We start from the raw sequence: 72,089 nt of genomic DNA, 5'->3' as shown, positions 1-72,089 counted from the left end.
AGTTTCTGATAGTTCCTTGTTCCAGCTTATACTTCTTCTCAAGGTCTATAGGTCCCTTCCAATGTAGTCAATGCTAACTACAGGGTTTTAATCTGCTGCACCTGTCACTTCCAAAGCAGTTCCCTCATTGTTTATTTTGGCTTCCTCTGTTTGCAAGTCTCTTCAGTATCTAACTTCTGCCCTGACACAAATGAATAATGCTTTTTATGAGCTCATCAGTAGAATGGAAACAGCTGAGGAAATATGCTTTCAGTTCAGTTCAGTCGCTCAGTCGTGTCCGGTTCTTTGCGACCCCATGAATCGCAGCACGCCAGGCCTCCCTGTCCATCACCAACACCCAGAGTTCACCCAAACTCATGTCCATCGAGTCGGTGATGCCATCCAGCCATCTCATCCTCTGTCGTCCCCTTCTTCTCCTGCCCCCAATCCTTCCTAGCATCAGGGTCTTTTCCAATGAGTCAACTCTTCGCATGAGGTGGCCAAAGTATTAGAATTTCAGATTCAACATCAGTCCTTCCAATGAACACTCAGGGCTGATCTCCTTTAGAATGGACTGGTTGGATCTCCTTGCAGTCCAAGGGACTCTCAAGAGTCTTCTCCAACACCACAGTTCAAAAGCATCAATTCTTTGGCATTCAGCTTTCTTCACAGTTCAACTCTCACATCCATACATGACTACTGGAAAAACCATAGCCTTGACTAGACGGACCTTTGTTTGCAAAGTAGTGTCTCTGCTTTTTAATATGCTATCTAGGTTGGTCTAATGCATGTCAATAGAAATTTCCTTAACTGAAATGCAAATAAAAAAAGAACTGACAAAGATGGCAGAGTAAAAGCCCATGTGCTCTTGCAAGAGAAGCAAAGTCACAACTAGCTGTTGAACAACCATCAATAGGAGGATGCTGGAACCCACCAAAAAAAGATACCCCACATTCAAAGATAAAGAAGAAGCTGCAGTGAAATGATAGGAGCACAATCATGATAAAATCAAATCCCTTATCTGCCAGGTGGATGACCTACAAACTGGAGGACAATAATTGCAAAGAAGTTCTCCCACTTTTGTGAAGGTTCTGAACCCCACATCAGGCTTCCCAGCCTGGGGATCTGACAAAGGACTAGGAATTCCCAGGGAATCTGACCTTGAAGACCACTGGGCTTTGATTACAAGACTTTCACAAGACTGGGAGAAAGAGATACTCCAGTCTTCGATGAGACAAACAAAATCTTCTATGCGCCAAAACCCAGAGGAAAGGGGCAGTGATCCCACAGAAGACTAAACCAAAACTACAGGCTGGTGTTGGAAGGTCTCCTGTGGAGATGTACGTCAGCAGGGGCTCATCATAGGGACATGGACACTGGTAGCATCAGTACTGGAAGGTCCTCCTTGGTGTAAGCCCTCTTGGAGGGCTACCTACCATAGAACCTGTAGATCCCTGCACTGTGTCACCTCAGGCCAAACAACTCACAGGGAAGGAGTGCAACCCCACCCATCAGGAGATAGTTGGATTAAAGCTGTATTGAGCAAGGCCCTGCTAACCAGAGGAAGAATAGTTTTTCCCACTGCGGGTCCCTCCCATCAGGAAGCTTACAGAAGCCTTTTAGCCTACTCCCTCAGAGGGCAGACAGAGGAAGAAGCAAGAAGAACCACAGAACAAAAACCACATTACAGAAAGTTAATCAGGATGAAAATGCAGAAAGTTATGTCCCAGATGAAGGGACAAGATAAAAACCCAGAAAAACAACTAAATGAAGTGGAGATAGGCAATATACCAGAATAAGAATTCAGATTAATGATGGTGAAGATGATCTAGGATATTGGGAAAATGATGGAGAAGGTGCAAGAAATGTTTAACAAAGACCTAGAAGAACTAAAGAACAAGCAAACAGAGATGAATAATACACTAGAAGAAATCAATAGCAGAATAACTGAAGCAGAAGCACAGATCAATGACCTGGAGGAGAGAAGTGGAAATCACTGCCACACAACAGAATATTGAAAAAAGAATGAAAATAAATGAAGACAGCTTACGAGACCTCTGGGAGAACATTAAATGCACCAACATTTGCATTATTGGGCTCCTACAAGGAGAAGAGAGAGAGAAAAGACCTGAGAAAATATTTGAGGAGATAATAGCTGAAAAATTCCCTAACATGCAAAGGAAATAGTCAACCAAGTCCAGGAAGCACAGAGAGTCCCAGGCAGGATAAACTGAAGGAGGAACATATCGTGACACATAGTAGTCAAACTGACAAAAAGTAAAGACAAAGGTAAAATATTAAAAGCAACAAGGAAAAAGCAATAAATAACATACAAGGGAACTCCCATCAGGTTTTCAGCTGATTTTGCAACAGAAACTCTACTAGCCAGAAGGGAGTGGCATGATATATTTAAAGTGATGAAAGGGAAGAAACTACAACCAAAAATACTCTACCCAGCAAGACTCTCATTCAGATTTGATGGAGGAATCAAAAGCTTTCCAGACAAGCAAAAGTTAAGAGAATTCAGCACCGCCAAACCAGCTTTACAACAAATGCTAAAGGAACTTCTCTAAGCAGGAAACATAAGAGAATAAAAAGTTGTACAGAAAGTAAACCCAAAACAATTAAGAAAATGGTAATAGATCTTGTATGAGTGATAAGTCACTTTCATCTTGTCTGAGTCTTTGCAACCCCGTGGACTGTATCCCGCCAGGCTCCTCTGTCCATGGGATTCTCCAGGCCAGTATACTGGAGTGAATTGCCGTGCTTTCCTCCCAGGGATCTTCCTGACTCAGCGATCGAACCTGCATCTCTTATGTCTCCTACATTGGCAGGTGGGTCTTTTACCACTAGTGCCACCTGGGAAGCAATAGGATCGTACATTTTGATAATTACTTTAAATGTAAATGGATTAAATGCAAAAGACAAAAGACATAGACTGGCTGAGTGGATAAGAACATGTACATGTATGCATTTCCACTTACTGCAACACTGTGCTTGACCCCCCAGATTGTATTTTGCGTTGCTAGGTTAATCATTTTCCTTTTTGGCTTGCAAGTATAATTTTCTTTTATTTTTTGTCTGCCTACTAATTGTGAATATTGATAAGCATATTTTACTATTGTGATTATGTAATCACTTTATTATTACTCACTTTATATCATTGTATCATGATTGGTCAACAGAAAAATAATAGAATTCTATATCACCAAAACTACCATTTAATAGAAAAACCTGAAATCACTTTTAAAATCCAGATCATATCAGAATTATCTAGGAATTTTATTGAAAAATACAATTGCCAGGTATCACTTTTTTTTTTCCTCCAAAGCTCCACATATGTTTCTAATGAGCAGCCATGTTTAAATACTACTGGACTATGACGATCTTTTACTTTTATCAGTTTGTTTCACTTTTTATATTTAGTGCTCCCATTTCATTTTATGTTTTCCAATTTCTCCATCTCTTCCTTTTTTTTGATTGTCTTTCTCAAGTACTTATGAAGTATAATAGAAAAGCTTTCACCTACATATATATAAATAATATGTATATGTATTTTAGAAAACATGGATTTTTGCCTAAGAAAAAATTTGACATTTAGATTCCACTTGTTTGACTTAGTATTAATAGAATGCTAAATTTCTAAGTACAAAAAAATAGGTATGCAACAAGCAACAAAGGTTTGCTGTATAGCACAGGGAGCTATAGTCAATAACCTGTAATAACCTATAATGGAAAATAATTTCAAAAATAATATGTATAACTGAATCACCTTGCTGTGCACATGGAACATTATAAGTCAACTGTAGTTCAATAAAACACATGTATGTTTGTGTGTGTGTATATATATATGAAAAAAATTCAAGGAAGTGTTGGTCACTGTGCTGGAAATGAGTAGCAGGGTGTTCACAGTTGCCCCTTTGTCTTTCTGGTACCTGTAAACCTCCACCTAAAAACAGGAATGACTCAGAAGTCAAAAAAAGAAAACAAAATGGAGTGACTACATGGAATGGTATCAAAGACCCTCTCCCAGAGACTCTAAGCTAATAGCATATTGGATTTGTGACTATTTCTCAGAAAATATATTTATCTTCTATTATTGAACAAAATATATTAATCTTCTATTATTGAACATAGGGGACAGAAAAAAGGGTTGACAAACAGAACATCCAAGACATGTGGGACAATTTTAAAAGAAGTGAAATAGGCATAATTGGAATGTCAAAATTGGAGGAGACACAGGGCAAGTTCAGGCTGCACGTCCTCAGTCACGGCGAGCTCGTCTGGTATCTCAGACTGGCTTGTGAATCCTGAGCTTAAGTTGGACAGAGGTGGGATATCCGAGTCATTTTCAGATCAGAGGCACAACAAATTTCATCCTCACAGGCCTAGGAAGCCACAGAAACGGCTTGTGGCTAAGTAGATTATCCACGGCGACGCTGCTGCACTTGCCTTTGATGCCACGCAGCCTCCGGTACCCAGGTCCTGGCTCGCTGTGCTCTTCGTCTTGGTCAGCTCTGGCTCCACCTCTCGGTGTTATCTCCTGTGAAGCCGGTACTGCAGTTGGTCATCAGGTAGCAGCCACTGACTGGCCAGGGAGATGGGGGAGATGCTGTACTTGGCGGCGTGGGACACCAACTGAGCCTGCATCGCCACAGTCCATACCTCCCAGTGGACTTTTGGGTCTTCTATGAACTCGTCCAATTTAACCATTGCTTCTCTGAAAACAGAGCTAAACTTTTGACAGAAGTTCTCAAGTTCAGACTCGCGTCTGTTGAGCTGTTTTTGCAGATTGATTAATTGAACTTCTTCAGTTCTCCCAGGATCCGGAGTCCACCTTTTCCTTCTTCCTCCTCCTACCTCCCTGGCTCCATCCCCTTGTCTTCCTCTTCCCCTTGTCCCTGGCTGTCCTAGCTCTTCCTGGTAGGGCTGGGCTGTCTTTGTCAGGAGGTGCTTGAGACCACTTGGTGTGTGGTCTTAGGGTGAAAAAGCAGAAAGATGAATGTGTAGAATTTGGTGTGTAGTTGAAAGGACAGCAATAACCCGGGCAGAAACGAAGTAAGCAAACAAGTGTCAGGAAAGGAAGATGGAGGGACATAAAAGAACAAAATTACTGTTGAATTTCACAAAGCACGGTAAGATATTTGGATTTTATTATTAATTTTAAGGGAAACCAAATTGTATGTAATTATTTTATATTGTTAGGTTAATCATTTTCCCATTATGTCCTGTAGGTGTAATTACCTTTATGGTCTGGCTCTTGATTGTTGAAATTGATAAACATCTTTTACTATTGTGATTATGTAGCTGTTACTCACTTAATACCATTGTAACATGATTGGTCAACAGAAAAATAATATAATTCTATATCACCAAAACTACCATTTAATCAAAAAACTTGTAATCACTTTTTAAAATCTAGATGCAAAAAAACACACCTCAGAATTATCTCACTTGTGGGTGAAAGAGACAAGATATTTATTCACCAACTCTTGAGAGTACTTCTGGCCTCCCTTGGGCACTGGAATAATTACCTTCTATCTTTTTATTAAACTCACTCTAAAAATTTTTTATAACATTTTTTTCTCTCCAATTCCAGTTATTCTTATTTCATCTTTATAAATACCCACGTGCCTTGAATTATTTCACTCTTATCTCTCTTCCACACTTACGACCTTTCCTTTGTCTCCTTTTGCTATATTTTGACAATTTCTCAAGGTTGTATTTCTATGATGTGATCAGTTTTGAGGCATGTAAATTTTGCAGTTTTGCTGCTTGTGATGTTGATTTTTAAAAAAATTCTCTGTTCTGCAACTTTAAATTTTTTAAAATTTATTATTTATGTGGCTGTGTCTGGTCTTTGTTGTGGCTCACAGGATCTTTGTTGCAGTGCACAAGGTCTCTAGTTGTGGTGTGGACTCTAGAGCATGTGAGCTTTGTTGACCTGGGCATGTGGGATCTTAGTTTCCCTACCAGGGATCAAACCCATATCCCTTGCATTGGAAGGCAGATTCTTAACCATTGGACCTCCAGGGAAGTCCTTATAATATTGATTTTAATTCTACTATTGCCATTTGTTTCTTTCAAAGTTATAAAGATCTGACCCAAACAATCATAAGTTAAAAATGGAAGTATTGGTTCATGTCAAATGATGTAATTAGTTTTTTCCTCCTTGATCTCATTCAAACATCCCGATCTTTTCTTTCTTCTGTTATTAATTCTATGTCTCATTCTCTCTTACTGCAGATAGGCTTGTGCCATGTTGCTTGGAGTGCTGTTTACTGATAAATTCAGGTGAACATCAACCCAACTTTGTAAACCCAATGCAAAAGAGAACTTTGCACATGGATCTGTATATAGTTTGCAGAACTAACCACAGAACTGAACCCAAGGGAATATGTTATATGATTGGCCCTAATGAGGCAGCTACTGTAGAATTGGGGAAGAGCTGTTTCCCAAAAGAAAGAGGAAAGTTGTTTCAAGAAGAAGGCAATGAGGAAATGTGCTGTGCAGAAAAGAAAAATAAGTTACCACTCTTCATTACATCTTGGATTATACTTTGCATGATGTAGCTTGCCACTGCCAGACCACCCATTTTTTTCAAGTCTTATCATATTTATTGGTAAATTGTAGTCTTAGAATAGATAAGTGGTATTCAAAGGATGAGAATTTTACATATTAAAATTATGGGAACTTGAGGGTTTATTAAACTGTACATACCCTATATATACATCTATTTATGTGTTTATTTGTCATTGTTTGTTTTTATTGATGTGAAGTTTAGTTTGGGTAATTTGTCCCTTTTTATCCATTAGGTTGTTCGTTTGCTTATAACCAAGTTTTTAGTGTTCTTCATATGTTTGGGTAAAAGTCCTTTGTCAGTATGTGATTTGAAAATGTTTTTTCTCTATTCTTATCTTTATATTCTGTTTATAGTCTTTCACACAACCAAACTTTAAATTCAAGTCCAATGTGTCATTTTTTGTCTAACGCATCATGCTCCTAATGTCAAACTTAAGAAATGTTTGCTCCTAATGTCAAACTTAAGTCAAGGTCATAAAGATTTCCTCCCTTTTTTCTTCTAAAAGCTGTTTTGAGTTAATTTTTGTGTAAAGGGTAAAGTATATATCATTATTATTATTATTTTTTTGCATTTGAATGAACAGCCTATCCTTTCTTCATTGAATTGCTTTTGCATCTTTGGCAGAAATCAATAAGCCATATATATATGTCTATTTCTAGACTTTATATTTTATGGCATTAATCTGTGTGTCTAATCTTTCACTAAAATCACAGTGTTTTAATTCATTAATTAGTATTCTTTGTGACTCGGGATATATGCTAATATTCCATTTTATCTATTGGCTTTTATCTCTAATTTTTTTTTTTACTGACTCCATTATGCATTTTAATAGGCATTCTCACAATCTACTTAGAGTGTATAAAGTGCTTATAACCATATAGGTCCCTTTAATCTCTCCCCTTTGTGTTACAACTCTTGTATATATCTGTGTATGTTAAAGTGTTCTCCAGAAAATTTATAAGTTTTTATTCAAGTCATATATATTGTGAAGATCTTAAGAGGAGAAAGATAATTTGTTTTACTTACCCAGATATTTACCATACCTGTTACTCTTCCTTTAATGCTGATGCTCTAACCTTACTTCTTGCATTATTTCCTTCAGCCTGAAAATGATCCTTTATACTCTTTTACAGTAGGTATACCAGTCTTGAATTCTTAGTTTCTCTTCATCAGAAAATGCCTTTATTTTGCCTTCATTCCTGAAGTTTAATAACCTTGGTTATACCATTCTGCATTGACAGTTCTTTTTCTTTTAGTGTTTTATAGACATTCCAGTGTCTTATAATTTCTATTGTTTCTGATGAGGAATCTGCAATTGTTTCAGTTGTTGTTTTCTTTCATATAGGAAATAAATATTTTCTTTATCTTTGATTTTCAGTTTATGATATGTCTGAACATGATTTTCTCTAAATTTATCTAGTTATGATTCACATAACTTTAAAAATGTTAATTCATATATTTTAGTAAATCTTGGAAGTTTACATCATTGAGTTTTTGAATATTGTTTTCCACACTAATCTCATTTTCCTGTATTTCAGGCACACCAGTAGCATGAGCAATAGATATTTTGATATTATTTTATAAATCCCTCATGTTCTGTTCAATTTTTTGTTGTGCTTTTCCTCTCTGTTCTTCAGTTTGGATAGTTTCTATTGATGTAATTTCAAGTTCACTGACTCTTTCCTTTGTCATCTGCATTCTGTTATTGAACATCTTCAGTACAATTTTTAATTTAAATACTATATTTTGAAAGTCAAAATTTCTATTTGTTTTTGTTTATATAGTTTATTTTTCTTTGCTGATAATCTAATTACTTTCCATTTGTATTGAGTATTCACTTTTAGTTAATTCTACATAATGATAACAACTGCTTTAAAGTTTTTGTTTGATAATTCTTACCTCTATATTATGTCAGACCTGACATCTGTTGACTGTCTTTTCTTTTGAGATTTTTGTCAGATTTTCATGTTTCTTGGTATGCTGGATAATTTTGCTTTGTATCCTGGACAATTGGAATATTATGATGAGGCTTTTATTCCTTTTAGAATCCTTTGGAAAATTCTGATTTGCATTATTGTTTCTATTTTTCTTGCTGCTCTTGTTGATGTTATGGTAGGCATCAATCAGGTGAGGTTCAGACTCCAGTTGTGTCTTTCCTTTCAAGACCAGGAAGGTAGTTTGAAAGCCAGTTCATCTTTCAGAGCCATTTTCAGTACTGTTCAAGTGTGCTCTTTGTATATGCCACTCATGATTTAGTCTGTACCTTGGACAACTTTTATATGGTAGCTTAGTTTTCAAATGCTCTGTTATCTTTTTTGGGTGTATTCCATTTGTGGACTTAAAAAATTTTACAACCTGAAAGTTGAGAGTTATGTTTTATTCAGCAAGAATTTTTAGAACTTTAAGCCCAGGAGGTAGCATTTCAAGTATCCCTGAGAGAATTGCTCCAAGGAGGCAAGGTGAGAAGCAAGGCTATATAGAAGTATTGCATCAAAGGTCAGGTAGTCTGAATGTCAAAAGATTCTTGTGGATTAGAGGAAAACCAGATATCTTGATTTCTCAATAGAAAAAGGGGTTTCTCAGAAGGTTGCCTGGTACGGGATTTATATCGATGATATTCTTAATCCTAGTGAACTGTATATTTTTGGGAGGGTTTCTTTGTTCACACTTTCTTATATTCCACATCCTCCTCTTTTTTAGTCCACTCTTCTGAAGCATCTGTGTTTTATGTTGAACTAATCTTTGAAGCATCTGTGCTTAGAGGTCCGTAATGGGTGGGAAGGGATTCTTGGTTCATTAAGAACTCATTTGGGGGCATGACTGAAGAAGTAAAGCTTTCCCTGGCCATTCAAAGATATTTGTAAAAGTTGTACCTTGGTCGTGAGTCCTTTGTAACCTTGACTTTTTGACTGACTCTTTGGATGAAACGAAATGACACAAAGGTTAAGTGGGTGTCTTCTTTATTAACCAGCCACCACACTGTGGGACCAGAGAAGGCAATAGCACCCCACTCCAGTACGCTTGCCTAAAAATCCCACGGACAGAGGAGCCTGGTAGGCTGCAGTCCATGGGGTCGCTAAGAGTTGGACACAACTGAGCAACTTCACTTTCACTTTTCACTTTCACTTTTCACTTTCATGCATTGGAGAAGGAAATGGGAACCCACTCCAGTGTTCTTGCCTGGAGAATCCCAGGGATGGGGAAGCCTGGTGGGCTGCCGTCTCTGGGGTCGCACAGAGTCGGACATGACTGAAGCGACTTAGCAGCAGCAGTAGCAGCAGCAGCAGCGGATATCCCAAGTTAAAGAATTGAGTGCTTTTCTGTGTATGAGAAGGTATAAGAGTCTGGGCTCACTGAACTCATTCCTTTGATAAGCACCACAGCTATCTAGGGCCTGTATCCTGTTTCCACATCCTGAGTTCCCTCACCGCTAACCATCTATGGTGGCTGTATTCACTGATGACTGTGACATCCTTTGTTTACTGATATGGCAAGAAATATTCTATTTCTCACATGCATGCACAGCTTGCAGGGGCAGCCCTGATCTTGTTTTATACTCAGAAACAGTGATCCCTTTCTCTTTCCTCTTGGAGATTTTGCCCCACAGTCTTCAGCTATGAAGGGCCCATTTTCCCATTCTTACGGCCAGAAAGATGGAATTTTTTCAAAATTTTAGCTTCTCATGATGCTGTGCAGGTCCAAGCCGTTTGGGCTGCAATTAGGGTGAACTGGCAAGAGAGAAGAGCTATGTAGATTATGTCAACTACAAACTGGCTCTTGCCATCTACCTCTACAAGGATTAAATCTTGTGCTGCAACACCCCCAGAAAGAAGTTCAGAGTGGAGAGCAGAAATGAGGCACTCTGTGTTGGGGAGAAAAACTGGCAGGAGAGGTCTTCAGATAGATATTTTTAGAAACCAATTTTATGAGCCCAGTTCATGTATCTCCTCATATCTAGAAAATCACTAAAATCCTTCATGGTGCTGACTATTCTTTGTGACTAGCAAAAACTTCAGGAGATTAGTAGAAACTTTATAGAAAAATATATGCTTGATTGTATGTGTTCCCCCTTCATCAAAATTACATATATACTGATGTTTCCTCACTGCCTCTTGGGAGCAGTCTCTCAGAGCTATCTGCGGTACTGTTTCCCAGCTGCAATCCTCTTGTCCCAAATAAAACTTAACTTGTGACTCTCACATTGTGCATTGCTTTAAGTCAACAATTATGAGGTTCCCCCCTACTATTTGCTTAACAAGGAACCTTTGCCCAGTTCCTCTATTCAGAGAGGTGGTTTGTTTCTCCTGGTCTTCGATGATCATAGATTTGTCTGTATGCCTCAGATGGGACTGGCTTAAGGCATGAATGAAATGGGAAAAAAAAAGGAAAACAGATATTTTTCTGGCTCTAAAAGATAGACTTCTCTTGGAGTATTTGCTAAGTGAAAGTTGCTCAGTTGTGCCCGACTTTTTGTTAGGGGAAGCACACTGACTGAAACCGCCCACCCTGGTCAGGCACTGTAGTAACCACTTGCATGAGTTGTTTTACAAAAGGAGGTCCTGGTAAGGAACACGGAACTAATAAGCCACCATAAACCGAAAGAGTTCAGGAAAGGTCAAAAGGAGGCACCACATGTCCGACCACCTCCCAGAACCCTTCTCTCTGGCGTCCATCTTGGCTGAACAAGGCATGCACCACCAGGAAGGGCTCTGAGTCAGAATGATTGGCTGAAGACAACCCGGAAACTAATCCCATCACCCTTAAACTGGAGACTGTGAGCCACGTGGCAGAGCTGTTCTCCTGGGTTCCCTTACCCTACTGCTCTCCACCTGGGTGCCCTTTCCCAAGAAAATCTCTTGCTTTGTCAGCATGTGTGTCTCCTCAGACAATTCATTTCGGAGTATTAGACAAGAGCCCAGTTTCGGCCCCTGGATGGTATCCCCCTTCCTGCAACATTTTTGTGACCCCCAAGGACTATACAGTCCATGGGATTCTCCAGGCCAGAATACTGGAATGGGTAGCCTACTCCTTCTCCAGTGGATCTTCCTGACCCAGGAATCCAACCCAGGTCTCCTGCATTGAAGGCAGATTCTTTACCAACTGATCTATCAGGGAAGCCCTAGAGTATTTGCTAACCTGCCTGCTATTCAATTACTGACTTGACCTGCCCTGAAGCTAAAACCTGAAGATAAAGGAAGAAAAACAAAACAAAACCACTTCCTACATATTGATCTTTTTAGAGTTCTCAGGGAGTTGGGAGGAGTTTTTGTTTTTTGTATTTTGTCTAGTTTTTAGATGTAACCACTGTAATGTGTAGTAGACATTGTGGCTAAAACCAGTGTCATATATCAATATTCAGTGCTAAAGTTACTTTGTAGATTAACTCCACAAACAACAACATGAAACAACAGCAAATGACCTAGCCATTTTCCCCAAATTAATATTTTGTGAATGAAATCTAATTATCTTTGCCATCAGCAAATTAGTAAAAGCCATCCAACTCCACTTTCCATTCTTCTTTCTACTTTTCCTTTAGAATAAGAGATCAGACCTCACTTTATTGCAACCTGAATACAAACAAAATAAGAATTTTTTATATTAAGATAAATCACACAGTCAACAAATCTGGACAGAGAAAGAAAAATGTTCTGATAATGTGTTTTCAAAGTTAGCAGTGACTTTTCAGCTGTCAGGTTGTCGTCAATTTTACAAAAGAAACAATCTTCTAAACCATTGTTTATGCAGTGTATCCTCAGTGATGTGCTGGACTACAGGCAATTTCTTTTAAGCCGGAGATTTCCTAATGGAAAAGATACATATCAGGCATAGTGAAATTTCAGAGAATCAAAACAACTAGTAATCATATTCTGATTTTCAAAATATAACTACATGTGTTTTTCTTAGCAAGTAATTTCTGCAACTGGCCACATCATCAAAGCTGTGTGCTTTTGGTTTTTGATAACCATCAGAGATTAAGAAAAATTTTCTTTAATATCTGTGAAAGTAAACTACATAATAAGCCTGGACAATTTTTTTTCATTAAAATTCACAGAAGTTGTTCTTCAGGGAATTAGAAATACATAATTGTACATTAATCTAAATTGACTTACCAGAATTTACTCTTTCCTTTGGTTTCCAATTGGGTTGACACTTTTGATATTTTTTTAATTTAATTTTTAAAATATCCTGTATCTTTGAACTTACAGAAGTCAGATAAATATTTGGTCATGTTTTTAAGGTGCTTCAAAATTATGCCATAATTAAGTTCTACTTATTGGCAACATTTGTTCTACCTTGTATCTTGTTGCAGATTTACTTATTCAAGATATTATTGACCATGTACTGTGTGTCATGTAAGAGTACAGTCAAGAATATAAAAACCACAACCAAGAACATAAAATGTAGATTCACAGGGTCCACTTTTCAGGAAAGAGCAAAAAAAAAAAAGACTAATACTCCAGAAGGTGTCAGACAGCTAAGCTTCGAATCAAGCCAATTAAACAATACACAAGTAGTGGTAGACTTTCCCAGAGACAGACTAAATATCCTTCTTACTAGCAATGTCTAAATTTCTCTGAAAAAAATTACATTTTAATATGGAGGGTCTTAATGATTATTGATACTGAAGGCTACAAATTTTATTTCTCACATGTCTGTGAGTATATAACAGATGTGAATTAGGACTGGGATATGACATTAGAAATATCAGAGCAAGGTTTTGTCTGGTCTTGCACATTGTTTATATCACAGTTCAGTTTTTGAAGAATCTGTCAGTTTTCTTTGGATCTGCTCTGAGCATGATCAGTTAGAAGTGAGGGAAGATGAAGGACTTTAACAAATCTGAGATCGAAAGCTTACCTGAGTCTTTCTAATTAATGTTTCCTGAGCTATAATTGATGTATAACATTATATTAGTTGCAGGTGTACAACAGAATGATTCAATATTTGTATATACCATGAAATGATTACCTTAATCACTTTAGTTAATATCCATCACCAAACATAGTTACAAATTTCTTTTCATTTTAGATGCTATACAGACAAAAACATTTTATGAAAACCCATCTCATAACAAACTCAAACTGTGTTGTTCTAGTTTTCCGTCTCAGATCTCATTGAGCACAGAATTTTACGGAAGAAAACATTAGAATTCAGAAGGAAAGTGAGTTAGCCTAAGACTAACTGGTTTAATTAGCTAACAAAGTAAGGGTTAGAGCCTAGGTCACATAAAGCCCCATCTGTTGTGTTTACACTAACTCTAAAAGATCTTCTTGTCTTTGTTACTATATTTTGAATAATAGTTACCTAAATATAAATAAAATAATATTGGAAACATGTTTAACCTCAGGTCAAATGCAAATACATTTAAAGTTGTATTTGTATCCCTCAGTTATAACAAAAATCTTATAAACAGGAAAGAAAGACATACTCTATTGAAAGAAATAGCAAAACAGAACTGACATTCTCAGAATAACTCATGTAAAATGAAACATTCTCAATAACTTACCTGGAAATCAAGCACTTTCCAGTTTACTCCAGAAGTTAAATTTCTTTCTGAACAATTCTTTTACACAGACAGATACTGTATATAATAGTACTGAATGAAATGTTTATTATAATTCAAAGTTGGTAGATATGATTTACAGCTTGAGCTGCTTCCAAGTAAGATTGCACATGTGAACACTGCTGTACATGACCTTTCTCATTGACTTTAATGAGGCTACTTTATAGGCTTTTCAGTTCTTGACATGTGGAATCACTTTTGACTAATTAAAACGTAGCCACAAAGTATAGCCCTTGAAATGAAGCCTACTATAAAGATAATTGCTTAGTTTAAAATTTTTGGACATGATAAAACAAATGCCTTAGTGTCCTGCCTTTTGTTTCAACCATGAGAATATTATGGCCCTAAAACAAATTCAAAATGAGGTTATGGCAAACGTGTTTTTCCCATCTTCTTCAGTCTTCTCTGCTTTCCTCTTCTCTGGCATTAGCTCTTATCTAATTCATCGACTTCATTCATTCATTCATTCTTTAATTTATGAATATTTATTGAGATTGGTTCTAGTTGCCAGGGATACGCAGATTTGCAAAATATGCTAATATAACTCAGAATCCAGTCAGAGAGCAAGACATAAAAGTAAATAAAAGCTGTAGGATATTAAGTGTTAAAATAAAAATGTGCATATGGTATTAGTGGACACTAAAGAAGGAGTAACTATCTCTAATTGTTATGATCAGGAAAGATTTCACAGATGAAGCCATGTTTAAGCTAAATCTACATGGATTAATGTTTTTCAGACTCACGAAGTGAGTCTTGTATTACAGATAGCAGAAATATTATGATTAAGGGGAGCTATTGAAGGCATGAACTTGGTTTCATCCATCTTTGTATAAACAGCACCTAGCTTAGTGTCTGATATGTTATAGCAATCCATAAATGCTTGTTATAAAAAATATATTGTGTATGGGGAATTATAAACACTTTGGTTTGATTGGAGCATAAGATTAATGTGAAGCAGTGGTGAGAATGACTCTAGAAAGATTGGTTTGTGATAGATAACAAAAGAACTCTTGATATCAGGTTAAGGATTGTGACCTTTATATAATGGTCAAACAAAAGACATGACCAGATTATAGTATAGTGTTGACTGACTTGAACAAAGCAATAATGGGACTAAAAAATCAAATGAATATTACCTACAAGTAGTTGTGCGTGCATGCTTAGTCTCTCAGTTGTGTCTGACTCTTTGCGATCCTTTGGACTGTAGCCTGCCAGGCTTCTCTGTCCATGGGATTTTCCAGGCAAGAATACTGGAGTGGGTTGCCATTCCCTTCTGCACAGACACAAGTAGTCCTAGTAAGAGACAATGTGGCTTGAGGAAGAGGAGAAGAATTTGAGAGTAGAAATATAAAGGACAAAATGGATGAGGGCAAATTTAGTGGTAGAAGGACCAGTTAGAAATCTATTACAATAGTCCATAAAGAAGATACTAAATGCCTGAATTAAGACTATGACAGGACTAAAAAGAGATAGATTTTTAAAAGAACTTAAAGGTATAGTATATAGATCGTGTTGTCTGAAGGATTATTGTATTAGAAGAAAGAAGTCAAAGATGACAGTCCTTCTGACTTGAGTACATGGTTGGATCATGACTTCATTTACCTAGTATGAGAGAAAAATAAGTTTCGAGTGGAGCTCTGAAAATAAATCCTGTTTTGAAGATAATAGATTTGAAATCACATGGAATAGTGAAACTTGCAATTAAGTGATTTGGAGCTCAGAAAGAGGAGGCTTTTAGGTCAAGGGAGGTAGACATTTTCTGTTTTTTCACTTCTCGAATTTGTTCCCTGCCTACCTCTTTTTCCAGGAGGCCAAGTTTATGGAATGATTCTCTTAGCTCCATCTCATCCCTGGAATTAGACATTGAGAGGAGTCAGTAGGTGATAAGAGGGTAGATAGAGAGGTGTTTGGGGGTATCCTGTAAGGTCATGGCCTGGCTCTAGTCCTTTGTTAAAGTCCATTCCTGCCTCTCCCTACAGTGACCTCTACTGTAAGCTAGTTGTGGTTCCCCCGTTTTCCTTTCTGGTGTGGAAGCTGTGAGAGTTTTCTTCTGTTGCACCATATCTAGTTGGTTACCTTTAGCCCTTGCCCACATCTGTGTAAATAATTTCTTTGTTAAATTTTCCTTACTTTCTGGTTTGACTGTGGCTATTCTCTGTTGAAACTCTGCTTTATATAATTAGCAATACAGGATTTTTGTTGTTATTGTCATAAAACTGTACTAATAAACTGGGAAATGAAGATCTATTAGAAAGTCAATATAATATACCTGAAATAAGTCAATAAATGATTACAAAACTGTGATCAATGAGCCAAAGAACTAACTTAGTCCTTTCAGGCTGCTATAATAAAATATCATGTACTAGGTGGCTTATAAACAACAGAAATGTATTTGTCATAGTTCTGGAGGCTGGGAAGTCCAAGATTAAGGGCACTTGCATATTTGGTGTCTGGTGAGAGCCTGCTTCCTGGTTCATAGACAGCGATCTAATTACTATGTCCTTTCAAGGAGGAACGTTGTAAAGAGTTCTTGGGGGCCTCTTTTATAAGGGCACTAATCCCTCATGAGGGCTCCACTCTCATGACCTAATCAACTCCCAAAGACTCCCCCACTTCAGACACCATCACATTGGGGATTAGATTTCAACATATGAATTTTGGAGGGTCACAAACATTCAGACTATACCAAGGACTCTTGATAAAAAAGGCATATGATTATAGCTGAGCTAAATGGCTAGAAATCTAAATAAGCAAGTTACAGAAGAAATTATTTTTTATATAGGAAGAAAATTTGAAGGCACAAGATAATATTTAATTTAAAATGAAAAATAAATGGGCACTCATGGCATTAAAAATAAGATATTTTCCATCTCTACCATTACAATCACCTGCAGTGTTATCACCCTACCCACTACCAGTCCATGTCTGGCACCATCTCATTGGTAAGTCACTGACCAAATGCAGTTTTCCCCTAAAAGGAATGAAGAAAGTTGCTGATTCTGTTTTGAGTAATTGAAAAACAAATATAGTCTTGAATTTCTTTTTATTTCAGAAAGCAAGTGATTTAAGTGTCTAGGGTAGTGCTGAAGGGGCAACAGATCCAGATTAAAATGCCTTGAACTGTCTGATTTGTGATCATTTGAGCATCAAAAATGAAAATAATAGTTATAAATAATTGAATCAAATGGAATCTTTGAAAATATTGAATCTATAAGAGTCTAAAAATTTAATATAAAAAATACAAAAAGTCAATATAAACAAAATTAAAGAAGGGTGAAAGTAACAGAATGTAGACTTGGCTGTTTTGTTTAATTTATACCTTTTATATCGATAAGATGGAACTGAGAGTACAAGGCAGTTGGATTCTCAAGACAGATTCCTGGAGGAGAGAACACTATAAAGAGAATTCCAGAGATCTGCATAAAATCCTTTTCAGATTGTGTACTCAGTGGCTTGGTCGTGTCAGACTCTTTGTGACCCCATGGACTGTAACCCACCAGGTTCCTCTGTCCATGGGATTCTCCATAGAAGTATACTGGATTGGGTTGCCATTTCCTTTTCCAGGGAATCTTCTCAAAGGCGTCGAACCTGCATCTCTTGCATCTCCTGCATTGGCAGGTAGATTATTTACCATTAGCACCACCTGGGAAACCCCCTTTCAGGTTGAGTACTGATGATCATAGATGTATGAGGAAACAACCTAAGGCTGTGGAAGAAACCATAAAGTATTAGCAGCAACACTCCCTGGGGAAATCACACGGCTGGAAATAACCAGAGCCGTTTTCAACCTCATAATTCACAAAGCCTTGGATAGACTGCTCAGTTGGGTTTTGACTCTGCAGTGGGACAGATTATCCCTAGACTAATTGCTGCTCTCTGCTTTTCAAACCTTATGAATAACATTCAAAAGGATCAAAATGATTCCAAGTAACTTAACTACCTCTAAGAATAAGGCTCATGAATATCCACTGGAATTCAAAATATACAGCATCCAATAAGGTAAAATTTATAATATCCGGCATCTAATGGAAAGGTATAAGGCATACGAAGAAGCAGGAAAATATGACCCAAACTGAGGAGGAAAATCAAAGCCGAGGTTACAGAGACTAACTTTACATTTTGTTTTATTATGGGCATATAATGCTGGTATTAGTTTTTCTTCTTTTGTGAAAACTTACTGAGATTTTCTTTGTTACCTGACATATGGCCAATTTTGAAGGTGTACTTCGGGCATTTGAGAAAAATATTTACTCCCTATTATTATACATATTTATTATTATGTTTTTTAAGTCTTTTATAGGCTTAACTATTTGTCTGTACTTTATCTCTCTTTGGGTTACATGTTAAAGATCTCTGTTACTAGTAGTACTCTACCATGTAGCTTTTTTCCCCCCGGGCATGTCTTTCTTTTACTATTTAGGAAGGTGTATCTTTAATCTAGCATCTTTTATAATGCCCTATACCTGCTTTTAAAATTTGGCTTCTCACATTTTTAAATCATCTTTTCAACAAGATCATTTGATTACCACTTTATTACTTATGCAACAATCAATGAGATATATCTGTTTTCATTTATCTCTCCCTTCTCTTCCCATTTTCAGATGTGTTAGCATAAATGTAGTATTATCTAAATACTGCATTTGAATTTAGATTGAAGCAATTTCTCTATCTTTTAATATTGAATGATGGTATGGTAAGATAGAAAATCTTTGGCTATGATATATTTCTTTGGGATTTTATTTCTTTGAATTTTTTTTTGTTTGTTTTAAATAATGCTCCACTATTGCTTCGCATCTAGATGTTGTGAAGACTGATGTCAACTTGATTTCTTTCTTTTGTAAATGACTAGTTTCTCCCCATCCCCAGAAGATCTAAGAATGCACTCTGTATATATACGGTTTAATAGTTTTATTAGGACATTCTGGTGTAGACAACTCAGGAATCACAGTAAGTCCTTTAAGCATTTAGATTCATATCTCCTATCAGTGGAAAAGTTTTCTTTGATTATAGTTTTGAACATATTATATTTCATTGTTTTGTTTTCTTCTTTAAGACCCCAGAATATAAATATGCTATGTTTTCTTTATTTTCTTTATCAGTCCACACATACTATTTTTATCTCTTCATTATTATATTTTCATTTTCTAGGCTGCTTTTTTGCCCATCTTTATTGAGGTAAAATTTATACAAAATATATTTAAAATAAATTGCTCCATTTTGTGGTATACAGTTTTATACAATCATATAATGACTAATGACCATAATCAAAATGTAGAATATTACCATCATATCATGAGGTTGCATTACTCCTGCTTTGTATTAAATTTAATCCCTAAAACCACAACCCCAGTTGCTAATATGCTTTCTGATGTTATATTTTTGCCTTCTATACAATTGCATGCAAATAGATATGTTTTTCCCACTCAAGAATGTTTCTGAGATTTACCTCGTGTTGTTAAATGTATCAGTGGTTCATTCCTTCTTATTGTTGAGTAGAATTCAATAGCACAGACTTACTCTATTGCAAAAAAGTCTATCGATTGGTGGACATGGAGGTTGTTTCAAATATTTGAATATTATGAATAATGCAGCTGAGAATAATGAAGTCTTAATTCATATATAAAGGTTTTGTGGATATATTTATTTATTTCACTTGAGTAAATACCTAGGAGTGAGATTGCTGAGTTATACAGTAAATATGCATTTAATTTCATAAAGAAGTGCCAAACTGTTTTCCAATGTGATTTTACAATTTTGCAATTCCACTAACAGTTCCATTACATCTTTGACAACACTGAGTTTTGTCAGTCTTTTAAATTTTAGCCATTATAGTGGATATATAGTATTTTAATATTGTACTGCTTTCAACTTCTATTTCCCTGATCCCTAGTCATGCCATCTGTATTTTCTCTTATCCATTTATATATCTTCTTGAGTGAAGTGTCCATTAACATCTTTTGCTGATTTTAACTGATTTATCTCCTTAATATTTTCTTTATATATTCCATTTAATGCTTTTTCAGAGATGCAACTGATATGTTTGCAAATATTTTCTCCCAATCTGTTGCTTGCGTTTTCATATTCTTCCATTGTATCTTTTAAAGAACAAAATGTTTATTTTCTAAAAAGACATACTGAGCTTGTGTTCTGTGACCTTGCTAAATTAAATTATTAGTTCTAATAGCTCTCTTGAAACTTCCTTAAGATTTTATTCATATGAATATATCATGTATATTGCTCAGGGATTTCTATGTAAACAATTGTGGCTTTTGTGAAGATAAATAATTTTACTCTTTCTTTCTAATGTCTTTTCTTACTTTATTCCATTTAGCGGGACCCCTAATGTGACGCTGAATAGCAGTGCCTAGAGTGAATATATCTGCCTTGTTCCCCATCTTAAGGTAAGAGTAATCAGTTTTTCATCATTGAATACAAAAGCTGCTGGTAATTTTTATATAATTTTTGTCAATGTGAGGATGTTTCTTTGTAGTTTATTGAGAGTTTTTACCTTTAATGGCTGTTGAATGTACAGTGCTTTTCCTACATCTACTGAAATTATTGTATGCTTGCTTGTCTTTTATTTTACCAATATGGTGATTTGCATTAACTGGTTTTTTTAGGTAATAAAGTTTGAACCCCTAGGTTCAAACCCATTGGAGTTACTGGATGTGGTTTCATAGTATTTTCCGAAAAATTTTTATATCCATGTTCATTGGCATACTGATTTTTAGTTGTCTTTTTTAGTGATGTCTGTGTGTAGATTTAGTATTAATGAGATAAATTATCTTCTCAAGTGAGTTGGTACATATGTATTTTCTTTTGTATCCTGAAAATGTTTGTGTAGGATTGCTAATGTTTCTCTTAAAATGTTTGATGACATTCAGTAATGAAGCTGCCTGAGCCTGAAGTTTCTTTGAAGGAAGCGTTTTGACTATGAATTAAATTTCTTTAATTTGTATATGGCAATGCATTATTTTATTTTTTTCTTGTGTGAATTTTGGTAATTTGTGTTTTTCAAGGAGTTGACAGTTTATGTAAATTGTCGAATTTCTTGGCAGGAAAGCTTTCTATAATATCCCCATATTCTTTTAATGTTTGTTGTCTATAGTTATTTTCACACTTTTATTTCTGATACTAGTAATTAGTATATTCTCTTTTTGTCTTGATCAAGTTTATTTATCTTTTCTGAGAACCTGCTTTTTGTTTCATTTATTTTCTCTAAGTTTTATTTATTTTCTGTCCAATTGACATCTGCCCTTATCATTATTATTTCCTTCCTTTTAATTATTTTGGCTTAATTTTGTTCTTCTTTGTCTAGGAAATATAAATCTTTAGATCATTGGTTTTGGATCTTTTTTTGCTTCTAATATTTGCATTTAAAGCAATAACTATATTCCCCTAAGTACCTCCTTAGAAGCATCTCATAAATTTCCATTTCATATATTTATTACATTTAGTTTAATGTATTTCCTAATTTTCCTTTTGGTTTCTTCTTTCACCCAGGGTTATTTAGAAGTGTGTTTTTTAATTTCCAAAAATTTGGAGTTTTCATAATATATATCTTACTGTTATTGATTTCTACTCTAATTCCACTGTGGTCAAAAAGCATATTTTATGCTATGTCAGTTATTTTAAATTTGTTTATATTGGCTTTATGCCATTAGATTGATATTGACATTGTATGCATATAAAAAAATATGTAGTTTGTAGTTGTTGGCTATAGTTCAAATCAGTTGATAGTGTTTTTCATATCTTCTGTGTCTTTGCTGATTTTATCTAGTTGTTCTACTGATTTCTGAGAAAGTGGTGTTAGTATATGTTGGAAAAGTAGCCATCTTGTGACCTGTCATGACTACCACCACCTGAGTGCCCAATCTGCCGGCTCCAGAGAACAATACTGAGTCTTCAATATGGCGCCATTCCTCTGAGTGATAAGCCAGCCACCTTGTGGCAGGTTGATTGCAGTGGACTGCTTCCATTACAGATGGGGCAGCTTTTTGTTCTTATTGGAATAAATACATTGTGTTGGGGAAACAGCCATTTTATGACCTGCCAACCCTCTCTGGTTTTGCCTAATCAGTGCCCTGGGCCTGAAACATTCTCCTATATGGAAGATGGGTGACCAATTGTTGCTAGGCCCCAGATTCTTCCTCCTTGTTAGGAACAACATTTCCTCTCTACTGGGTATAAAGTGAACTTCCTTACATTGCTTAAGTGTGTGTGTTTCATGGTACCTGGCCGGCCCACTCCCATTAGAAGAGAACGGGGATCTTTGCTGGATGTGCCCTGTGTTGGGAGGAACCAACTGCCCATGGAAGAACAACACACACTACAGACACTGATCTAGCTGTGACTCTTATCCCTTTTGTGAGTCAAGTGTTTTTCCAACCAATGCCTTGGTATTGAGTCTTCCTTGGTGAATCTGAAACCATAGAAGATGCAGTAGGCTGCGGTCTGTGGACTCCTACTTCTGGGTGCTGGCATTATTATGATTTTTGATGTCCTTCATATGGGGGGAAATCCTTACTTGGGATTGTCAGCTGGATCTTCTTACTCTTGACAATATCTCCTACCATGATTGTGGCATTGTCTCTTTCTCTTTCTCTAGTTCTATCAATTTTTGCTTTGTAAACTCCATAGCTCCGTTATTAGGCAGATGCATATTCATAAGTTAAGTTATAGGGAAGAATCATCCCCTTAATCCTTATGAAATATCCCATTCTAGTTTTGATAATACTTATTTTCATATATCTACTTTATATTAAATAATTGTCCAGTGTTTTTATGCCTACCTACTGCTCACATGATATGTATTTTAGACCCATTTACTTTCATCCGATCTATGTGTTTACATATGAGATGTGTCTTTTGTATATCGCCTGTAGTAGAGTCTTGCTTTTTCATGCATTCTTAGATCTGTCTTTTTAATTTTAGTGTTTGGTTCATTAAAGTTTAGTTATTAATACGGGTTCATCCTTATCATTGTAACATTTGTGTTTAATTTATCCTTTTTGCTTTTTAACTCTTTTCCTTTTTTTCCCTCTCTTTTTTTTTTAATATAATGTTACAAAATCTTGGTATTCCATTTAAATTTTTTCATTGGCTTGCTCTCTCTCTCTCTTTTTTTTTTAACTGTCTTTTTTCAGTGATTCCTCTAGGGTTTATTTTAATCTTATTACTTTGGGTGTATGGTGAGGCTAGATGTTCACCAATAGAGTGAAAACAGAAAGAGTTTTACAGTTTGCCATGCTTACAGGTCCCAGAGAAGAACATAGCCCACTACTCATGACCATTCAGGAAGTACTTGAGGCAGAGAGAGAGGGAAACTATGGGAAAACACTTTTATTGTTTTTGTGGGAAGGAAAGGGTGAGACAGGACAACCAGGTTTAAGATTGGCTGACACTGAAACATATATATTACCATATGTAAAATAGATAAGCAGTGCAAGTTTGATGATGTATGAAGCAGGACACCCAAAGTCAGTGCTCTGTGACAACCTGGAGGGGTAGGGTGGGGAGGGAGGTGGAAGGGGGGTTCAGGATGGAGAGGACACATGTGTATCTGTAGCCAATTCATACTGATGTATGGCAAAATCCATCACAATGTTTTAAAGTAATTATCTTCCCATTAAGGTTTTTAAAAAACTGCAAAAAAATCAAAACATTACATTAAAAAAAAAGATTGGCAAGTTGAAATCATTTCCCTTGATTCTGAGGCATAGAGGTTGTCCCTGGTTATCTGATGTCTAGGCCTGGTGTAATTAGTGCAGGTACAAAGTGATCTGAAGTGTGAGACTGGTAAGGGAGGTAGTTGAAAGTATGAACTTAACTGATTGCTTAAGAAGAGAAGATGACCTGCCTCTAACCAGGAACTCAAAACTGGGCTAAGGTATTTAGCATTTTAAAAGTATATTGCATGATTATAGCTACATTATTAACATTTCACAGTCACTTATAATGTTGCATGACTTTCTATAAAATGTAGAAACCTTACAACCACAAAGGTCAATTCATCTTCCCATCTTTTATATTCTAGTTATTATTAATAAATATATTACATTAACATAGATTATATACCCTAAGATATGTTATAAAGTTTGGTTTAAACTGTCATATGTGTCTTGGAGGAATTTAAAGATAAACATATCCTTTTGTATTTACCATTCCCACTGATTTTCATTCCTTTCTGAGGATCCAAGTTTCCACTTGGTATCAATATCCTTCTGCCTGAATAACTTCCTTTACTACTTCCTGATGGTAGGCCTGATGGTAACACATTCCTTGGTTCTTCTTTTATTTGAAAATATCTTTATTTTCCCTTCATTATTGAAGGATATTTTCGTTGGAAAAAGAAAATACGGTTGACAGGTTTATTTTTTCATGTAGTAATTTAAATATGTTCTTTTGTTCTCTTCTAGCCTCCATACTTCCTGATGAGTAGCTATCCATTAAATGAATCATGGTTCTTTTGTACATAATATGCCATTTCCCTTTTGCTACTTACAAGATTTTCTTTATTTCAACTTTCAATTGTTAGATTATAAAATGCCCAGACAGGGACTACTTAAATGTTTATTCTGATTGGAGTTTCTTGAGCATCCAGATTCTGTAGATATACATGTTTCATCAAATTTAGAAATACTATAGACATTTTTGTTCAAATTTTTTTTCTTCCCTTTTTTCTCTTCTCCTTCAGGGATCTCCATTTTATATGCTTTAGTCAAATTGTTATTAACCATTAGGTCTCTGAGAATCTGTTCATTTAAAAAGAACTTTCTATTTTAGAGTAGTGTTAGGCCCACAGCAAAATTGACTGGAAAGCACAGAATGTTGACTTAAAAATTATTCACAACCTAAAAGTTGACTGTTATGTTTTATTAGGTGGGGATTTTTAGGGCTTCAAACCTGGTGAGTGTTCACCTGTGTATTCTCCCTTTTCCTTTAAGGCCCCTCCCAGGGCACAGGTCCTGACTCAATAACTTTTCTTCCCTTTCTACCTGGTTACATGTACATCTGTCTTACAGCCTTGGTTGTACAAGAGTCCTTCTGCCAATTTCCAGTCAGTTTTCAGTAAGAATCGTTCCATATGCAGGTGTATTTTTGATATGTTCCATTTTGATCAGTCTCCTCAATGTAAACCATGAATTTTGGGTGAAAATAATGTGTCATTGTAGTCACTGATTGTAACAAATGTAACATTCCGCTTGGGGATGTTGTTAGCTGGTATATTTTTTATTTTTTGTATATTATGATATTTGGAAATCTTTAAAACCTTTCTCCTTGGGGAGAGAATGCCATCCCAGAGCATGAATGCACTGGTTCTTGAACAACCACAACTAAGGAGAAAACCCACTGGATCTGGGATGCAGAGGTGACCTGGTCCCACAGTGAAGTGAGGGTGGTGCAGCAGCAGCCATTGTGGGCACTTACTCACGCAACGCATCAGAAGCCGCCCATGTCTCTGATGGCAGCTGTTCCACTACAACTGGCTTCCTAATACATGCTGAGAGTTCATGCAAGACCCACCTGCTCTGAGGTGTGGCTCTACAGCAGGGCTCCAGCAACGGAGGCTGGAGGCAGTGATCAGCTATTAGGGACAAAGGGGACTTGCACCCTAGGCTGCATGTGAGCTGAAGGAGGGAAACAGTTGTGGCCGCCTGTGTAGGCAGCGTATCAGAGATAGCTTGGACCTCTGTCTGTGGCTAACATGAACCAAGAGGGCTTAGTAATATGAATGCAAGCATACTGTAGTGAGTTGCCATGTCCTTCTCCAGGGCATGTTCCTGACCCAGGGATCAAACCCATGTCTTGTACATCTCTGGCACTGGCAGGTGGGTGCTTTACCACTAGCTCCACCTGGGAAGCCCTCTCCTCTGTAAGGCTCCTTAAGAGGGAAGGTGGCATTTTTCCATAGGGGCTGTAGCAGTTTACATTCCCACCAACAGTTTTGGAAGGTTCCCCTTTCTCCACACCCACTCCAGCATTTATTATTTTTGAATGTTTTGATAAGGGTCATTCTGACTGGTATTAGACCATACCTCATTGTTGTTTTGATTACATTTCTCTAATAATTAGTGCTGCTAGGCATCTTTTCATATGTCTTTTGGCTATCTGTATGTCTTGTTTGGAGGCTTATTTATTTTTATTGTTGAATTGTAAGACTTTGTATTTTTTTATAATAGGCTTTTATGTGTCTTCCCAGTGTGATTTATGTTTTCATTCTCTTGTGTTCATTTTTTAAAGTGCTTTCTGGGAATTCCTTGGTGGTACAGTGGTTAGAACTCTGCATTCTCACTGCTGAGGGCCCACTTTCAATCTTTGATCAGAGAACTAAGATCCTACAAGCCATGTGGCCAAAAAAAAAAAAAAAGGTAAAAAAGTCATTTACAGCTGTTCTGCAGATTATATCGGAGAAGGTGATGGCACCCCACTCCAGTATTCTTTCCTGGAGAATCCCAGGGATGGCGGAGCCTGGTAGGCTACAGTCCATGGGGTCACATAGAGTTGGACATGACTGAAGTGACTTAGCAGCAGCAGCAGCAGCAGATTATATAATTTCTATTGATGTATCTTCAAGTTTATAGATTTTTTTGTCACTGCCATTCTGGTTTAAGTCGATCCAGGGAATATGATTTTAAATCTCTAATATTATTTTTTGACTCCACAATTTCCATTTTAAGAACATTTCTATTTATTTGATAAGGTTTACTATGTTTTTTGTTATTTGTGAGTATGCAGCTTTGCACTGTTGAGGAACCCAGTGATCTTACAAAGATCACTTAACCTAGTAAAACAAAACACTTATCAGGGAAAATAAAAGAGTACAGAATGTTCAGGGCTTAACATTCATAATATCTTGGATAGAACTCAAATTCATATGAGGTAAGGAGAATTAGGAAAATGTGATTCCTTTTTAAAAGAAGATAATCCCCAAGATCAATGATGAAATTAATAAACAAATATTTTGAAGCAGCTGTAATTATCCTCCTATCAGATATAATCCCTCAGTCCTAATTCTTTGTAAGATCACTGAGTTCAAACTGAAAACTGTTTCTTAAATAGCAAGTGAGTTCATATATTAGTTCATATAATAGTTCTTATTATTCTTCTTAGTTTGCGTATACTCTGCACATATGTGGTTGCAGCATCAGCCAGAGTTATTAGGTGATAAAAAGATATACTCTCTGTATATTTGCTTTCTAGGTTCACTGATCTCTCTTTCCAATGTTATGGGTACTTCAGACTCAATCTTCTTGTTCCCAGAAAGGTCAGAAAGCCTTGTGTTTTCTCTATAGAGTACCAACTAAACAGGGAACTCAATCTGTACATCTGCCTTTATCAGTTCAGGGACCCTCTAGCAAAATCTTTCTGCTTTTTCCACTTCCCTGTGACTTTTATTTGGGTTCAGAGTTTATAGTTTTTATTGGAGAAGTTGTTACCCAATTATTATCATGTACTTCATCATTTTTCTTTCTTTATTTTTTTTGTCTCTTACTAGATATTTATTTGAATCCATTCTACCTTGGACACCTTGTATAATAAATTTTATTTCTTATCCATTTTTCTTCAATTTCATTCCTGAGTTGGATCACCTCTCATTTCTTTTTGTTTGTATGTTTGTTTGCAACTGAAGTTTTGAATTTCTGATTATAGGTTTTATTTCATATGAAATTTACTTTTTTTGAATGTTAAATTCATATTAGAATACTCATTGGGGTTTCCCTGGTGGCTCAGATAGTAAAGAATCCACCTGCAATGCAGGAGACCTGGGTTCAGTCTCTGGATCAGGAAGATCCCCTGGAGAAAGAAATGGCTCCCCACTCTAGTATTCTTGGCTGGGAAATCCCATGGTCTGAGGAGCCTGGCAGGCTACAGTCCATAGGATAGTTTTTAGTGCTTCATGTTTTCTTGTTTTTGTTTATGTTTCCAGATAGTTTTTACTAGCTGGAATAATCAGATTATCACTTTCTTCTTTTTAAAATAGTTTCATACTGATATATTTGTGTTTTCTCTTTGAAATGTCGTAATTCTTCAGGACCAGCAATATTTTATGTGTTTAAGGCAGTTTACATATTAGGTTTCTAATTTTAAATGAAGCACTTTTTAGAAAAATCAACGGCATATTTGTATGCAGGTGGAAGGGCTTGATTTTGTCATTTACTTTTTTTTCTCTAGGATCCTTATATTATCCTCACCTTTTCATTTTTTTCCCCTTCTTCTCTGTTTCATTTTCTTTCTCTCCTATGAAGCATCCAAAGGATTCATCCCTCTTCCAAGTTGCATCTTTTTCCTTGCAGAAGTGATGTTTTCCCAAGACTACCACTTTTGGTTCCACACGTTTCTGTGACCATTTCTTGAAATTCACCACCATCAAATTCCCTGAAATATCAGTTTTCAGGTCTAATTGTTTCCTCTCTCATAAAGGAACTTTCTTTTTCCAGAGGTGATATTTTTCTGGTTTTACTCCTGCTCTCTTCATTCCCATCTCCTTTCTCTATTCTCCATGTGGTCTCTCTGATAGTCTATTCTACCCTGCCTTGGGCCCTGAATATGGTTGACTGGTTTAGAATGCTTAGTTCATAGTCACAAGTATTTTCAAAATTATCATTGTTCAGTCGTTAAGCCATGTTCGACTCTTTGTGACCCCATGGACTGCAGCACGCCAGAGTTTCCTGTCCTTCACTATCTCCTGGTGTTTGCTCAAACTCATGTCCATGAGTCAGTGATACCAAAAATTGTATTAGTCTCTAAATCTTAACTAAATTGTATACAGGGGATATGGAGAATTCAGTTTATTCCTCTTGTTTATCTGTATGTTTTTCTGATGATAATATAAAGATTTTGATTTTGGTATATGAATTTATCCTATGGGAAACCGAAAATTCCTCAACTACTGGTTTTTGATAATATGTGAAAAGACAGTAGTGTGCCTATGAAAATATATTTAGCCTGATATTTTTCATTTTGTTAAAATGATATGTAGCATTTTATCATTATGAAGTGGTGATGTGAGAATATTTTACTGCCCTACATTAAGGCAAGATTGTTACCACTACTCCAATGTGATCAAACTCTCATTGCAATGTACTTATCAAAATGGAAAAATTTTAAAGTTCTAATTATGGTCTCTGTCATTTCCAGGTCAAAGAGAATAATATTCCTAAACATTATGTTTATTATTATGCTCCTTTTATAGGATAATTAAAATGCAAAATTTATATAGCAAACCCATTTGGTAATTGCCATCATGTTTCACGACAAATCTGTTAAATTTTAATTATGTGGACCTTACATATTGAGAAGGAAATAATCTATTTTTTGTTAGTGCTAGGCCTTTTATTCTGCCATCTGTGCTCAGCAAATCATAAAAACTGGAGAGGGTATCTGAGCTCTTCTTAAAACATTCCACTGCGAAGTCCATGTTCTTTATAACTGCCTTTACCATCAGCTTGTTCACTTTAGAACATTTACACAGTTTTGCTTAACATATGATAATTTATTCAGTATTTGTCTCCTTGGTCTCTACTGAAGTTTCTCACTAACTGAGAAAACAGTATAAACCAATTAAGAACCTACATAACAAGAGCTGTGTTTAATTAACTCTGTGGAAATCATTTTAAAGATTCCCTTAACAAAATGATTGTGACCAAGTTGAAATGTATATTTGTTCTGCTTTTTACAACAAAATTAATTTGTATGCCTTCTCTGAGGCCATGTTTTAGCTTCCCATCTTGAACGTCCTTGCTATGTTGTCAGTGCACAATAAAAGTCCAATAGTATAGCAGTAATAGAAAAACGGGTGAAATATTGAAACAGGGCACTGTAGTCTACTTTCTCATTAGGTTATATAGCAAAAAATAGGTTTATTCATTTATTGGGGCAACATTTATTGGTCATCTAATAATGTGTCAAGCATTTCAAGGACCTATAAATACACAAAGGAAAGACAGACTCTACTATCTAGTAGGAAGAGAAAGATGTAAAACCCAAAATGATCCTATTGTAGTGTCAGGTTAAGAGGGATGCAAACTGTGCTATGGGGCACAGAGAAACCCATCCTAAGGGTTAGCACAAGGCTCAGTGAGCTGAGTAACCCCTCCACTTGGTGTCTTTTTTGTGCAGGACAACTTTCTTAACTAGATGTGGTGGCTGTGGAACCAGACCTGATGTTCAACAAATGCTATGGGATTATGAAACAGGTTCCATCGACATTACATTTTCCTGTACTTGGAGAATATTTGTTTTAATATGGAAATGGTTAGGGATTCTCTCTATCTTTAGAGAGAATTGCACTGTCTTATGCCTGCTCTAGCATGAGGCAAAGGAGGACTCCTAAGTCTTAAGCAAGTTAGCAAGAGGCTTCAGGGTACTGATGAGAGAATTTGAAAAGTGTTTATGAAGTTTGTGAGATGAAAGACTGTTACTTGCCTGAGAAAGCTAAAGGTGAGAAACTAACTGGTACCGCTTGCCCGAGGCCATAAAATAAATCGAAAGGCTCCATTCATAGCAGGTTGAACTTCCTCTGAAAGTGAGGTAAAGGTAGGTACATGTTTCTAAGAAGTAACTGTGCATCTTTTTTTAAAGAAAATCAACCTGGCGATTCTTAAGTGACAGTGGTGGACTGATCTGATTCCAATACTGCAATGAAACTCAAAGCTCATCAGATAAAGCAGAAGATTTTAAGAAATAAGTTTAAAAGAGAGGCACTTTCTCATTAAAAGATCTACACTGAGAGGTCCCTTTTATGGAATTTCCAAAAAGAACCCCACAAGTGAAAAAACCAATAATACTACATCTCTGTGTTCAGAGGACCACAGTGCCAGTTTAACTTTTTTTTTTTTTTTCACTTTATATTTCTTCCTCACTAAAACTTTGTAGGAAACAGAAGTCTCAGAAAGTGAGCAAGGAAGAGATAAATTAGAAAATAGAGTAGTCCTGTATTATGTCCATTTTCCCCAATTCCAGTTTACTGGTTTGGGTCAGGCCCTACCTGGGGGAAGGGAGAAAATTTAAATTAGAACACAGAGTGTTAATTGTGACACTGGACTGAAGTAAAATAATGTAACTATTATGTTGGATTAGACTCTTGATGTTAAAACTCAAAACTCTTGATGTTAAAATTTGCTTATGAGCCAAGAGGAACAAAAAGCCTTTGTAACATATGTGAGTATCCAACAAGGAGTGGAAAAAGAGAAACAATCCCAGACTAAGTTTTAAAGGGCAGTAGAAAATATGATAAAGATTGCTTTGGCTATTCGAGGTTTTTTGTATTTCCATACAAATTGTGAAATTCTTTGTTCTAGTTCTGTGAAAAATACCGTTGGTAGCTTGATAGGGATTGCATTGAATCTATAGATTGCTTTGGGTAGTATACTCATTTTCACTATATTGATTCTTCCAATCCATGAACATGGAATATTTCTCCATCTATTTTTGTCCTCTTTGATTTCTTTCATCAGTGTTTTATAGTTTTCTATAGATAGGTCTTTTGTTTCTTTAGGTAGACCTATTCCTAAGTATTTTATTCTTTTCATTGCAATGGTGAATGGTATTGTTTCCTTAATTTCTCTTTCTCTTTTCTCTTTGTTAGTATATAGGAATGCAAGGGATTTCTGTGTGTTAATTTTATATCCTGCAACTTTACTATATTCATTGATTAGCTCTAGTAATTTTCTGGTAGAGTTTTTAGGGTTTTCTATGTAGAGGATCATGTCATCTGCAAACAGTGAGAGTTTTACTTCTTCTTTTCCTATCTGTATTCCTTTTATTTCTTTTTCAGCTCTGATTGCTGTGGCCAAAACTTCCAAAACTATGTTGAATAGTAGTGGTGAGAGTGGGCACCCTTACCTTGTTCCTGACTTTAGGGAAAATGCTTTGAGTTTTTCACCATTGAGGATAATGTTTGCTGTGGGTTTGTCATATATAGCTTTTATTATGTTGAGGTATGTTCCTTCTATTCCTGCTTTCTGGAGAGTTTTTATCATAAATGGATGTTGAATTTTGGCAAAGGCTTTTTCTGCATGTGTTGAGATAATCATATGGTTGACTTCAAACTCTACTACAAAGCCACAGTCATCAAGACAGTATGGTGCTGGTGCAAAGACAGAAATATAGATAAATGGGACAAAATAGAAAGCCCAGAGATAAAGCCACATACCTATGGTCACCTTATCTTTGACAAAGGAGGCAAGAATATACAATGGAGAAAAGACAATCTCTTTAACAAGTGGTGCTGGGAAAATTGGTCAACCACTTGTAAAAGAATGAAACTAGAACACTTTCTAACACCATACACAAAAATAAACTCAAAATGGATTAAAGATCTAAATGTAAGACCAGAAACTATAAAACTCCTAGAGGAAAACATAGGCAAAACACTCTCCGAAATAAATCACAGCAGGATCCTCTATGACCCACCTCTCAGAATATTGGAAATAAAAGCAAAAATAAACAAATGGGACCTAGTTAAACTTAAACGCCTTTGCACAACGAAGGAAACTATAAGCAAGGTGAAAAGACAGCCTTCAGAATAGGAGGAAATAATAGCAAACGAAACAACTGACAAATAATTAATCTCAAAAATATATAAGCAACACCTGCAGCTCAATTCCAGAAAAATAAATGACCCAATCAAAAAATGGGCCAAAGAACTAAACAGACATTTCTCTAAAGAAGACATACAGATGGCTAACAAACACATGAAAAGATGCTCAACATCACTCATTATCAGAGAAATGCAAATCAAAACCACAATGAGGTACCATTTCACGCCAGTCAGAATGGCTGCTATCCAAAAGTCTACAAGCAATAAATGCTGGAGAGGGTTTGGAGAAAAGGGAACCCTCTTACACTGTTGGTGGGAATGCAAACTAGTACAGCCACTATGGAGAACAGTGTGGAGACTCCTTAAAAAACTGGAAATAGAACTGCCATGTGACCCAGCAATCCCACTGTACCCCAGTGTTCATCATAGCACCGTTTACAATAGCCAGGACATGGAAGCAACCTAGATGTCCATCAGCAGACAAATGGATAAGAAAGCGGTGGTACATATACACAATGGAATATTACTCAGCCATTAAAAAGAATATGTTCGAATCAGTTCTAATGAGGTGAATGAAATGAGCCCATTATACAGAGTGAAGTAAGCCAGAAAGAAAAACACCAATACAGTATACTAATGCATATATATGGAATTTAGAAGGATGATAATGATAACCCTATATGCAAGACAGAAAAAGAGACACAGATGTAGAGAACAGTCTTTTGGACTCTGTGGGAGAAGGCGAGGGTGAAATTATCTGAGAGAATAGCATTGAATCATGTATATTATCATATGTGAAACAGAACACCATTCCAGGTTCGATGCATGAGACAAATGCTCAGGGCTGGGGCAATGGGATGACCCAGAGGGATGGGATGGGGAGGGAGGTGGGAGGGGGGTTCAGGATGGGGTACACATGTAAACCCATGGCTGATTCATATCAATGTATGGCAAAAACCACTACAATATTGTAAAGTAATTAGCCTCCAACTAAAATAAATTAATTAAAAAAATATGATAAAGTTTCTTCTTACAACCTATTGATTGAGTCTTGGTCATTCAATACACTAGCTAAGAAAATAGTCAGAACACACGGTCTGACAAAATGGTATCTAAGTATTATGTGTTTCTATTTTAATTTGTGAACTATTTTTTATGAAAAGTCTTACACTAAAATATAAATTTTGATTTTTGTATCTTTCTTTTGAAATATATGTATTTTTAAATGCATTTTAATATTCATAATAATGCTTAGTCATCAAAAGTTTTTTTGATTCACAGAAAGAGAAAGGAGAGAGAGCCACAATCCAACCCCTTTTTATATTTTGATACATGTCCTTTCAGTTATTTTAGGTATGTTTTTGTCACTTGTTTCTAATGTATTTATACGCATACTAGATGAAAAGTTTTCCCTGATTTTTTTTCCACTGAATTTTGAAATAAAAAGCATTTTCAATGTTACTGCCATTACTTTGAATCAACACGTTTTCCTTTACTGTGGTTTATGCTTGATACATTAAAATGCATAGATCCTAATTACACAGTTATTTGAGTTTTGATAATACTCATTCATGTAACCACCAACCAAAACAAGATAAAGAACATTTCCATTTCCTTGAAAGTTTCCTTGTGCCCCTTTAAAATTCCCTTCTGATGAGTAACTATTGTTTGGAATTTCCCACTAAAGATTGATTTTTTTCATACAAATGGAATCATACAATTTATTTTCCATTTTGTCTGGTTTTTTATGCTTAACGTATTTTGAAGATTAATCCATGTTGTTGTTGTTTGCTGTTGTTGTTTAGTCACTAAGTTGTGTGCAACTCCATGGGCTGTAGTGTACCAGGCTCTTCTGTCCATGGGATTTCCCAGACAAGAATATCGGCGTGGGTTGCCATTTCCTTCTCCAGAGGATCTTCCCAACCCAGGAATGGAACCTGCATCTTCTCCTTCTCATGTGTTGCAGGCAGATTCTTTACCACTGAACCATCTGGGACGCCTATTGTGTGTATCGGTAGTTAATTTCTTTTTGTTGCTGAATAGTATTCCAACGTGTGAATACTTCACAATTTGCTTATCCATTTCCCTGTTGATAGACAGTTGGGTTGTTTCTATTTTTTGGCTATTAAGAACAAGGCTACTCTGAATGTCATTGTAGAAATCCTTTTTCATTTGTATGTGTTTTCATTTCAAGAGACATAGAAGTATAGAGGCAAAGGTAGTTAATGATTTAGATTTCTTAGAAACTGCCAATATTTTATCCCAAAAGATTTTGGTGTTTTTAATATTACTAGCAAGATTTGAGAGTTCCTTACTGATAAAGTCTACATCTTATTGATTATTTTATATTATTGTTTTTCTCAGTCTTTTTATCTTTAACCTTTCATTTCAAAATAATTATAAACTCACAGTAAGTTGCAAAAAGAATAAATACAGTGCTATGAACTTTTCACCCAGCTTCCCTAAATGGTAATATCTTACATAATGCAGTGTAATATCAAAATTATAAATTAATATTTTTGCAGTACTGTTAAGTAGACTATGGATCTTATTCAATTTCCCTAATTTTATAGGCACTCACTTGAATGTGCATGTGCGTGCACATATGTATATGAAGTTCTATGCAGTCATATCCCATGTGTAATGACAAGATACAAAAGTGTTCCATAACCACAGGGGAACTCCTCTGTATTACACCTTATTAATAGAACCCTTCTACCCACCCCAGCATTATGCTTTAGCAACCACAGATCTGGGGACTTCCCTCATAGCTCAGTTGGTAAAGAATCCGCCTGTAATGCAGGAGACCCCAGTTTGATTCCTGGGTTGGGAAGATCCACTGGAAAAGGGATAGGCCTATCCACCCCAGTATTCTTGGGCTTCCGTTGTGGCTCAGCTGGTAAGGAATCCATCTGCAATGCGGGAGACCTGGATTCCATCCCTGGGTTGGAAAGATCCCCTGGAGAAGGGAAAGGATAACCACTAATCTGCTCTCAATCTCTATAATTTTGCCATTTAAAATATATAAATTGTGACCTTTTGAGATTGGGTTTCTCACTAAGCATAAATGCAGTTGAGATGCATTTAAGTTGTTGTATGTGTCAGTAGTTCGTTTTATTTCATTGATGAATATTATTCCATAATATGGATATGACAGTTTGTTTAATTATTGAAGGGTAGCAGAATATGCTATTCTGAAATATGCCACTTTGGCATGAGGATTATTTTGAGCTAAAACTACTTGAAAAACAGCAGATACAAGAAGAGCACTCTAATCTACATTTTTCTTCCTGAAAACAGGAGATAAAAATTCCCCTGTGAAAGATGCCCTCCCTATACCAAGTTAAATGAAGCACCCTTTGGCAGATGATAAAGCCACAGAAATTCTGTAAAACCAGACCTTGTTAAAATATTTATTATCTACCTTTAGCTTCTCCACATAGTTTAGTTACTTTTCCCAGACTGCATCTCTTTGTTCAACTCACTATAAAAGCACATAAGTTTTGCCATTTCTTTGGGTCTTCATTCCTTTTGAAGGCTTCTGTGTCACATAAAATTTCCATTAATTTGTATACTTTTCTCCTGTTAACTTTTTTTTATGTCAATTTAGTTCTCAGGCCTAGCCAAAAAACCATATACCTCCCCTATATGATTCAACTTGTTGAAGGAAATCTGGGCTGGTTTCAGTTTTTGTGTCATAAATAGACATGTGAAATTACATATATAGATTTCTGTGTGATTGTAAGTTTAACTTTCATTTCCCAGGAATAAATGCCCAACAGTGCAATTACTAATTTGTGTGATGACTGCATATTTAGTTTTATAAGAAACCACCAAGCTATTTTTCAGCTTGGCTGAACCATTTTACTTTCCCACCAGCAAGACATGCATGGCTGTTTCTCTATATCCTCGCCAGCATTTGCTATTATCATTTTTTTTTTTTAAATTTTGGCTTCTGGACTCCTCTGTCCATGGGGATTCTCCAGGCAAGAATATTGGAGTGGGTTGCCATGCCCTGGGATTCAAACCCAGGGATCGATCCCAGGTCTCTCAAATTGCAGGTAGCTTCTTTATCATCTGAGCCACCTTAGCTATTCTAATATGCAATGTTTAACATTTTTTCATATCCTTATTTACCATCCATACATATTCTTCAGTTTAAAGTCTTTTTACATCTTTTGAAAATTATCTAATTGGATCTTTTTGGTTTTATTGTTGAATTTTTTTTAACTTTTTATTGTATATTAGAAGTGCAGCCAATTACAGTGTTGTGATAGTTTCAGATTCACAGCAAAGTGACCCAGACAATTGATGAGTTATGGTAGATGTATATTCAAATTTTTAAGATACTACCAAATTATTTTCCAGTGTTTGTAGCATTTTGCACTCCTATCAATATTGTAATAGTGTTCTAGTTGCTCTACATTCTTACAGACTCATAGTGAAGCTTTTAAATATAAGCCATTCAAATTTGAGTATAATATTTCCTCCTTATGGTTTTACTTCATATTTCTTAAATGCCTAATTACATTAAATACCTTTTCATGAGTTTATTTGCCATTTGTACATCTTCTTTGATGAAGTATCTGTTAAAATACTATTTTTAATTAGATTGTCTTTTTATAACTGAGTTGAAGTTTTTTGTATTTTCAGATACACGTCCTTTGTCAGATATATTTTGCAAATATTTCTCCTACTCAATTCTTTTTTCTGTTTCTTTTGAAGAATAAAAGGTCCCCTCCCCCAATTTTGAAAATGTTCAATTTGTTGATCTTTTAAATTATATGAGGGTTTCTGGTTTTATCTTTTCTATTTTATCTTTATCTGTTTATATCTTAAGATGTCCTACATTTATATCTATAATGCAATTCAAATGAATTTTTATATATGATATGAGGTAAAAATGGTAGGCCATAAGGGTTTCCAATTATTTGTTCTGTTGTTATTTTGTAGTCGTTTCAGAGTTTACAGTGTCCTTCTTTAACTTATTATGATCTTCAAGTTATATTTTATTATTTCATGTTTAGTATAAGAACCTTATGATAGTAGATTTCCATTTTCTCCTTGTGGCTTTTGAGCAATTGTCATACATTTTACATCTTCGTTTCTTATAACCCCCATAATGCATTATAATTGTTTTGCTGAAAATAACTAGTTAGATATTTAAAGCAAAACATTTTTTATATATACTCACATATTTATCATTTTCATGCTTTTCATTACTTCTATTGGGTTGGCTAAAAGTTCGTTCAGGTTTTTGTATGGTGTTACAGAAAAACACGAACGAACTTTTTGGCCAATCCAATACTATTTGTAGATTCGGATTTCTATCTGGTTTCAGTTTCCTTTTGCCTCAAGAACCGCTTTTATTGTTTCTTATAATTTAGATCTGCTGGTGATGAAATCTTTCAACTTTTGTATGTCTGACAAAAATTTTTCATTGTAATTTTTGAAAGATATTTTCACTCATGATAAATTCCAGTTTTTCAGGACTTTAAAAAAATATTTTAGTACATTAAACATAATGCTCTATAATCTTCTACTTTGCCTTTTCCCAAAGAGAAGTTTGCTGCCATTGTATATTTCTCTTGTTTAAGTGAGATCATTTTCCTGTAATCTTAGAAAAGGAAGATATATACTTTCCTAGTTTCTCAAATTCTAAGATTCCCTTCTTTGTTGTCTTCACCATAATGTGGCTTTTTTTCACTGCTAACATCTGAATATTTGTGCCTTCCCCCAGTTCACGTGTTTGAAATCCTAACCTCAAGGGTGATGGCATTAGTTAGGTGGATCCCTTGTGTGGTGACTAGTGTATGAGAGTAGAATCCTCATGAATGGAATTGGTGCCCTTATAGAGGATCAACTAAGTTCCCTAGCCCCTTCTGCCATTTGAGGATATAACAGAAGTCTGCAACCAGGAAGAGAGCCCTCACCATATTATGCTGATACTCTGATCTGGGGGTTAAAGCCTCCAGAACTATGAGAAATTGACTTCTGTTGTGGGTTTTTTTGTTGTTGTTGTTGTTGTTAGTTTTGTTGTTGTTGTTTTTTAAGTAGCAGGCTGAATGGACTCACACACGAGGATTACGCCTTATCTGCTCCTTTCCCCCATATTGATTTCAACTTCAGTTTACTTTTCCCTGAAGTTTCAATGGCCTGTTCATATTAATGCTACATTATACTCTCAGTAGTTTCTCCTCCAAGTAGGAGAAATGGATATTTGGTTGTTTTATTTTGACTTCATAGGACAAGAGAATATCTTTCATCATCTGACCTTTATTATGTACTAATGCAAGAGGATTGAAACAGAGGTTAAAGTATAATGTAGAATAAGTCTTTGAGTCTGATATCTTACATGTTGGAATGTGCAATATTTATACAACTTGTAGAGTTTGAGTTTCCCCTTTTATACCATAAAAAGAAAAATGAACAACTATTTACTTACCTGATGTCTAATGTAATTAGGAGTAAGATCTAGATTCTTATTTCCAAATTTGAAGTGATTTCCATCATGTGAAACAAAAAAACACAACTACTTTCAATACCTGCCTCCCTCTCTCCTCACCCTGCCCCAGAGTATATTTTGAGTACAAAATCATGTGTGCCCCTCTTTTTTGAGATCTGTAGTTCTTCCTATTTTATAAATGTAGTTTCTGTTAATATCTCCATATATTGGTCATTTCCCTATCTAAGACAGAATCAGTTTCGCCCTTGAGGTAGCTCTATCAGTTCATAGAGTCTTAAAATACTGTGTGTTTGATTTTCTAGATCTCATCATTGGAAACATGGGCAATCACAAAAAAGTTTCTATTAATAGCAATAGAAATATAGAAGATAATTGCTGAAATTATATTAGAAATCTAATCTAAATTTATTTAACTGATGAATAAAGCCAAGTGAAGCATGTGTTACCAGTCATCTGAACCAGATGTTGGTCTGCCTCATGCTTAGCTTGTGGCTATTTCAGCTACATTTGGTCCCCTCCCCTCGACCTACAATATGGGAGACCTGGGTTTGATCCCTGGGTTGGGAAGATCCCCTGGAGGAGAGCATGGCAACCCACTTCAGTATTCTTGCCTGGAGAATCCGCATTGACAGAGGAACCTGGTGGGCTACAGTCCATGGGGTCACAAAGAGTTGCACACTATTGAACGACTAAGTACACAGCACATACACCTTCATATACTATCAGCCCACTTGGATATCTCAACTTCTGCTTCACCTCTCGAAACTTTGCTTCAATGACATCAGTTGAAATTTTCAGGACATACACTGGTAACTCCCATTACAATGTTCAGTTCAGTTCAGTCGCTCAGTCGTGTCCGACTCTTTTGACCCCATGAATCACAGCACGCCAGGCCTCCCTGTCCATCACCAACTCCCGGAGTTTACCCAAACCCATGTCCATCGAGTCGGTGATGCCATCCAACCATCTCATCCTCTGTTGTCCCCTTTTCCTTCTGCCCCCAATCCTTCCCAGCATTAGGGTCTTTCCCAATGAGTCAACTCTTCGCATCAGGTGGCCAAAGTATTGGAGTTTCAGCTTCAACATCAGTCCTTCCAATGAACACCCAGGACTGATCTCCTTTAGGATGGACTGGTTGGATCTCCTTGCAGTCCAAGGGACTCTCAAGAGTCTTCTCCAACACCACAGTTCAGAAGCATCAATTCTTCACTGTTCAGCTTTCTTCACAGTCCAACTCTCACATCCATGCATGACTACTGGAAAAACCATATATTAATATTTCAGATAGCTATTGAACATAATCAAAAAAGCAAGACATCAATCCAAAATTCAATAGAAATTTAATCTTCTCACAGCTTATTTACCACTGATTTCACCTTTAAAACAAACAATTCTTATATGATTGCACTAAGATTTTCATTTGTCAGGATGCAAAGTAAATGGCAGTAAATTATATTTTACATGTGGAGAGTTAATTATTACTGTATTATAATATAAAATTAAAAGATGATTATACTTCAGAGATGAATGTAGATTTAATTTAACTTCTCAAATTTGTTTATTCTCATAAGTATTGATAATTTTCATAAATATGAAAAAGCAAATGATTATTCAGTTGCAAGAGCAAAGAAATTAACTGTCAATTTTCAGACTCATTCTCCACCATGAAAACTCTGGAAGTAATTTTAAAAATCAGAACATACAATTCAAATATATTGGCTGGTAGGTGCTATCAACCAGAGAACCAACTTAGGATTGTCACATTTAAATTGCCAACTTATTCCCACTGGATACTCTCTAGTAACAGGTTATTTGCACATCTGTTGATAAATAACCACTCAATCATCATTTGGGGCACTAGTCTACCAGATGGTGTATAATCCTGATATAAGATAAATTTTCAAAGGACATACTAGAATTAGAATTTAGAAAGCTGCCATTTGTTTTAGTTTGGTGTTTTGGGATTCAACATAGTTTCATTTTGTGAAAACCAGACTGTAGCTATTTTGTCACTCTCCTTGCCTGACAGGTGTCAATATTACTGCATCAGCAAATGACTGTTTAGAAGTTCCTTGATGAGGGGTGTGATAAATTATGTTGGAAATTTCAAAGGATAACTGAAAGGATAATACGATATCATTTTGTTGGAGAGGATTTTGAAAGGTAATTTATATTCATTCACTAGCCTTGAACTAAGCCTCAGTCACCTTAATCCATCCCTAAATTTGTTTTTAGTCTCCTAGAAGTGGACATTTTTGTTTCCCTCTGGAGATAATTCTAATGTACAGGATTTAAAAAAGAGATAACCTCAAGGCAAACAAAAACAATCGTTATTTGGTTCTTTTTGTCTTTAAATCATGTCTGGCTCTGTGACCCCCATGGACTGTAGCCTGCCAGGCTCTTCCGTCGATGGACGATGGAATTCTCCAAGCAGGAATACTGGAGTTGGTAGTCATTCCGTTTTCCAGGTGATCTTCATGACCCAGGGATCGAACCCAGATCTCCTGCATTGCAAGCAGCTTCTTTACCATCTGAGCTACCAGGGAAGCCCCTCACAAGTAAATAATAATCCCTAAAACTTGAGCAGCAATTTAAATTTTACAAAGTGATTACTAACAATATTATTCCCAGTTTATAGAAAAGAGGGTCAGTAATTTGCCCCTTACCCAACTCATAGTAAAGCAGCAATATATATACATATTATATACACATATGTGTATGGTGTGTGTGTGTATGTATGTATGCATGCATGCATGCTGGTACCTAGTTTTGAGCTGTAGAGAATATAATCTATTTAAAGTATCTAGCATTTGAACCCAAGTCTTTTGTCTTACATCCCATCCTCTTCCATTTAACCACTAAGAATTCTTAGTGGTTCTTGTTTCTTGTTTCTAGAATTCTTGTTTCTCTAAGAATATCTGCTCCAAAGGATCTAAATAATTTCTGCACCTACATATATGTGAGGCTACAGACCCTTATTCCCTGTAAGTCATATCATATCCTGCAAAATTGGTTTGAATGGCCATCCTCCATGGTCACACATCACACTTTATGTACTCCAACTTAGTTAGATAGTTTAGTTGCTCAGTCGTGTCCAATTTTTTGCAACCCCATGGACTGTAGCACTGCAGGCTTCCCTGTCCATCACCAACTCCCAGAGGTTGGTCAAACTCATGTCCATTGAGTCATCCCCTTCTCCTCCTGCCTTCAATCTTTCCTAGCATCAGGGTCTTTTCCAGTGAGTCAGTTCTTCACATCAGGTGGCCAAAATATTGGAGATTCAGTTTCAGCATCAGTCCTTCCAATGAATATTCAGAACTGATTTCCTTTAGGATGGACTGGTTGGATCTTGCAGTCCAAGGGACTCTCCAGTCTTCTCCAACACTACAGTTCAAAAGCATCAATTCTAACTTACCTTTAAAGGTACTCTAACTTACTTTTAATTATTTTCTGGCATTTGTAATTGTTCTAATATTTGCTCTTTGTCCAACTGGATTTTGTACAACTAGAACATAGGTACCTTGTTCATCCCATAGCTCTAATACCTGATGTTATTCCTGGTACATAGCAGATGCTATATTTTAAAATCTGTGCTTAATGAATAAATAAATCTAATTAGCTTTCAATAATGGTGTTAGGTTGGATGCTTCTAGAGAGTTTATATGTCTAACCTCTCTCAACAGTGGTTGTAGAACTTAATTGATACTGATTTCCTAATAAATGAATAATCTTATTCTGTTTCTGCTGCTGCTGCTGCTATGTTGCTTCAGTCGTGTCTGACTCTGTGTGACCCCATACATGGCAGCCCACCAGACTCCTCTTTCCCTGGGATTCTCCAGGCAAGAACACTGGAGTGGGTTGCCATTTCTATTCTGATTCTACTTCTACCTTAAGTCAATACATGGAAGAGCAGATGGAGGGGATGAATATCATTGCCCTGCCAGTTGTTCAGATGTTCATTCAATATTCAGGCATTATAAATTTAGGGTCTAATTATTTGTGAAATCTAAGTCAACAATTTAGTTGTCATCTGATTAAGTTTTCTGATGATTAATGAGTTTCAGTAACCTGCCTAAACAGAGGGAAGATCCCCTGTAGAAGGGCATGGCAACCCAGTCCAGTATTCATGCCTGAAGAATCCCATGAACAGAGGATACTGGCAGCTTGTAGTCCATGAGGTTGCAAGGAATTGGACATGACTGAAGCAATTTAGCATGCATGCTTGCATGCATGCCATAACAGAAGGCTAACTGCACTCTCTTATAGGGCCACTAATTCCACTATAACCAAAGCTAACTGTTCAGAGGAATTTGGGAAGCCCAAGGCTACAGCAGATTCTGAGTAAAAATCAGTCCTCATCATTGAGTACATAGCTCTTTATACCTGCTTACGTGTTGACTGGCTGATTAATTACTGTCGATAAGGACTACAGACTGTAATTAGCGTGTATCTCCGAAATTATGAGAGAAGGTCAGAAAAACATGATCTTTCAAACTTTTCACTGATTGAGATCAATGTGAAACAGATAAGACTGGTCATATTCAGAAGTCCTCTAACAGATGAATTGTAAATGTTATTTTGATTAGAGTTTCTCACAGAACTTGATCTTAGACACTACCCCTCTGTTTCACAGAGGAGTAACATGTAAATGTCCACCAAGCTAGATAGTGTTATAAAACTTTGCGGGTGGAGCTGTCTGCAGGGCTGGGGAAAAGAAATTCCAGAGTGGATTGAATTAGTGTCTACTCAGTCTTATCCAGGAGAATGAGAGGCTGTATTTAACAGATGTGATCTTTCTCTTCACAAGCCCACAGAAAGTGTTCCTTTTAGAGGAATAGGGGACATTTTCTGGGCTTTCCACAATATGAATTAACTATCCAAAGGAGATTCTTCACCTCCTTCACTCATTAAAAGACCTCCCATTTACTTGTGTACTTGATGACAAAAAAAAAAGTGTATACCATAGACAACAGTGATTACTAGGAAGTTCATGTCTGCATTAATTTTCTTAAATGTACCAATTCCATTTTAAGGTTTTGGTAGGTGAGACCAAGGAAAGAGATTTCAACAGTCCTTCTCTCTACCAGTTTACATATTCATGTAAAACAGTTTAGTTTTATTTCAGGTAGCTATAGAGGTTTTCATTTTCATCCCACTTTGCAAACAATGTTTTGAAAAGGCACATGAGAAGAAAATATTTGCTATTGATTTTTTTTAAAAAAACACCTTTTATAGAAATGTCCCTTTCTTGTGTTCATGTATTCTCTTTCTTGCTCAAACCTCATTTTTTTTCCTCATAGAAAGAACTATGATCTGCTGTCACTTCTGCTTATTAATTTATAATGTATCCAATGAGTCTCTAGACACACATTACAAAGATTAAAACAAAAGTTAATCCAAAAGAAAAGGTGTTTCCTGACTCTCTGAACCTTATTTTATGGTCCATGTGTGGGTACTCGCATGTCTTTTTGTTTGCTAATAGTGTAGAGATTTTCAGTAGCAAGAATAAAAGTTCTACCCAAAATATTTTATTCTCCAAAACCACATAGATACCATTTAAATAACAAAAAATACATGTGCAATATTTTCTGTCGAAAAATTACTCAAAATGCACATTGTGTATTTTGTAGAACTTGTATGAAGTTGTCTTTACAAATGGACAAAAGCTACTGTGTGGTCAAATTTGAGGGACTCAGTTTCTCTAGAATGTACACACACACACTTGTTACAATGCTTAACATTACACCCTTAGATAAAGACTCTTTTGGATTTTAAACACATTTCTGTCTTTTAGGTTCTCTTATCTAAATAAAAATACGTCTGGGTAGAGGAACTTAAACTCCAACATCTCTCATTTATAACTTGTTTTCAAAGCTTCATGTAACCATATATGTGAGCACATTTGTTCAGTGAAATATTGGTGTAAGCCTTAGCCATTCAATAAAATATTGGAGCAAGAAGAAGCTTTCAGTCAGTTCAGTCACTCAGTCATGTCCAACTCTCTGCATCCTCATGGACTGCAGCACACCAGGCTTCCCTGTCCATCGCCAACTCCTGGAGCTTGCTCAAACTCATGTGCATTGAGTCGGTGATGCCATCAAGCCATCTTATCCTCTGTCGTCCCCTTCTCCTCCTGTCTTCAATCTTTCCCAGCATCAAGGTCTTTTCCAATGAGACAGTTCTTCACATCAGTTGGCCAAAGTACTGGAGCTTCAGCTTCAGCATCAGTCCTTCCAATGAATATTCAGGACTGATTTCCTTTAGGTAGGATTGACTGGTTTGATCTCCCTACTATCCAAGGGACTCTCAAGAGTCTTCTCCAACACCACAGTTCAAAAGCATCAATTCTTCGAGGCTCAGCTTTCTTTATGGTTCATCCATACATGACTACTGGAAAAACCATAGCTTTGACTAGACAAACTTTTGTTGACAAAGTAATGTCTTTGCTTTTTAATATGCTGTCTAGGTTGGTCATAGGTTTTCTTCCAAAGAGCAAGCATCTTTTAATTTCACGGCTGCAGTCACCATCTGCAGTGATTTTGGAGTCCAAGAAAGTAAAGTCTCTCACTGTTGTCGTTGTTTCCCTCGCTATTTGTCATGAAATGATGGGACCAAATGCCATGATCTTAGTTTTTTGCATGTTGAGTTTTAAGCCAGATTTTTACTCTCCTCTTTCATTTTCATGAAGAGGCTCTTTAGTTCCTCTTCACTTTCTGCCATAAGGGTGGTATCATCTGCATATCTAAGGTTATTTATATTTCTCCCAGCAATCTTGATTCCAGCTTGTGCTTCATCCAGCCCGGCATTTCGCATGATGTACTCTGCATATGAGTTAAATAAGCCGAGTGACAATATGCAACCTTGACACACTCCTTTCCCAATTTGAACTGGTCCATTGTTCCCTGTCCAGTTCTAACTGTTGCTTCTTGTCCTGCATACATATTTCTCAGAAGTATGGTAAGATGGTGTGGTATTCCCATCTCTTGAAGAATTTTCCTTAGTTTGTTGTGATCCACACAGTCAAAGGCTTTAGCATATTCAATAAATCAGAAATAGATGTTTTTCTGGACCTCTCTTGCTTTTTCTATGACCCAATAGATGTTGGCAATTTGATCTCTGGTTCCCCTGCCTTTTCTAAATCCAGCTTGAACATCTGAAAGTTCTCAGTTCACGTACTGTTTAAGCTTGGCTTGGCGAATTTTGAGCATTATTTTGCTAGCATGTGAGATGAGTGCAGTTGTGCTGTAGTTTGAACATTCTTTGGCATTGCCTTTCTTTGGGTTGTAATGAAAACTGACCTTTTCCAGTCCTGTGGCCACTGGTGAGTTTTCCAAATTTGCTGGCATATTGCATGCAGAAGAAGCTTTAAAGATTCCCCAATGCAAATCCTTCACATTATAGAGGAGGAACTAGCAAGGAGTGGTTTGTGTCCCAGCTCAGTGTTTCTTCCTCTATACCAAACTTGTCTTATTAGTTTGCTATAGAATTATGTTGATACTAATTTTCTAATATGACAGGAAAGTATACGGTCCTTCCTCTTGATAATGTAAGACATATGCTCTGACATAAACCTGGTCTTCTAGACTTCTAAAAGCACAGGATAGGCAGGAGTGTCAGACAAGATACACACCTTATTATGCAAGTGGAAAGAAAATAAATGCTTTACTGTTAATACACATTGAAAAGTCATTTACACTCAAAAATAGTGTTCAATGCAAAATGTTAGTTTCAGGCACAGGTGTGGTAAAAGTTTTCTTGCAATATCTCATTCATTAGTCTTTCCCATTTCCCCCAAGCATTGTTACAGTACAATTGAAAAATAAAATTGCATATATTTAAAGTATATGTAATAGTGATCTGAAAGATGTTCATAAAGTGATTACCACAGTCAACTTAATTAATAAGTCTATCATCTCACATTCTTACCTTTTTTGTGTATGGTCTGACCATTTACAATCTCATCTTTTTTTTTTTTTTTTTTTAAATTTTTTTATTTTTCACTGAACTATTACTGGACCTCCAAAATGTTACTGCAAAAGTAAACATCTGAAAAAATTTATAACATTATTTAAAAATGACTTCAAAATAGAGAATTCCAAGGCAAAAGGATATATAAATTTTGGAACTATAATGTTTTTATTACCAGAATATACAATGATCCTTTCATAATTCTGCAATACTGCCTCAGATTCCCCTAGTTTCAAAACCATTTGTCCTTTAGATTTCCATAGCATCTGTTTAGAGTAAATGATTTTGTTGCTGTTCATAAAAGAAGAAAATCTTTATCTCTGATGCTTCAGACCTAGTTAAATAGAAATGGCTGACTCTGGGCCTAAGACAGATGTGGTGCAGAAAGGGCATAGCGCCCTACCAGTGCACATGAGCTACAACCCATCCGAATCATCCTGGGCCCTCAACGAGCAGATTTTCAAGTAAGTAATTAAGCCTCCAACTTAAAAACATTTTAAAATGTACTGATAAACTCAAAATACAAAAAATGCAGTATTGCCAATTATGCACATTTCCTAGGGTTCACTCTGAAGTTCCAGGTAATGTTTAACAACAGTATTTCAATTAAATGATGGCATTTGAAAGAGGTTATACTTCTGGGGGTAGATCACATAAACATGTTTTTTGGGAGAAGATATGTTTGGAAAACAATAATGAATAATTAATATTTCCTTAACATTTCTAAAATCACATAAAAATGATCATCTTTAATTGCCATTTCAATAAGTTTCCACACAGGGTATGTTACTGTCCATATATTAGTAACCAAAAGACACAGAGAACAGACTTGTAACAAATATTCAGAATCAATTATTTTCATGAGTGAAACATTTCTGAGACTTTAAAGATTCATGTTTGAACATACAGTACTGCAATGCTGGCTACGTAAAATAAATAGAAAGTCTTTTTGAGAGGAAGCTCAATCATCAGAGGCTGTATTGCATTTAAGGATTTAACACTGGCTATATACAGAAGGAAAAGCAATCCAATTAGAAATATTTCATGTTACTGGAGCTCTCTTTTTAACATGGCAACATTTAGCAGCTTACCATTCTGACATTTAAAAATCAACAGGAAGAGTGCTACTCTTTTATCCTTTGGTTCCCAATGAAAAATAACTCAGTAATAATGCCTCTGGTTTTCAGTTCCTCTTGAATGACATTAGCAGAGATAAACCTGATACTTTAGCTGAAGTTTGGCAGACCAAGAAGTGCACCAACCGCTCCAAAATATCCCTCATGCTCCAGAAACAATGCTTTCAGCTGACCTTTCGACCAATAATCCAGTGCATATGCCAAAAGTTTCATTGAGAGAGTATTGACACGTAAAAAGTTTCCAACAAAGACAACTCTGTTTATTTTCTCATTAACAGCACACATTCGTGCTACAGAACCAATGTTATTGGTGATAGTAACTAAAGTAGCTCTTGCTAGATCTTCTTTACTAACAGATTCTCGCTTCTCCTTATAAATCATATTCCCAAAACTAGATGCTACAGCCCAACCAGGCAGACCAAACCTTTCATAATCTCCCCCGTAAATGTCACGGACGAGTTTGTCAGCTTGCGTGCTGTCACCTTTCGATGCCATTTCAAGAGCCTCTTCAAAGCTTTCACAGCCAGTCAATAAGCTACATAAACCCAGAAAGGTACCCCCTCCAAGGCTTGTTCCGGTCACTCGTTTATAGTTGTCTTTGGAGTGGACCGCTAAAATACTGACTCCCGAACCAATGTTCACCACCAGGAGTGGATAGGGGTCGTCCAGGTTAAAAGGCATCTTTTGGCACCTCTCAGGTTCTGAGGCGTTAGCAAAATAATAGCACTCTGCTCGTCCATTGAAGCGGACAGAATCTATGTACAGCAAGCCCTTCACCAGGCAGTCAAGTTCATCCAGTTTGTGCAGGTGGAGGTTTCCAATTGTGCGAAAATCTTTTTCAAACTTGTAAGCACCACCTCCTGTAGCACATAGCACCGTGTGTAATGTTGAGAAGTTTTTATCTCTTCCCATTTGGATAAAAGTAGGCAGGTCCTGGGTTGGAAATCTGATAAAGTGCAAGTTCCCTCTCCGGCCAAAAAGTGTTAAATCTTTCAGTTCAAGGTGTACATCCCGAATACCAGTGGATCCATATGCTACATTAGAAGTCAAATATTTCCGGATACTTTTTAAGCTCTCAACTTCTTCTTGTTCTTCCTCTGCTGTGATATCAATAGGTTCAAAATATGATAGCTTTACCAGAGTTCCCCCGATGTCCATACCAAACCATGGGAAAGAGGGTTTCTTGGCATCCTTGATCTTCATGGCGTCTGCCTGAGGGGCGAGGGGCAGCCTCTGGTCCGGCTCGCGGAGGGCAGTAGCTGCGACTCCTGAGGTGGCTCTGGGCCGCGCGAGGAGGCCGGGCCGGTTCCTCCCCTCGGGCCGGGCTGGGCGGGCCAAGGGCGGGGCGGCGGCGCCTAAGGTTAGGCCCGGCCCAGGGGGTGGCCCCCCACCCCCGCGAGGGGCGGCCGGGACCGAGCAAGCAGGGTCCACAATCTCATCTTTTAGCCAATGTCAACTAAGTATTACACTATGATTAACTATAGTGACCATGGATACTCAGAACTTATCCATATTATAAATGAAAGTTTGTACCCTTTCACAAACATGTGTCCATTTATCCCACTCCCTCAGCTCCTGGCAACCACTGTTCTACTCTGTTTCTGTGAGTTCAATTAATTTTTTTTTTAGGATTCCACATATAAGTGAGCTCATATAGTATTTATCTTTCTCTGTCTGGCTTATTTCACTTAGTATAATGTCTGTCAGTTTCATCCATGTTGTCCTACACAGCAGGATATCCTTCTTTTTTATGACTGAATAATATTCCATTATATGTTCTTTATCTCCTATATTGGGGTAAGGGTGACACAAGCAAAATGAAACTGTTCCTCTTACCCTCTTCAGTGTATCCAGTCTCAGGTTTTTTATTTAACAGTGTGCTAAGACTTCGGCATTGGGTTCTGGGACTCCCAATAAGACACTCTCATCTGTGGGCGATTGTCAAAATTGCTTTTCTGTGGGGACTCAATATAAAAAATATTTTGCCATCTTGCTAATATCATTCCACCTCAGTTTCTCCCATTATATCTGAAATGCCACTATCAGAAAAAAAATTATTTCTTTGTATCTCCAGAAGTTCTGAGTTTGAGAAAATATTCCTTTTTTAAAAGTATTAATTTGTCAAATTGCTTCCCAATGGTCTAATTAGTTGATAGCAGGTCCCAGAGGCTTAGATAACCAGTGAAGTAAAGTTGTATGGAGAAATGAAACAGTGAGTAGAGCATGAAGCACTGTGTTAGGGAATTCAGGGTTACGGTTAGGCAGCTATCAGTTCAGTTCAGTCGCTCAGTCGTGTCTGACTCTTTGCGACCCCATGAATTGCAGCACGCAAGGCCTCTCTGTCCATCACCAACTCCCGGAGTCCACCCAAACCCATGTCCATCGAGTCGGTGATGCCATCCAACCATCTCATCCTCTGTCGTCCCCTTCTCCTCCCGCCCCCAATCCTACCCAGCATTAGGGTCTTTTCCAATGAGTCAACCCTTCGCATGAGGTGCCCAAAGTATTGGAGCTTCAGCTTCAACATCAGACCTTCCAATGAACACCCAGGATTGATCTCTTTTAGGATGGATTGATTGGATCTCCTTGCAGTCCAAGGGACTCTCAAGAGTCTTCTCCAACACCACAGTTCAAAAGCATCAATTCTTCGGCGCTCAGCTTTCTTCACCATCCAACTCTCACATCCATACATGACCACTGGAAAAACCATAGCCTTGACTAGACGGACTTTTGTTGGCAAAGTAATGTCTCTGCTTTTAAATATGCTATCTAGGTTGGCCATAACCTTCCTTCCAAGGCGTAAGCGTCTTTTAATTTCATGGCTGCAGTCACCATCAGCAGTGATTTTGGAGCCCAAAAAATAAAGTCTGACACTGTTTCCACTGTTTGCCCATCTATTTCCCATGAAGTGATGGGACCAGATGCCATGATCTTAGTTTTCTGAACGTTGAGCTATAGGCAGCTATAGGGCTGCATAATTTGGATGTGGAAGTGAGAAAAATGCACTGAAAACTCTTCACATTTTGCTAAGAACAGGCTATGATTTTGTCAAAAGTTCTGGATGGAAAGAAAGCAGTGGTGCACGGTGAGGCTGGCTGGCATTTATTAGGTGTTTTCTTTTTGAAGGGCTCTGTGCTAGGCCACATGGGGTGCCAGCTCTATCACAGTGTTTGATACTTGCAGGTAAACAATACAAGTTTCTTGAATTTTAGGGATAAAGAACTTCACAACTTCTCAACTAAAGTGATTTCCTACATACAATAGCTCCAGTCTTCAAAAATAGTTTCTCTCTCTCTTCAAACATACCCTTTAGTTTCTGTTTATAAAGATATCAAAGTCTGCTCAAGCTCAGAAATAAAGAAAATGAAAGAGCTAATATTCAGAGTTCTTAACTAGGACCAATTCTCCTGGCTTATTATTCTTTGGGGCAAGTAGTTGCACATCATTGAGAAACTAATGGTGCAACATAAAGAGGAGGTTTCAACCCACTGAAAGTCTATTATATCGTTCTCCCATAATACAGTACCCTGAGGCTTTCAAATGTAATCTTACTACAAATTATGCTAAATTCTGGCTACACACTGGGCAGCTCTTTGAATTGACAGCTTCAAAAAATCAAAGTGACCTAAAGTCAATAATATTTTGTGTGTTTTTCCTTTCTTTTCTATACGTTTCACTTTTCCTTCACCTGCTATATCTTCAGCTCAGATTTTGACTATAATCCAGAACTTGACATACTGTCACGTTCTTCATTTCCCATATTGAAGTGGTCAACTGTCTGTTGTAATCCTGAAATGTAAAACCAATGCCTCCTTTCTCTTGTGATATTTTTTGGCTCCAGGCTGTGGGCTAAACCCAATCATCCCACTTTTTCAATAAATATTTGTTGGAAACTAAGGAAATCTAACATTTAATCATTTAATACATTTGATCATGAATTATTTAATACAAATTATCTATACATACCAATAGGGGTTTCCTTGTTCTGGAAGTCTTATTTCTAAAACTTGAGAGGAATTCAGGATTTCTCACCCAGGTAAGGACTGTTATAAAAATCTATTTTATGATTTAAAGAGTATAGTGTGGTAGTCAAGTGCCCAGACTATAGAGCCAGACTGCCTGTTTCAGATATTTGCTCCACTTCTTGCAGACTGACCATGTGGTACTTTTAATTTAACAACTCTATGTCTTTGTTTCCTTATTTGGAAAACTGAGATAGTAATGGTACCTCTTGACTGTGATTTTTGTGAGTTAAACAATACATATAACATACTTACAACTCAAATTATCAATGTTATTTATTATTGCTATGGTTTTTAATTTTACTAGGTGTCAAGCCTTTTGCTAGGAGCTGAAAGTACAGAGTTGAAAATATTTTAAAGTAGTGGAGGCAGTTATCGTATCGTGTGATCAGTGAGGTAACTTGCCAGCTCTCAGGGGAATCAAGGAGGGTTTCATTGGAGATATTATTCTAAAATTAGATATGGAAAATGAGTAGGAGTGAGCCAGGCAGAGTGTGAAGGCATCTTATGGGAGTAACAGTGTTCTTAAAACGAGAGAACAGCCATGAGAGAAGAGAGCATATGGTAAATTCAAAGAACTGAGAGAAGTTCAATATGGATGATACAGAAAAATCACATAGGCCCTTGTAATAAATATCAAGAAATTGCTTTTTCAAATTTTTATTGAAGTATAGCTGATTTACAGTCTTGTGTTAATTTCAAGTGTACAGAAAGTGATTCACTTATATATGTAAATATATATACATATATATAAAATATATATGTATATATATATGTATATTCTTCTTCAGATTGTCTTACCTTATAGGGTATTGAATATAGTCCCCTGTGTTATACAGTAGGTCCTTGTTGGTTATTTTATATATAGTAGTGTGTATATGTTAATTCCAACCTCTTAATTTAGACTTTACCATGAATGCAGTGGGAAATTTTGATGGGTTTTAAGCAGAAGAATGACTGGATCATATTCTCATTTTAAAATGATTATTTGACTTCCATATGGTTAAGATATTGAGAATAAGCAGAATTGTTAAGTGGCTATTGTAGTGGTAATGGGATGGAGATAAGTGGAAGGAATACATAGGTATTAATGAGGTCGAGTCAGAGGTACTTATTGATTGAATCTTAGAGTGAGAGGGGAGGACTCAAGGATTCATGGAGTGTAATGGTTATGATACATCTTCAGTATGGAGACAAAGGGCATTTCAAGTTTTAAACTGAAAATTTTTTCCATACTCCAGTATAGGAAACAGAGGGTGAGGAACATATTTGGGAGCAATAGGTAATAAAAGCTATTGACTTTGGTTTTAGATATTTTTGATGTGAAGTGCCTATGCAGCTACTAAGTGAAAATATCTTGGGAAAATGTATGTGGAACTTAGGTGAGAAGTCATGGTATAGCCCATGTTTTAATCAGATCAGTTGGCTACACTTTGAACCCAGTCATATTGGATAGGTTTTTTAAAGTGCCTTGAAGAGATCAATCCTGGGTGTTCATTGGAAGGACTGATGTTGAAGCTGAAACTCCAATACTTTGGCCACCTCATGCGAAGAGTTGACTCATTGGAAAAGACCCTAATGCTGGGTAGGATTGGGGGGAGGGAGGAGAAGGGGACAACAGAGGATGAGATGGTTGGATGGCATCACCAACTCGATGGACACGGGTTTGGGTAGACTCCGGGAGTTGGTGATGGACAGAGAGGCCTGGCGTGCTGCAATTCATGGGGTCGCAAAGAGTTGGACATGACTGAGCGACTGAACTGTACTGAACTGAAGTGGATTTTATTTTGTGGTGCTCTGAGATCTTTAAAGATATTTATCTCAACAATTTACCCATTCTCCTCTGAATGTAGTTAAGTCTAAATCAACTACTGGCCAGACGTACCACCTAGTTAGCAGTTGTGCTTAGGTCTTCTGAAAACTGTGTGATATCTTTCTTGGTTTCTAATTTTCATTCTACTTGTGGCCTTTGCCAAAACCATTAACCTCCTTGTCCTCCAACATACCTGTTTCTAATGAAGGAATGATAATAATTTTGGCATCTTGCCCTTCCTTAACAGAAGAGTTTAGTAAGCAGTGGTAAGTTTTCCAGTTCAACACTTCTATCTGTCAGCCATTAAATACTCATTTAAAAATGTTCAGGCTCCTTGGAGTCAGTGTGCTGCACTGATGCTTGTTTCTAATATCCATAAAAACTTCTATCTGTCTCTTCAAAGGAGACAATTAAGCAACTCAATTGGGACAGTAACCAGTCATGTTGTTAGTTATCAAGAAAGTTTCACTGGGCCTTTACTTTACTCTTCCACAGAACAAAAATAACGAACACCTATATTTTAGTTTGCATATGAGCTCAGAGCCATGGCTCCCTACCAACAAGAGGTTTATAGTGAGGAGGACAAATGAAAGATTAAGACAAATGACATACTCATAGTGAAATGAGGTTCATCACAAGGGGACCAGATAGAGAAACTCCACGTAAATTAACCTTGAGTATTCTGGACTATAGCAATAACTCCAAGCTCTATAACTATTATAAAATCTACATTTAGAGAGTATCGTGTGGTAGTTAAGTGCCCAGGTTGTGGATCCAGATTGCACTTACACACACACACAAACACACACACACACACATATATATATAAAATGAGGTGCAAAAAATACTGCATTAAATTCTGGTCCTAATTTATTTATTTATTGAGTTATTGAGATTCTATTAGGTTATGAGTATGTATTGATGAATAAAACAACCATGGAACCTGCGTTTATGGAGCTTATATTCTGGTAAGAGAGACAAAAAATAAATAATCAAATAATTGCATAATTAAAACCAATAAGTTGTATAAAGGAAATTAATATATAATGAGTTGGTCAACCCACACAAGTGATGGAGTATAGTGAGGACCCTACATTAGATATGACATGTGGGAAGATAGGTCTGAGGTATTAGCATTTAAGGTAAAGGAGATAATGACCCACTCATACAAGCAACAGAGGGAAGCATATTCTAGAAGGAAAGATGAGCATGAGCATGTATGAAAACTCTGAAGTTGGGAAAAGCCTGTTGTTCTCAATGACCTGAAAGGAGACCTGTATGGCTGGAGTGAAGTGAAAGGTGGGGACAGTGGCCCACATTGCATTGTAGAAGGAGTTAAGGTAGATAGAGACTATTTAAGGCCTTATTGGCCATGGGTTTTAATTTGGATTTTATCCTAAGGGCGAAGAAAAGCCATGAAAGGGTTTAATCAGTAAAGCAGTATGATATAATTTACATTTTTGATAGACCTCTCTGGCTTTCACATGCAGTGATGATTAGAGGGGTCAGGAGAAGTACAAAGACCATTTAGGAGACTCTAGCAGTAGCCTCTGAGACACATGATGGTGGCCAAAGCAATATTGGTGGAAGTAGAGATAAAGAAAAATGGCTATGTCTGATATATGTTTAGAAATTATAACTAATAGTGCTTACTAATGGATTATACATGTGAAGTAGTGGAGAGGAAAATATCCAGCATGACTCTTAAGAGTTCTCGCTTCTAAAACAAGTAGATTTTACTGGCATTTACTGACATGGGAAAGACTGAAACAGAAAATGTAGGTGAAGATGCCCACAAAAAATCCAAGTAGAGATGTCAAGTAAGCAGAATGAATATAAACCTGGAAATTGTAAGGTTAGGGCAGAGATGAATACGGTGATTTGTGGTCGTAAGGTTGACTGAGAGCTCCCAGAGAAAGAGTATAGAGATGCCAGAACTGAGCACTATAACACTCCAACCTTCAGTGGTCAGGAAGAGGGGGGAGGACTAGCAAAGGGGACTTAAAACAGCCTATCTCCAAACTTTCCCTAATCTGCCTTTGTTTGGTTTTAATCACTGCCACACCGTCTTTGTTCTGGCCACTGCTGCTGCTGCTGTTAAGTTGCTTCAGTCGTGTCCGGCTCTGTGCGACCCCGTAGTCGGCAGCCCACCAGGCTCCCCCTTCCCTGGGATTCTCCAGGCAAGAACACTGGAGTGGGGTGCCATTTCCTTCTCCAATGCAGGAAAGTGGAAAGTGAAAGTGAAATCGCTCAGTCGTGTCCGACTCTTAGCGACCCCATGGACTGCAGCCTACCAGGCTCCTCCATCCAAGGGATTTTCCAAGCAAGAGTACTGGAGTGGGGTGCCATTGCCTTCTCCAGTTCTGGCTACTAGTAAGACTCTATTGAAATAAAAGGGTGAGATTTTAAAAGTTATGACAGTTATCTTAGAGCTTTCTTTTTCTCACATCTTACTTCTGTTGTTTATACACGCTCTGAAACAGCCTATGAAACAGGAACTAAAAAAATAGATGAAAATACTCTGTATTAGCTTCACTACTCTCTAGATGTTGCACTTCTGTTACTATGTGAAAGAGTTTTCTCCACAAAGGTCATGGAATTTTTGAGGAACATGGTATCCGTCTGGTGAGTCTTACTCAAGGTATAACTGCATGTAGGATAAGAGATTCATCAAGCTTCATCAATTCTGACAGATTACACAGCATTCCCCTTTTGGACAGATTTGGCAGACTGAGAAAAGTATAAATTGAAACGATAAGGAAAAACTATTATAAATTTTTCTGTCATTCTTGTTTTATGCCCTTGCAATTTCTCTAGAAGTTAAAACATCAGAAGGACAAGGCTGAGTGCTTTTTGTTATTCTTGAGGTTAGTTTTCTTAAAATGGATTAGGGTGACAGGAGATTAACATTCCAATTCAATCAGCAGTTAGGAAACTCTTGTGTGCATATTTATTTATGTTTCTATGTCTTAACTACAGATCAAACTTAAGGTAATGGCTACAAGGATAAGAGTTAATAGTAACAAGATTTAGTTTTTTAAGAGGAAGCAGAAAAAGCATCTAAGTTATTTTTGTATTCCTGATACCTGGCATGGTACATATGCACCAAAATTTCTCAGTACATGACTGAATGAGGAAATGATAGTGATGGGTTAATTTGCATTTTATTTCTTGATTTAAACTATGAGCACATGAAAGACCTTGCTGAGCAAATTGCTGGCAGTCCCCAACCCTACCATCACGATCTCCAAAGCATACATTTTGCACAAATTTTTTTTTTATTTCATATGATGAAACTAATTGCTTTTACTATTCTAAAAAATACAGACTGATTTCCAAGGATGTGTTACTGAAAAAGGTCAGGATTTGAATTATGATCACAGATTTCTTTGGTCCTGAATGCTACCAACTTTAAATTTTACTTATATTCTTACTGGGAAAATTCTCTATCCTGGGTTCCTACCTTTTGCTTCCCTCTAAAAACAAGAGAATTTATCAGAAAGGAGATAGTTCTCTGTTATCCTATAGGAACTGGATCCTAGTGGGGCCATTTCTCCCTGCTGGTGCTGTAGCCTTAGTTGTGTTATATAGCAGCTTCTGAGTTGGTCATCATACTCAAACTGCTAAAGCAAGATTCATGGTGTTATCTGTGCAGGAGAGAAGAAACTTTTCCAGTCAACCATAGAGGACCTAGCTTCTTTAAGAGCTCACAGTTCTTTGGCACCCTGGTAGCTCACCTTCCTATTTTAGGTTTACAGCACCCTCTGTTGGAAAGTGTCTGCCAAATCCAGAAACTGTGCAATAGCACTGACCTTTCTCAGCCAATCCTGAAATTGTAGTACCCAGAAGTTCTCTTGTTGCTGCTACTGCTGCTGTTTTTGTTTTGTGTGTGTGTGTGTGTGTTTAATGAAGGTAATTCCCTGAATTTTCATGACCTGTGTCTATAGTGTGTCTCAAGGTTCTGGAAGCCTTCTATTTTCTCTTGTGCAACGTTCTTAATTTGGAAGGTTCAGAGACATGATAAATACACTACTAAAATGCCCATCACATTTTCTTACTGGGGACTTGGGGGGACTCTTATAAAAGAGACTCCTGGTGAACTGCATGAATATCTCAGAATTCTTGAGGTATCTACAGATAGAAAGGCTTATATCTTGCTTGCTATATCAACCAAAAATATAAAATGTCCCTTCTTACCAATCTGCACAGCCAAGGCTTGATTTACATACACAAAATTTTGTAAGAAATTCATTAACTGGGGAATTCCCTGGCAGTCCAGTTGTTGGGACTCAGCACTTTCACTGCAGGGGTCCAGGTTCAGTCCCTGGTTGGGAAACTAGGATCCTGCAGACCACACAGCATAGACACCAAAAAAAAAAAAAAAGGAAAGAAAAGTCATTAATCACTTTCAAAGCTTAAAAATTATACATAGTATGAAAATATGATGAAATAAAATATTTCCATTCCAAGACACAGATTCTTTACCCCCTGAGCCACCAGGGAAGCCCCATGCCTAGGCCAACCTGGGCCAAAGCTCACAGCTTAATATCCCCTGTTCCTTAGATTCAGCAGGGCAACTCCCTGGTCTCTGGATGTGCCTGTAAAAGAGCTCTTAAGCCCATTGGCCAATATGGTGGGAAATGTAAGTTGCTGTACAAGTTATGACGACAAAGACTATATATATACATATATATATATATATGTATATATATATTTATATATATAGTTATATATAACTTTATAAGTTTTATTAAATAATAACTACATATAGGTGTATCAGGGAAATAGTCTAAAAGGTTCCATTTTAATTTAAAATCTTCAGTATTCATGCAAATTGTCTTAAAAACACTAAGTCACATTCTGCCATGTTTTAAAGAGAAAATCCATACTGAGAAATAGGGTTATTCAGACCATATTATAGCCTAATTTCTGAGACATTGGGCAAAAAAGAGCCCATTAGATGTCCATTATTGTGGCATGAGTTCTGTCTTTTGAAATAGAAAATGTAGTTAATTTCTTTCACTGTTTACTTGGATCTCATTGATACTGTTTTTGTTAATTCCATAATACTTGATGGTTTTAGATGAAATCATTTTGATGCTCTCTCACATTTTGTGTGTCAGACATGCCCTCTGTTCATAGAATAGAATATGATACAGTCAGTATAAAGTTAGGAAACACAAACTAAAATGTGCAAGATGATTTTTTCCCTCAAACAGAATTTGTTTCTTGAGGCCTCATTCTCTCCTGGGTTGAACACTTCATCTCTGATGATTCAAACTGTTGTTGTTGTTTAGTCGCTCAGCCACGTCCAGCTCTTTATGCCTCTGTGGACTCCAACACACCAGGCTTCTCTGTCCTTCACCATCTCCCAGAGTTTGCTCAAATTCATATCATGATTCAAATTAAAGTTAGTGAGTATAAGCTTTATTCAGTCAAGCTATGTTTTCTCCTTATTTTTCCGCAGTGTTAAAGCTCCAAGAGTTCATGTAATGCCACCGCATTGTTGGGAAACGAGTATCTGTTTCTTGGTTCTTGGCAAATATTCCTTCTAGCATCTGTTGACATATATATAATATTCAGTTAATTGTCCATTCTTGACACTGTAGCCTCCTAATTCTGTCAGCTTTAGATTTTTCATCCCTTTACTACCACACTCTCCACTCGTGGGGAATAGGAAATGTGTGTATAGTCTCTCATCCCTTTCTTGGGCCTCTGGAAATCACTGGAACAATTTCAGGCCTTCTGTTCTAAACAAAAGCTATGACAAACTGTATTAACAAGCAGAAACATCACTTTGCCAACAAAGGTCTGTATAGTCAAAGCTATGGTTTTTCCAGTAGTCATGTATGGATGTGATGGTTGGACCATAAAAGGAGGCTGAGTGCCGAAGTAATGATGCTTTCGAAATGTGATGCTGGAGAAGACTCTTGACAGTCCCTCGGACTGCAAGGAGATGAAACCAGTCAGTCCTAAAGGAAATCAACCCTAAATATTCATTGGAAAGACTGATGCTGAAGCTGAAGCTCCAATACTTTGGCCACCTGATGTGAAGAGTTGACTCATTGGAAAAGACCCTAATACTGGGAAAGATTGAAGGCAAAAGGAGAAGAGGATGGCAGAGGACAAGATGGTTAGATAGCATCACTGACTCAAAAGACATGCATTTGAGCAAACTCCAGAGATACTAGAGGCAGAGGAGCCTGGTGTGCTGCAGTCCATGAAGTCACAAATACCTGGATGTGACTTAGTGACTATAAAACTAAAATAATCTTAAATGCACCATATCACTATTTCTAAGGTACTGCTGTTGAAGCATGGTGACACCACAGAATTCTTCAAGATCTGTGACCTGCTTGGGTTTCATCTGTAGTGTAAAACATCAAAACTCTCTTCTCTCAGATCCCTGAAACTATCTGCAATTTCTATTCTCCCCACCCCAAGGACACAGTTCTTTTCTTGGGGAAAAGAATTTTCAGAATCACTTCTCAGAGGTACTATAGAGTTTCATTATCTTGCTTCTCTTTCATATATTTTGTATCCTCTTCTAGTTCAGAGGCTCTTTTATTTCCTTTGGTATGAGAAAATTTGCTTGTGTATCATTATACATTCTTTCAAATCAATTTTTTGTGACTTTGACTTCTGATTCTCAATGCCTGGGCTTTCGGAAGTCAAAAATAGTGTCCTCTCTAACAAATTTCTCTGCCACTAGTTCCAAAATAGATTTTAAATTGATTTTCCCACCTGCACTTCTTCCATAGCCTTTATGTCCCAAGGCAATGAATGTCAAGTTCTTATTTGAAACGGAGAGAACTTCAAGGTAAAAGAACATTCTAGAAAGTTAGAAAACAAATTGGTTAATTTTACCAAATGTTATATTATAGAAGTACAATTTCTAAATAGTGTTAAGATCAACATTTGGGGAGATGCCCTGGAATTGCCAGCTGGAGTATAGAGAAACCAAAACATTTCCTTTTAGTCTCAACAACTGTTATAACTATACACATTCTCCAAACCATTTCCCTGTCAACAACACTACTTTTCTCCTCTGTGTGTTTAAAGGGAAGAGACCTACTCCAGAAAGAGTGGAGCCAAAAGTGATGAAAACCTGCCCCTCTCAACAAGTTAGCAGGTTGCTTTTAGTTTATGAATGAGAAGAAAAATAGAATGAATGCTTTCAATTCTAATCCTAGAAACTCAAACCCTTGAGCAAGGAAAGTCTTTTTCAACCTAACAGAACAACTAAATTTCTCTTCTGGTTACAATTTGTTGGTTGAGATACAAAGGACATAGAAACCTCACCCAGACATATAGGATTTCTTCTAAAGCTTTGGGTTTACTGCCTTCTTTCATTTCTTTTGTTGACCTTAAGTCTTTTCTGTTACTCAAAGTTGCCTCTGTATCCTAAGTTAAACATAACTTGGCATGATAGAGTACTATGATGTCACCAATGACAAAAGGAATCTTTTTTGGTAATAAGTAGCACAAGGATCCATTCCTCACTTAATTGAATGATGTCTCTCGAGTGGCCACATTGTTTCATGATGGTGATCTCTCTGCTCCCAGACATCCCTATTCTCTTATTCTGAGCCTTGCTGACTATTATCACTGCTGTCTCTTATGCTGATAGAAAAAAAAATTCATTATTACCTGCATCTCAGTAGCTGCCATATATTGTTTATTTTTAATTCTGAATCTACCACCCTCATGAAGTCTCCTATGCCATACAAAGGAGGAGCTGGGAACCACATTTTCCAGAATTCCCTTTCCACTTATTTCTGTTTAAAATTTATTAATGCCAGAAATATAAGTTTTGGAAAGCAGAAGAGAATAAGAGGTCATTACCTGCTGGAAGCCGCTGCAGGGAGGCAATTGGGCAGACATAAGATTTGAAGAAACTTGCTTCTTAAGAATCTCTGACTTCCAGTCTCTCCCTCCTTGAGATGAAGAGAATCTCCTCCAAAAGTTTTCATATGCTTTGAGCTAGTCCCGGTGGAGGTTGAAACTCTTGTCTTTTGTAGAAACTTAGGCAAGAAGAGATCGAAGCATTGCATTTATTCCTCTGTATTCGGTGGTTTGGCATCCACAGGACTTCATATTTCCCAGTGGAGCATTTAGTACTAACCTTCCCCATGTCCTTTTCTTTTCTTTTTTTTTCTAATCTCTCCCATGTCCTTTTCTCTAGGTAGAACCTCAGTTGAAGAGTAGGTTCAATAGCATACAGGTTATTCATTTGCTTCTACTATTTTCAGAAATTGGAAATTCTGAGGAAGTTGTGAGTTCCAGAATTACTAGTAAAAGTAAGTAGTTGTTAAAATACATGCCTCAGGAACTTTTCTTCATAAAAGCTTAATTCTTATATCTCTTCACTCATGCCTGTCTCAGAGATAGGATTTGAAAGGATTGTTTTGAAGACTTAATTAATCCTAACATCTTTTTTAAGGTATTTAATACATAATTGATCAATCAAAACTTTGCTGAAATGTCCACTTGCCTTCTGATACTCTCCAGTATTTGTCATGCTTGAAGAGACATGATTGATCAAAATTATACCTGAGACTTAGCTGAAATATTGGCAATGCTTACTTCCAAAGATATTACGATTCTTAAGTGACTGTCTTTAATATTTATTAAGGCTACTTTTTAAATTTTTTGGAGGCTACTTTGCATAAGAAATGTGACATTTAATGGAATTACAGAAGCAAATGGAGTGAATTGGGGGTTCTCTACCCTATTGTGATATAATGGTGCCAGTCATCATGTCTCAGTCCTTTTGGCTACAAAGCGGTAAAAGTTGCCTTGTTGGAAACTTTTATTACTAAACAAATTATTAAAAATATATGGGTATAGAAAGTGGTATTTGGTGTACCAGGTAGACTCCATCTGTCAGGACCAATAAAACACCTGCTGAGTCATTTCAAATAAGCACATTATACATTTGTTTTGACCACTGGGACATCAATGGCATAGATAATAATCAGAAACTTTACTAAAAGTATCGCTAAGTAACATACCTTTATGATTCCTTCATATAAAGATGAACAGAAATGACCAAATTCATAGTATATGATACTGTGAAGGCATACAGGAACTTCAGACTTCAAATTGATTCTCATTTGATCTATAATTACCTTGTGTATGTGTGTGTGTGTCGCACACTCATGTCCAATACCTGTTTCACATATTGATGAATCTTAACTAATTTCCCATTTTTCTATTTCAAACTGCATTACATATGAGCCAGTCAGTTAATGCCATGTTTCTGTCAATAACCCAATACAAATAGGAAAGCAGTCACCCCTATGAAAATTCCAAAATAAGTATTAAATGAGGGACAAAACATCAAATGAATCTTTAGATCATAGCGTAATAAGTTTCTGTAAGAGTTGGATAATCAGAACACCACTAAATATATACAAGAAATTCTTACAAAACTTTCAAGGAAATTCCTAATTACTGCTTTCCTATACTTATTATTATGAGGGAAATAATGATCCATATTTTTGAAATCCAATCGCACTTAATATGGTCAGAAAGTAGTATTTATCTGGTTATTCCCTTTGTAACTCTTTAATGATCTCATAGCCTCTACCAGCTCTTAGGGGATACCAGCTGTGTTTCAGGGCCCATAAAGAACCTGATTAGAGAGACAGGATATATGAAAGCTAATTATAGATGAAGGCAATTCAAACTACAAAATAGCTACAGGAAATAAAACATTTGGCTAAGATGAATTTGGAAAAATGGAAAATGACAGTTATCTCCTGCTAAGCTCTGTCCCTATGTAAGAAGAAATAACAATTAGACCTCCCTCCAAAAGGGAGGATTCTTTAGAGAAGTGATCCCCAACCTTTTTGGCATCAGGGACTGGTTTCATGGAAGACAGTTTTTTCCATGAACCTGGGTGGGGGTGGGATGGTTTTAGGAAGATTCAAGCACATTACATTTCAGTTCAGTTCGGTTGCTCAGTCATGTACACCTCTTTGCGACCCCATGGACTGCAGCACACCAGGCTTCCCTGTCCATCACCAACTCCTGGAGCTTACAAACTCATGTCCATTGAATCAGTGATGCCATCCAACCATCTCATCCTCTGTCGTCCACTTCTCCTCCTGCCTTCAATCTTTCCCAGCGTCAAGGTCTTTTCAAATGAGTCAGTTCTTCCCATCAGGTGGGCAAACTATTGGACTTTCAGCTTCAGCATCAGTCCTTCCAATGAATATTCAGGACTGATTTCCTTTTGGATTGACTGGTTGGATCTCCTTGCTGTCCAAGGGACTCTCAAGAGTCTTCTCCAACACCACCGTTTAAAAGCATTAATTCTTCGGCATTCAGCTTTCTTTATAGTCCAACTCTCACATCCATACATGACTACTGGAAAAATCATAGTTTTGACTAGACAGACATTTGTTGGCAAAGGAATGTCTCTGCTTTTTAGTATGCTCTCTAGGTTGATCATAGCTTTTCTTCCAAGGAGCAAGTGTCTTTGAATTTGATGCCTGCAGTCACCATTTGCAGTGATTTTGGAACCCAAGAAGATAAAGTCTCTCACTGTTTCCATTGTTTCCTCATCTATTTGCCATGAGGTGATGGGACTGCATGCCATGATCTTAGTTTTCTTAATGTTGAGCTTTAAGCCAGCTTTTTCACTGTCTTCTTTCACTTTCATCAAGAGTCTCTTTAGTTCTTCTTCGCTTTGCCATAAGGGTGATACCAGCGTATCATCTGCATATCTGAGGTTACTGATATTTCTCCCAGAAATTTTGATTCCAGCTTGTGTTTCATCCAGCCCGGCATTTCCCATGATGTACTCTGGATATAAGTTAAATGAGCAGGATGACAATATACAGCCTTGATGTACTCCTTTTCCGATTTGGAACCAGTCTGTTGTTCCATGTCCAGTTCTAACTGTTGTTTCTTGACCTTCATACAGATTTCTCAGGAGGCAGGTAAGGTGGTCTAGTATTCCCATCTCTTGAAGAATTTTCCAGTTTGTTGTGATCCACACATTCAAAGGCTTTGGTGTAGTCAATAAAGCAGAAGTAGGTGTTTTTCTGGAACTCTCTTGCTTTTTTGATGATCCAAGGGATGTTGGCAATTTGATCTCTAGTTCCTCTGCCTTTTCTAAAACCAGCTTGAACATCTGGAAGTTCACAGTTCAAGTATTGCTGAAGCCTGGCTTGGAGAATTTTGAGCATTACTTTGCTAGCATGTGAGATGAGTGCAATTATGCGATAGTTTGAGCATTCTTTAACATTGCCTTTCTTTGGGATTGGAATGAAAACTGGCCTTTTCCAGTCCTGTGGCCACTGCTGAGTTTTCCACATTTACTGGCATGTTGAGTGCAGCACTTTCACAGCATCATCTTTTAGGACTTGAAATAGCTCAACTGGAATTCCATCACCTCCACTAGTTTTGTTCGTAGTGATGCTTCCTAACGCCCACTTGACTTTGCATTCTAGGATGTCTGGCATGGTTATCTGGGTCATGAAGATCTTTTTTGTACAGTTCTTCTGTATATTCTTGCCACCTCTTCTTAATATCTTCTGCTTCTGTTAGGTCCATACCATTTCTGTCCTTTATTGTGCCCATCTTTGCATGAAATGTTCCCTTGGTATCTCTAATTTTCTTGAGGAGATCTCTAGTCTTTCACATTACATTTATTGCACTTTGTTTCTATTATTGTTACATCACTCCACCTCAGATCATCAAGCATTAGATCTTGGAGTTTGGGGACCCCTGCTTTAGAGAAATATCTTAAAATATGTTTTCTAAGTCACATGCAGAGATTGAAATATCCAAAGAGAAATCATGATCACTCAACTTTCTCTCATTCTTAACTTCCATTCACAAAGTTATATGAAGATAGGTGGAATTGTACAACTATAAACCACATAATAATTTTTGGTGTGCTTAATGGCAAGTAAAGAGGACACTTGCTTTAAATCAGAGCTGCCCTCTTGAGAATAAAGAAATGATTTGAAGGCAAGCATAATAACTCCATGATTACATTTAAGGGTGTGTGTATATGTGTTAGTGGCTTCAGTTGTGTTCAACTCTTTACAACCCCGTGAACTGTAGCCCGCCAGGCTCCTCTGTCCATGGAATTCTCCAGGCAAGAATACTAGAGTGGATAGCTATACTATTGTCAAGGAGACCATGAAGGCAAACCAAGGTGTTGTGTAAAATCTTATATGCCTAAAAATATTTTGTAGCCAGTATTCTGGGAACAAAATAGTATGCAACGTTGGCAGCAGAATGGCAGCAAATTCAAAAGTTCCGAAATGCTCTTAATGGAAATGTTTTTCCAGCTGAGATTTTTTGACAAACATATTCTGGCTTGGCAATACAAGTGTATTGCCTATAGAAAGTAATAGAGTTGTTGTGATTTGCATGTACCAATATATATTTCTTAATGTCATTCAATTTCATTTTAACATTTAATATCATTTGCTTCCTTTCTTCTGTTTCCAAATAAAATGATCAGATCTAAAACAAGGAAATTGAGCTAGATGTCTTCTATTGCACAGTCTGTTTATGCTCATTAGCAATTTAAATTAGGTTGACATTCATACATTCTTTCAATAGTCCAAGCAAATTGGTGCTAGGTGCTGAAATAGCAATGGTCCTATACAAAATTCATTTAAATAAGCAAAGTAGGTTTAGATGGTGACACACAATAAGCATTTAGTAAATAATTTGAAATGAGTGAATCTGTTAAGACTTTCACAATTAAAACAACTCTTTACAAATTCTAAATCTGCCCTTCTGTATATATGGTCTACCAATTTGTTTTTTTCTTTTGGTCTATTTCTCTACTGAGATTTATGAAGAGACATGTGTATGCTTAGTTGGTCAGTCATGTTTGACTCTTTGCGACCCCATGGACTGTAGCCTGCCGGGCTCCTCTGCCCATGGGCATTCTCTAGGCAACAATACTGGAGTGGGTTGCCATGCTCTTCTCCAGGAGATCTTCCCAACCCAGTGATCGAACCCAGTTCTCCCTCATTGTGGGCAGATTCTTTACCATCTGAGCCACCGGGGAAGCCCTATAAAGAGACATATGAAAACCCAAAACAGCTTTCTATTCTTTCTTTAGGAAGGCAGTCATCAGAAATGTCAAAAATGTTATTTGATTTATACATTATGCCAAAACAACACCAACAGCCTAGATTCAGAAGTGCTCCCCAAAACTTTAGTTGCACATAACATCTTTTCCCATCTTAGAGAAGAAAGATTGATGCTGGTTGGTATTGATTCGCTTAACACTAAGACCTGAAAGCCTAACATAATTGTAAAATAGCCTCTCCATCATTTCAACAAAGTATAGAGAAATAGCTTCAAAAATACAGTTCATGAACACATTTAGGAACTCTATAAAAGAAGCAAATACTTATAAAGACATTTTTTGGAACTATAATTTTTTTTGTCTGCAGAAAAAAATAAACTACATTTCAAACATATGCACTTTTAAAATGATCAAGTTCTCACCTGTGTGCTTGGCTGTCTGGTTGTGGGAGCATGAGTTCTGGCTTATTTTACAATCAAACCAAAACATAATAATGAGGACAAATGGTTTATACTTCTAGGATTCCTCTCCCTTAAGGATTCAACTGTTTTTTCATTGCTTCACTCCGTTAATCCTCACAGCATTCATCCAAATTCAACAGAAGGTATGAACATCATCCTTGTTCATAAACAGAGAAATTGATCTGCCAAAAGATTAAGTGATTTGCTTGCAATCAGACAGTGAGTCAGAAGTGGGATGAGGCAAAGAAACCTGATGTGATGGAAAAAAGCATGGATGGGAAACGAAAAGTAGAGGATCTGGTATGCTAGTCTACCCATTATGCTCAATTGGTGTTCTAAATGCCATTCAAAGCGCAGAAAGAGAAAAACGTTAACATTTGATTGAGAAGTGGAGTAAAAGAGCATGATATCAAAATTAATGAATATTCAGAACTGAAGACAATAATTTCTCACCACAATATATATGAAGGCAATAAGCTTCCTGGATAGCTCTAAACTGCAGATACAGATTCCTAATGCTTCATCTTTGATGTCTCTTGAAAAATTGCTAAATATTCTAAAGTGGTTTGTAACTCCATTATCATGTAGACAACATGCTCTCATAGATGAACCAAGGTACTTCATACCCAAAAGGCCCCAAAGTGTATGTTTCCAGATGCTTTTTCTTACATTCCGTATCCTACTTAAAGGCTTCAGTCTTGTCCTAGTCACCGTAGGTAGACAACACAGGACTTATAACACTTTGGAGTTAGAAAAAACAGCTTAAAATTAGTTAGTCCTATGTTTCTTTTTTTAATAAGAATTTATTTTTAGAGCATTTTTAGGTTCATAGCAAAATTGTGGACAAGGTACAGAGACTTTTCATATAACCCCTGCCTGCAGACACGCGTATCGTCCCTCATTATGACCATCTCCTGCCGGAGTGGTACCTTTGTCACTATTGATGATCTGCATTGGCACACCATAATCACCTCAAATCTATAGTTTACATTAAAGTTCACTATTAGTGTACATTTTATGGGTTTGGCAAATGTATAATGACATGTGTCCATCATTATATTATCACACAGAGTATTTTCACTGCCCTAAAAATAGTCGGTGCTCTGCCTATTCCTTTCTCCCACCTCTGTCCCCTTGCAACTACTGATCATTTTACTGTCTCCATAATTTTGTCTTTTCCAGAAGGTCATATAGTTAGAATAACACAGTATGCAGCCTCTTCAAAGTTAGCTTCTTTGACTTAGTAATATGCATTTAAACTTCCTTCATGTCTTTTCATGGCTTAATAGCTTGTTTCTTTCTTGTCTGAATAATATTCCATTGTTTGTATGTGTGCTCAGTTGCTAAGTCATGTCTGACTTTTTGCGACCTCGTGGATTGTAGCCTGCCAGGCTCCGTTGTCCATGGGATTTCCCAGGCAACAATACTGGAATGGGTTGCCATTTCCTCCTCCAAGGAATCTTCCCAAACCATGGATTAAACCAGCACCTCCTGCTTGGCAGGTGGAGTCTTTACTACTGAGCCACCTGGGAAGCCTATTACATTGTCTAGATGCACACAGTTTATCCATTCACCTAATGAAAGACATCTTGGTTGCTTCCAAGTTTGACAGATAGGAATACAGCTGGTATAAACATCTATGCCTAGGCTTTTTGGTGGACATACATTTTCAGCTCCTTTGGGTAAATACCAATAAACATGTTTAGTTTTGTAAGAAATTGTCAAAGTGTTTTCCAAAGCAGTTATACCATTTTTTATTCCACCAGCAATGAACGAGAGTTCCTGTTGCTCTGCATCCTCACTACCATTTGGTGTTGCCATTGCTTTGGATTTTGGCCATTCTAATAGGTGTGTATTTGTAGCTGTTTGTTGTTTAAAGATTTGCATTCCTCTGATGACATATGATACGGAGCATATTTTCATATGCTTAGTTTTCATCCGTATATCCTCTTTGGTGAGATGTCTATTCAGGTCTTTGGCCCATTTTTAAGTTGTTTTCTTATTGTTTAGTTTTATGAGTTCTTTGTGTATTTTGGGTAATAGTCTTTTATCAGCTGTGTGTTTTACAAATATTGTCTCTCAGTATGTGGCCTGTCTCCTCATTTTCTTGGCATTATCTTTTGTAGAGTTAAAAAGAAAAGTTTTAAACTTTAATACAGCCTAGCTTAATTTTTTTCATGAATTGTGCCTTTGGTGTGTATCTGAAAAGTTAACACCTTACCCAAGGTAGTCTAGATTTTCTATGGTGTCTTATAGGAGTCTTATAATTTTGTGTTTTACATTTAAGTTAATTCATTTTAACTTAATTTTTGTAGAGGGCATAAGGTCCATGCCAGATTCTTTTTTTTTTTTTGCATGTGAATGTCCAGTTTTTCCAGTACCATTTGTTACAAACACTATCTGTGCTCTATTGTGTGCCTTTACTCCTCTGTTATGTATCAGTTGACTGTGTTTATGTGGTCGTATTTTGGGAGCTCTCTGTTCTGTTCCATAGTTCTCTTTGTCTCTTCTTTCACCGATACCACATTGTCTTGATTGCTGGGCCTTATTATAGTAAATTTTGAAGTTTAATAGTGTCAGTCCTCTAATTTTGTTCTCCTCTTTCACTATTATGTTGGCTGTTCTGGGTCTTTTGCATCTGCATATAAACTTTAAAATCAGTTTGTCAATAACCACAAAATAACTTGCTGAAATTTTGATTGAGATTGCTTTGAATGTATAGATCAGGTTGGGAAAAATTGGTATGTTGATGATCTTGAGTTTTCTGATCTGTTAACATGGAATCTCTCTCCATTTATTTAGTTCTTTTTAATTTTTTTTTAATAAATTTATTTATTTTAGTTGGGGGCTAATTACTTTACAATATTGTAATAGTTTTTGCCATACATTGACATGAATCAGCCATGGGTTTACATGTGTTCCCCTTCCTGGACCCCCCACCCACCTCCCTCCCCATCCCATCCCTCTGGGTCATCCCATTGCCCCGGCCCTGAGCCCTTGTCTCATGCATCGAACATGGAATGGTGTTCTGTTTCACATACGATAATATACATGAATTTTACAGTTTTCCTTACATATGTCTTGTACATATTTTGTTAGATTTATTCCTAAATATTTCAGTTCTTGGAGTGCTAATGTAAAAGGTATTGTGATTTAGCTTGGAATTATTTAAAGTGTGTTCTGCAAAACATTGTCAGTCAAATACTCCTAAAAAATTGTTTCATGGTCAAAGAAGTTTGAGAAACACTGCATTTTCAACTCTTTTTATAGGTTCATAGTACACATAAACACGGTAAGTGTTTTGAAATGTTACCCTGTAAACAGTTTCATTTGTTAAGTCATTCTTTTCTAAACACAGTTGGCTGTCAAACCATTATTGTACATGTATATCACACACACACACACACACACACACATATTAAACACCTGTGGAACACATTTGAGAAGTCATATCAAGTTTAACCCATTTATTTTAGATTTTACAGAATTCAGAGGGGAGGAAATAGTGTCCGAGGTCACGTGGCTAATAGGAACAGAGTCAAGATGTGAAGTAAGGTCTCCAGAAGCCTAGTACAATGTTCTTTTTATTATATCATTCTGTCTCTGATGCTTCCCTCACTTTCAACATAAAACCCTAGCATAATGTTTTATCTACTATATCAGGAAAATACCTTCTGAAAAAAATTCTCTTTTCTTCCAGGCTTAATTTCACTTCATTACCTCTATAGTTATCAAACTTGATAAATTATAGAATCACTGGAGAAGCTTTTTCAAAGATTCCTGGGCTCCAGATGTATAAAATAAAAATCTCTCAGGAACCTACATTGTTATACACAGGTAATATTGATTAGTATTTAGGTGTGAAGACCTAGTTCTTTAGAACAGAATTTAGCAGGTCTAACATCTTCCTGGGGTATCTTTGAAAAAGTAGGTTATGAGGGCCTTGCTCTTAGGGATTCTAATTCTGTCATCTGGTATAGAACCTGATAATTGGAATTTTAGCAAGTATTTTCCCCTTTCCCCAGGTAATTCTGGTGTAGATGATCCTTGAATCACAACTCTTGCTTGGATTTCCACGTTCTTCTCTCTCCATCCCTTTCTACATACCATTTGGAAATTGTTTTTATAAAATATGGATATGGTGTCATGTCTCTGCTCAAAAATCATTAGATAAATGATAAACTTGTTAACAAGATACGTAAGTCTTATCTCACCAGAGTGATTCTAATCTCCCAAATAGAAATTGTACATTCTAATTCTAATTAGTTTTTTGCTGCTTCTATACATGCCTTGCTTTAACCTTCTAAAAGGTTACCAAGTACTGTATGATTATGTTCACTATCTGCTATTTGAAAGTCCCTTGACTATCATTACATTCGATCTTCTGACCCTCCTCCTAATAATATGAATGATATGCTTCTAAGGAACCTTTCTCCAGTTTCCTAGAGTTCATGAACAATAACACCATAAGTTCCTAACAATGA

General features: G+C 36.8%; 1 protein-coding gene across 2 annotated transcripts; it reads right to left on the bottom strand.

Moving 5' to 3' along the window:
- Positions 1 to 47,249: 47,249 nt before the first annotated feature.
- LOC145535970 (pantothenate kinase 3) lies at positions 47,250 to 49,662 on the bottom strand. 2 transcript variants are annotated; one of them, XM_081564317.1, is made up of 2 exons: positions 48,798 to 49,662; positions 47,250 to 48,638 (listed from the first exon to the last, which is right to left on the bottom strand). In XM_081564317.1, exons 1-2 carry the CDS (start codon positions 49,441 to 49,443, stop codon positions 48,331 to 48,333), a joined length of 954 nt encoding a protein of 317 aa, XP_081420443.1. In that variant the 5' UTR covers positions 49,444 to 49,662; the 3' UTR covers positions 47,250 to 48,330. The 2 variants fall into 2 exon arrangements, with proteins under 2 accessions (XP_081420443.1, XP_081420442.1); XM_081564316.1 differs by having other exon boundaries at positions 47,250 to 49,662.
- Between the last annotated feature and the right edge of the window lie 22,427 nt (positions 49,663 to 72,089).

This window comes from Giraffa tippelskirchi, chromosome X (genome assembly GCF_054371585.1).
Source record: "Giraffa tippelskirchi isolate mGirTip1 chromosome X, T2T-mGirTip1v1.2.pri, whole genome shotgun sequence".
NCBI classification, from domain to species: domain Eukaryota; kingdom Metazoa; phylum Chordata; class Mammalia; order Artiodactyla; family Giraffidae; genus Giraffa; species Giraffa tippelskirchi.
This window is presented reverse-complemented; position numbering and strand designations above follow the sequence as displayed.

Coding starts and splice junctions, on each gene's coding strand:
- LOC145535970 (XM_081564316.1), bottom strand. CDS start 49,443: ATGAAGATCAAGGATGCCAAGAAACCCTCTTTCCCATGGTTTGGTATG.